Below are 61,528 nucleotides of genomic sequence, written 5' to 3' on the forward strand. Positions count from 1 at the left end.
GCTAACACGATCCGCTATCTGTGAGCGGAGGTAAAAAATGAGAGTATATATAATATTTTTTTATTAAAAATGTATATTTATCAATGGTCCACCTTTTAATGGTATAATGATTGAGCACTACAGGTAACAACTAACAAGAGACACATAATTCCACCCAAAAAAAAAAAAAAAAAAAAAAAACAAGAGACACATAACTTAACAAAGACACCCAAGACTTCTTTTCAAGTTTCAAACTTGTATGCTTACACTAGCAGCTCAGTTGATTTTTTGTGATAAACTATGAATTATGACATATGATCAAACTCGGACAACGACAATTTGAGAATTTCACCTAATGTTGTAAACTTCTAAAAAGCTCTCAAATTACAAGAATAAAATTAAATATAAATTAAATTTAAAAAAAAAAAAACAAAACAAAAAATATGTTTAAAATTTTCGTAATTGTTTGCAATATCTTTAAGCGAAATGAATTCATCAGGGCTTTCACTTTCCTGGTAATAACATAAGAATTTCCATTTTATTTTGAACGATCAAAATAGAATGGCGGAGCAGATGCTGGGCATGGGAATCCTAATCGACATTGTTGATGAGGAATGGATGAGAGACACTATGCCTAATGATGGTATCCCCAATTTCCCCCCTAAATTATTTTGTTAATTTTAGTTTCATTGATTGATTTTAATCAGTTCGAAATGCGAATACAATCTGCTTTCTTCGGTTTGTGTTTGCAAATCTTACGCTCCCGCATGTGCTGCTTCCGCGAACCGATGATACTGAGGATGCACGTAAGATTTTCAGTTAATTTTTTAAGCTTTATTGTGGAAATAAATTATGAATTTTACCTTTTTTTGTTGTTGAATACTTGTTTATGCAACCTAGCCAGTGTGCTGGAGAGATATTCATTATCTGTGAACTGTTATATACTCAGTATTGGAATGTTCATCTGTCTTTGAACTGATTGTTCATATCATTCTAACTGAATGTCTATTGGGGCTACATAGCTATGTGGCTATGTGAGTAATATTACTAGAATGATAAAATACAGATGGTTTAAAGTCTTGAAATATCATGTATAGGTGACTTTAATAAGTTTTTTTTTTCTGGTATGCATACAACATAAATGATGACCCTTTTCACTGCTCCAATAAAACTTTTTGTACCGTGTTTAAAAATGTTAGTACTTGTTATACACATTGGTGGTTGGTAGTGTTTGGTAAAGCTTATCTAATCAGAAATTTGTTATTATAGAGTAAATTATCTACTTTTTCATGTTTAATTTGGCAACTAGGATTTAGATTATAGATTGATAGAGTGTAGTATTGTATGACACTTTTTAATTCATTCAAGCTAGTAAATCCCTAAGAAACACTGTTAGCAATTGATTATGGATTTTTCACAATTTATAAGTCATAATCCAGTATTATAAGCTTTACCGGATAGAGCCCTTGTTTGTTAGGTGGGGACTGTTACGAAAGCAATGATTTCAGCTTATAGTTCATTTCACACAAGATACAATAAATGTTTATGCTCCTTTGCAATGGTACAGTGGTGTTTATTTAAGTTGATAATGAGGTGAAGTTGTACATTGCTTGTTAAGATCTTATAGGTCAAGCGTACTTATCCCAAAATTGAAATTATCTTATTGTTCAAGGACTTCAAGCACTTTGTAATGTTTGCTTCACTCCATTCAACCTTAGAAAATGTTTTCCTTATTTGCATCTCATCATACTTTCTGCCCCTTTACCATATAACTTGTTTGTGATGTAAAACAAAATTAAGAGTGGTTATAAGCGCACATCATTCAACTTTAGTCTTTGGGTATGGATATGTCTCAGTCTCCTCTGAGTTTTTTGAGATTTTGTTCAGAAACTTCACTGTTTTGCTCTTGGAAATTGAAGAGTGGGAGCATGTGTTGAACTTTACTTAAATGTTTACGGTTCTTTGCTTCAAAATAAATGATAAAAAATTACAATATACCATCTGCTCCGTTTTCTCAGCAATGCCTATTGTTGAACACTTGAACTTTCAATAGAAAAATATTCAATCAAATGCTACAAACTTTTTCTTTTTTCAGATCAAGAGACTCAACAAGTTGAACGAGATACTTGGCATGATCTTGCATTGGGAAACCAATGAGAAACCAGCGAGTCAACGTCTCATTACCTCATCAGACTTATGGTTGAAATCATGTTGCTATGTTTTGTTTAAGAATTCATGTAAAGCCATGAAGTCATGGATGTTCCAATGATACATTGTCAGTCAAACACTATTTGGCTGCCAATTGTCATTATTGTATGCAGTCTTTGTTCTTAACCATTGTTCGATGATCACTTTATTTTGACCTCCTTTCTTTATTTGATCAGCTGGCTGAGATCTACCTTGTACGTGAGGTATGAAAAATAAGTTGACTAATGGTTTTGTTGGACTTGTATGGATTTGCAGGTTATATCAACTAGTCTGCAATTAAGGAGATGTTTGGTTGAGAGGAAGGAATTATGAAGGAATGGAATTGTAATTCAGTGGGAAAAGAATAAGGTAGGAATAATATAGGAATTCAAATTACATTATTAGGTAGGGAGTAATAGAATTATTGGGGATGAGAAGGAAAAAGTAGTATAAAGACTATGTCCTTATATAATAATAATAACAACAATCAACAAAGGGTACTTTTGTCATTTCTTCCATATTTTCCTTCCCCACATGCATTGAATTGCCATTCATGGGGGTACCCCATGAATTGCAATTCAACAAAAGGAGGGAATTGCAATTCCCTGGAATTGCAATTCCCTCCAACCAAACACTGTAATTCAAGCTTTCTTTGAATTGCAATTCAATTACAACCAAATTACATCCAACCAAACGCCCCGTAAGTGATTTTGTTGAACTTAGTATGGAGTTGCAGCGTAAAATAAGATCTAACGTGACACATTTATTTTTAAAATTTTATTCACTTAGCATTTTCTTCATGTTTTCCTAGGTAACCCTTCTACAGTGCTAACATTGAATTTAAATAAAAATAATTTTGTTGACTTGGTTTCATTGTTGACCTTTAAACCCCAGAGAAAACAAATACTCAGTTATCAACACCAACCTGACAGCCGTGTTTCTTAATTTTGGTCAAATCCTTGAGAGCTTGAGAAGGATCATGGTGAACGCAAGTAGGTTCAAGCTGGGCAAACATAAACTTTCTTCTTTACCTCCTGGCTTGATCTTTGCTTCAACTTCCATGACATATTGTGACCCATTCTATGAAGCTGTAGATTTTGATCTCTTTAAAACCCCTTGTTGCAGATTTCACAAACAAATCTATTTGCAGCTAATAAGGTCTTGGGTGATAAAGTAATCACCTTTTGCATCAGGATCATGAAAACCCAAAAAAAAAAAAAATAAATAAATAAATTCCAAAACTTAATTTTTCTGATTTTAGTAAATCGAATCAAATACATAGCTTTACAGTCAAACAGATTACTTGGCATCTCGGGAAGGTTTCACCTTATCTTGTTGGTGCTTTTGGAGGAGCTACTTGAGGAGGAGTTATCGGCATGATGGTGTAGCTATTGCACTATCCTTTTGAGTCGCTCAACCACTAGAGTTTTAAGCTGGCCATCCATTGTTTGCGGATGCGTGAAGAAAGACGATGATGCTATAACACTAGAACCGTCCAAGGAATTTGAGGAGAGAGAATTTGTTTTTTTCCTCTTTCACTAGGTTTGAATGGGTTTAAAGGTTAAGAAGGTGACAAATTAACAAGTCTACAAAATTATTTTTATTTAAATTCCATGTGAGTATTGTGGGAGGGTTACCTGGGAGAAACCTAAGTAAATAAAATTTTAGTTATTTGACTAGTCAAACAATTAATATGAGTGTTTCAAAAAACAACTTTTTCGCTTAGTTTATTGAAACCAATAAGCTGAAAATTATCAGCTTATTTAATTTCATTTTATTTTAAAATTTTAATTTACCTTAATTGTTGTTGATTATTTATTCAATTGTTCATATGCATACATACATACATACATACATACATACATATACACACACACACACACACACACACACACACACATATATATATATATATATATATATATATATATATATATATATATAAATATAATGAAATTTAATAACATAAATTAATTAATTCAACTATATTATTATATTGTACATTTTAACATGTTTTTATTTCTTTCTAATATTTATTTAAGTTTATGATAACATAATTTTATTGGTGCATCGCGTGGGTAAAATACTAGTGAATATAAATAATGGGTGTTGAATGTTTACATTATAAAGTAATATAATAAAATCAGCAGGGTTATGACATGTGTTTGTTTGAGTAGTTGAAATCGACAGCCATTTGCAGACATTAAAATCTACTGCCGTGGTGTAACACATAAGTCGTTGTAGTATAGTGGTGAGTATTCCTACTTGTCATGCGGGTGACATGGGTTTGATCCCTAGCAACAGCATCCTTCTTTTTTAGTCCTCTTATTATACTCCAACTAGATCCTCCCCTCTACCAACTAAGCTAAGGTCGGAAATGTTAATATCTTTCATAGATATTCTAATTGTATAGAGATTGAAATAAGATGTCTGGAATTGCTTTTTCACTTTTCTCTACTTGCAGGATGTCTAATTAAATAACACTACCAAACTTTGCAATCCTCAATCTATACACCTAATTAAACATTCATAATTCACTAACAAACAACCTTTATTATTATTATTATTACTAGCATGGTACCTATGAGATGCACGATCTAAATATTATAATAATTATTGTTATGTTAAGATGCTAAGAAATATTAGTATTATTAAATAATGTTTTTTTTTTTTTTGTTTTCAAAAAAATATAATGTTTTTTTTTTAATGAAAGACCTATGTTGATTTATAAGTTTGATACATATAATGACATTAGATATCTGTAAATTAATATACAATTTATAAAAAATATATTTTGTAATAAGTGAATACAACAAAAAAAAAAAAAAAAAAAAAAAAAAAAAAAAAAAAAAAACTTAAGAATTACGCAAATTTACATCTAAGAACTCATATAAAAAAAACTAATATTTGTAAATATATTATACTCTAACCATTAGTAAGTACACTCAATAATGTATGTACATAGTAGTTGGAAAGAATGACCAGCGATTGAGTCTCACCAGCGATAGTGTAGGAGTAACCTCTCAAAGTGAATGGGGCTCCTTGTGCGCAGTAAGCAAATGTCTAGCCTCTGTAATTTATGTTCAGTTGAGTTACCATATTTTACATCTTCCCCGATGCTCTGTCAAGCCAGAGTGTGGGCAGTTCATGTTCAGTTGAGTTATCATATTTTACATCTTCCCAGATGCTCTGTCGGGCCGGGGTGTGGGAGGCCCTTATGGTTGGGTTCAACCTTTTGGAAAGAATAATGTATGTACATAGTGATCCTTGGAAGATGCCATATACATTTCTTTGACTTTCATTATATTGGTAAGAGTTAATTACCAAAATGATCCATTGACTATTGCAAAATTATCAATTTAGTCTTCGATTACGATTCTTACCCAATTAAGTCCTCAATCACTACTACAGAATATAGCTTTAACCTCGGCTATCCTACGACGTCGACTAAATCGACGTTGTAAGAAAATAAACGACGTCGGTTATTTAACCGACGTCGTATGTTTTTAATTTTTTTTTTTTAAAATGATACGACGTCGGCTAATTGGCTATTAGCCGACGTCATATAATTATATTAAATAATATATATATACATACGGCGTCGCCTCCGCCAAATAGCCGACGCCGTATGTATTTAATTTTTTTTTTTTAAATGATACGACGTCGGTTAATTGTCAATTAGCCGACGTCGTATCATTATTTTTTAATTATAAATATATATACAGCGTCGGCTATGACCAATAGCCGACGCCGTATGTACACTAATATTTGTAAATATATTATACTCTAACCATTAGTAAGTACACTCAATAATGTATGTACATAGTAGTTGGAAAGAATGACCAGCGATTGAGTCTCACCAGCGATAGTGTAGGAGTAACCTCTCAAAGTGAATGGGGCTCCTTGTGCGCAGTAAGCAAATGTCTAGCCTCTGTAATTTATGTTCAGTTGAGTTACCATATTTTACATCTTCCCAGATGCTCTGTCAAGCCAGAGTGTGGGCAGTTCATGTTCAGTTGAGTTATCATATTTTACATCTTCCCAGATGCTCTGTCGGGCCGGGGTGTGGGAGGCCCTTATGGTTGGGTTCAACCTTTTGGAAAGAATAATGTATGTACATAGTGATCCTTGGAAGATTCCATATACATTTCTTTGACTTTCATTATATTGGTAAGAGTTAATTACCAAAATGATCCATTGACTATTGCGAAATTATCAATTTGGTCTTCGATTACGATTCTTACCCAATTAAGTCCTCAATCACTACTACATAATATAGCTTTAACCTCGGCTATCCTACGACGTCGACTAAATCGACGTTGTAAGAAAATAAACGACGTCGGTTATTTAACCGACGTCGTATGTTTTTAATTTTTTTTTTAAATGATACGACGTCGGCTAATTGGCTATTAGCCGACGTCGTATAATTATATTAAATAATATATATACATACGGCGTCGGCTCCGCCAAATAGCCGACGTCGTATGTATTTAATTTTTTTTTAAATGATACGACGTCGGCTAATTGTCAATTAGCCGACGTCGTATCATTATTTTTTAATTATAAATATATATACGGCGTCGGCTATGACCAATAGCCGACGCCGTATGTATTTAATTTTTTTTTTTTTAAATGATACGACGTCGGCTAATTGGCAATTAGCCGACGTCGTATCATTATTTTTTAATTATAAATATATATACGACGTCGGCTATGACCAATAGCCGACGTCGTATCTATTTTTTTTTTTTTATACAGAAAATGTTTTATGCTCTAGCCCAACCTGCGCTGTGCAATCAGAACCTGTGCAGCTAGTTACATTCAGTATCAACATCAACTAATTCAAACTACATACTAAACATGAAACTAATTAACATAACACAATGCAACAAAACTACATACTAAAACTAAAATTAATATAAATAACACAGTGCAACAAAACTACTAATTAACATCAAACCAATAAACACAAAGTAGTTTTAAACATAAACTAGTATCAAATTAACAACGTTTTATTAACCCATTCATCAATAAGAAACTTAGACCATTTGTTTCTAACGTCATCAATCTGTTGTTTGTTGTAGGGCAATCGTCCTTGTCTTTCCAAAATCTACAAAGTTCAAAAAAAATAAAAATAATAAATAACTAAATATTTTAAACAACATTTGAAAAAGAAATATGTATTATTAGATTACTTGCCTTATCCATTCCTTTGCTTAGGTTGTTGGAAACAATTTCCCACATGAATTTCATCACATAATAACCACATTCGGTGCTTCCTTTTTGTATAGCACACTACATTTGAATTACAATAAAATTATTTTAAAATAGAAATAGAAACAATAAGTTTGCATGTTTTACAAAGTGAAAGAAGTACTTACCAAACATGTAGTCCATTTCGATGAACGAGATTGTTTCTTTCCACTCATCATGCTTGTTGCAGTCATACACCTATTCATATAAGACATAAAATATATATAAATATTTGGCATCACTTGTTTAATAATAACTATTAATTCATTATATAAATTTACATACGTTTCCATTATATGTTTAATGTCTTCACGCGGCCCATGACCAAGTGAATCAAACCAAAAAATTTCATTTAATCTAGGACAAATCGCCATCAGCATCCAATGCTCACTACAAATAAGTAATTTATTAGTTATACGTAAATAAGTAAATATAATATAATATAAAAATATATTATATGTAAGCACTTTAATTTAAAACGTAATTAAAACTTACTTGAGAACGTATGGGGCTAAATACACATTTTTCTTCCCATACTGCATGGTGGCATTTATATATGATTTCCTTTCTTCTATATTATTCATTTTTGGTTGAATCCAATATGGATCTAGGAAACCATAAGTGTCTTTTGATGCCAACTCAAAATTGATGTAAATACCCCTATTCACAAATAGAACCAATTATACATAAATAATCAAGAATGTAAATATAAAACTATTATGCATAAACAATCATAAAGAACTTATTATTACCTTATAAAGAACTGAACTAGAGAAACATCGATGGTGTCCATACTTAAGAAACGCAATATCTCCACACTTTCAAGGTGCAAGTCATACTCAATCTCGCTCATAATACCACGAGCCACATGGATCACAAGATTCTGTTCGAAACGGCGAGCTATTGTAAAAGCCTTTTTGCACTCAGCAGTCAAAGAATCTAGAGCAATACTATTGTCCATGGTATTGTCTTTTAACTGTGAATTATAATACAAGTAAGAATTATAGTTTTAGAAAGTAAATTATTTAATATTTTAAAATAGAAATATTATCAGTATACATACCGCATTAGCTTCAGTACATAACTCTACCAGCTTCTTTGGCCAAACGATAAAGTGTTGGCTTGCATCACTTACAAGCTTAACTTCACCGGTGGGGAATGGTACATGTGCAGTTGGATCACCAACATCAGTTATACTCACTTTCACATTGTTTACATCCAGTACAACCCCATGAACTTGTCTACCACTGTAAGCTGTCCCATATGCCACTGGACGTCTAATTGGATCTTCTAAAAACAATTGACATCGTGCCCCTAACTACAATAATTTTTAATTAAAAATCATATAAAATTTTATTGATAAATAATAATAAGATAACTATAAACGAATACTTACAGCCGGTAAATTACTAAAAGGGTCTGGGGAACTAGCTTTGTCACTGGGAGGTGGTGGCACAGCATTCACACATACGGTTGTCACCTGCTTTGGCTGTAAAGGAGTCTGCATAGCACTAAATTGCAACATCATACTAGCTATTTTTGCCTCAAATTGCTCTGTTATACGTTGACCAAATTCCTCCCGTTCAGAAATATTTTCCTGCTTTTGTTTTTCTAACGCTTCTGCAACAGCAGCACCAACGGCAGCACCAACAGCAGCATCAACCAGTTGTTGAACATCTTCAGGAGTCTTTTGGCGACGTTTTGCATGGCCAAAAACACTTTTGATGCCATGTCCTCTTCCCATGGCTCTAACACGTCCACAATGCTCATCGGTACCCAACGCAACAGTCAATGAATCCTTTCTTCCATCCTCAACAAATTCTCCTTGAGAAATTTGCAACTCAAGAGCATCCTAACATATATAAAAATTATTCAATAATAATAATTACTATTACTGTAGTAAATGACAAGATATGTACTTACAATTTTTTCTGCCACCACTCTAGTTGAATCAGTGCGATAATTTCCTGACTTGTCCATTCTTGCTTTCTTCCATTTTTCGGCTCTACGTATGGGACTTGGAGGACTCATTGTATACGACGGATCTGCATCAGCACATGCTTGTTGTTCTTTCAACTTCTCGTCCATCATCATCTTCTCCAACCTTTTATAACCTCCTCGAGCTAAAAGATGTGGATGAATATTCTTAGCTTGTATGTCTTGATATTTTTTCCTTGTTGCCTACATACATACCAAATATTAATCATATGATAAATTTCATATCCCTTGTTCAAAATATTGATAGAATAATAATGATACCTCATATGATTCACCCGTATGCGACTGATAAAACTCATCCCATGTCTCTTGTTCAATGAAGTCGTATGTTTGACAAGGGTTCTGACATGCATAGCAACCCTATATATACTAGTAAGAAAACAAGATTATTTATTAGTAATAAATGTAATTATAAGTATGTTGGTCCCGATAGGGTGGTGAAAGTCTAGAGGGGGGGGGGGGGGGGGGGTGAATAGACTTTCAAGCTTTTTCACAATTAATAACTCTTTGGTAATTTTAACATTTTGTACTGACCTTGAGGTTGATGGTTGCTCGGCTATAAGTGCGTTGTTCTTTTCTTCATGATCTTCCTCTAATCTTGATTTCATCTCAAATTCATAAGCTTTTAGATCACTAAAGAGCTTATCGGTCGATAGGGTTTTTAGATCCCTATGATCTCTCATGGCCGTGACTTTCATGTCCCATGTAGATGGTAGACCACGTAGAATTTTGAGTGAAATTTCTTTTTGATTAATATCTTTTCCAAGATCATTAATCTCTCCTAAGATTTTGGCAAATCTTATTTCCATGTCGGTAATATTCTCGCCGTTTAGCATTTTGAAATCCTCGAATTTCTTTAATGCTATAGTGAGCTTATTATCCTTTTCTTGCTCGTCTCCTTCACCAATTTGAATGAGCGTTTCCCAAACTTCCTTCGCGGATTGACACTTTCGAACTTTTGGAAATATCGTGTCATCGATAGATTTAAACAAAATATCCTTGGCAATATTGTCCAAGTTATTTCTTGTTCTATCTTCACGAGACCATTCCTCTTTTGGTTTTGGAATGTATTGTGGAGTGTCACTTGTTTGTACGGATGAGGTGTTGACTTGCAAAATCTCAATAGGACCACTCGTAACTACTTCCCACATTTCATCGTGTAATGCGGATAAATGTACCTGCATGCGAATTTTCCAATCATCAAATTTTTCTAAGGAAAACAATAAGTTTTGGGCAAGAGCCATATCTCTTTTCATCATCTTGATTTTTCGAGATCTGTCTAGCAGTCAAAATTGACTCAAATAGACAACCGCTCTGATACCAATTGTTGGTCCCGATAGGGTGGTGAAAGTCTAGAGGGGGGTGAATAGACTTTCAAGCTTTTTCACAATTAATAAGGGGTCGTTTACTTTATTTCTCTGTTTTTTCATTTTCAGTTTTCCATTCTTCCATTTCTCTAGTTTTCCTTCTCCATTCTTCCATTTTTCTATTTCTCCATTCTTCCAATTTTTTATTTTTCTAATTTTCTATTTTATTAAAAATAATCATCCCATATAGTATTTGTACATTTCTACAACAAAGATGATAATAATAATAATAATAATAATAATAATAATAATATTAATAATAATAATAATAATAATAATAATAGTAATAATTTAATAATTTAATAATAATAACAGCAAATTTGTGTATATAAGGAGGAAAATGGAAAAAGAAAGAGAAAAAGAAAAAGATAATAATAATAATAATAATAATAATAATAATAATAATAATAATAATAATAATAATAATAATAATAATAATAATAATAAAAGGGGCACGCACAGGAAGCAACAAAAGTGGAAGTGAAAAGGTAGCTTTGAGTTTTAAATATCAAACATATTTGTTGCGCGCAGGATTCGATACCAAGACCTCAAGCTTTAGTACTGTTCACGCGTTTCCATCTCTCCATTTGGAGAATGTGTTTTTTTCTTTCTCCAAAATTGTATAGGAAGTAGAAGAATGGAGATAAGATAAAAATTAGAAACATAAATTTAGTAAACAAGTTCTCCATTTTTCATTTTTCCACTTCTCCAATTCTCCATTTTTCCAGAAAATTCTCCATTTTTCCAATTTAGTAAACGACTCCTAACTCTTTGGTAATTTTAACTCTAAGTAACAAGTAAATAGAGTTAATTTAAACTGCACAGCGGAATAGGTAGTATGTAAAGAGTTATGCCCAATCAATGAATTAAATACGCATGTAAGATAGAATAAAGTGACAGAGGTATCTTGAATATATAAAGGAAATGGTGCACTCAATATATAAGAACAATATTCAAGATTGTAAATAAATATTGTATCACGTCAACCGTGTGACGAACGTTACATGCAACACGTCAAACTTGCTTAGAATAATTCAATATTTAAGCTCGAGAAGTTTGAGTCACATGCATACGTGAAAACACACTAAACCCGAAAGATTAAGATTAACTGTGAATAGTAAACGGGTTAGTCGGATAAGATAGATAGATAGAGCAAATTATGTAAGTGCGGTATGTAAATGAGAGAGGCAATTTATAGTGGTTCGGAAGTGGCGTAATCTTCCTAGTCCACTTTTCACCTTTCGCGTCTAGGAGAAATTCACTATTTTCCACACACAGTTACAATAGTGAATAAGTGCTACACAAGCACTTCTTCCGGATATTTTGCACACAGCTACACCCAACTCCGAGTGTGTCGCACACAGCTACACTCAACTTCGAGTATTTCGCACACAGCTATACTCAACGCCATCTAAGTGTTTTGCACACAGCTACACTTAGCAACTACGAGTGTTTTGCACACAGCTACACTCACTAGAGTATTTTTCACACAGCAATACTCTTTCTACAATTACAAATACAAAGGTAATTGTTTCTCTCTCCAACTAGATTTGAGACTATTCAGACAAAGTCTCTAAGAATATTTGAGCACTTGCACTTTTAAATTTTCGTGTGTATTGCACTTCTATCTCGTTGCTCTGCACTTGTGTCTTCAAGTCTTCATGGCTTTTTATAGGCAATCAAATATATCCGTTGGAGTGGGATAATTTGATATTTGAAATTTGAATCTTCATAGCCTGATATTGTTGACAATAGTAGATCTTCAATTTTGATTTGATTGTCAACTTGCCTGACAAATAATATTTTATCACAACTTGATTTTCTAGTTGTTTCTTAAAATATTATTTTGTTGTCATATTGAATATCCAACGTATCTTTGAAATAAATTCATCTGATAGAATTTTTTTCTAGGATAAGTTTTTATATTCATGTCTTCATAAATATTTTTCCGTTCTGATCAAATGTCTTTCAGGCAATTTTGGATTCTTGTGGCATGTGGGTAGACTTGGAATAAATTCCTTCGAATTAATCCAATTTCTGATCATCTTGCTTCTTTGCCACATTGTGCTCCTTTGACTTGAACATTGTGCTTTTCTGATTTGGTCACATTGTGCTCCTTTGGACACATCGTGCTTGTTCACATTGTGCTCCTTAGCACACATCGTGCTTGTCAGCACACATCATGCTCCTTAGCACACATCGTGCTTGTCCGCATCGTGCTCTTTTGGTAGCATTGTGCTCCTTCGGTAACATTGTGCTTGTCCGAAAGTTTGACTTGTAAAAAATAAGTCCTTGGGGGAAATCGATCTCGAGTGTGATCATTTTGAGTAAGGACTTCTACCATTTCGCCGTTAAGCTCATCCAGTCATTCCTTGCAATGCCATTGCTTTATGCTTCTTTCTCGGATGAATACTCGTAGGACCAAAATTAATTTCCCAAATTAATTTTGTTATTCCTATGGTAGATTCCTTTTGACTCGATATTCTGATTTATGATGCTTGTACTAAAAGACCTAAAAACTAAGGGGATCTAAAGTACATTTGGCTCATCAAAACTTACAAAAATATTCCTATCAATTTTCCCCCTTTTTGATGACGCCAAAACCTATACTCAGTCATTTGGCTTGTCTTTTAAAAACAATTATTTTTCAAAAGATTTTATTAACTTTGACATAGCCAAGACGAGTTTAACATTTGATTTTGACTCTAGGAAAGGTATTTTTAGCAACTAAAATTCCTATACGCATTTTTGGATTTTAATAATAATGAATTTTTGCATTTTTCCAATTTATGCGATTTGATACAATCTAAGCTAAAAATGTTACCTTTCAAGACAAATAAAATAACAATAAATAACAAGGAAAACTTAGTAGCATCATAAACAGATATTTCGAATCATTCCAAATTGTTCATGGGTTCATGTTCTCGTGGACCATACAAAAACAAATGTGACAATCATACAAATCATCTAATGACTTTGTTTCTCCTCTCTTTAAGCACATGATTTATATGATTTTGAACATCAATGAAATTGTCACTAATGGCATAATTGTTGCATACCTGCCCAACCGAATAATAGTTGAATGCTTCAATAATGTTGCTTCCGGGCAGTATACTTTCTTCATACCATATGATGCACTCTTCTAGACTTCTTCCATTTTGTAGCTCGGCATCATTGACCTTGATATAGTCCTTTAGAACCATGATCATCAAGGCTCTAGCATAGCTTTGGATTCTTCTAAAATTCTCATTCGAAACCCACAAATTTTGATCACTTGGACCACTCTTCTTCATTCCCTTTGGTAGATCATTCAAAGTCACCAACTTTGGCATTTCAACTCTACCATCTCTTGGTGTGGATTCCAAATAGAGAGCTGCACGGTTATACCAATTAATTTGCTCAATATTTCCACCTGCACAAACAATGTCACGAAAAGAACGGTTAGTGGTATTTGCGCTGCTTGATCCTCCTGGACTGCCAGCCTCACCACCACCGAACCAATATTCTAAACCTCCTCTTCTAGCAACATTTCTGCCTCCTCCACCTCTACTACTGCTTGTGCCAACATTTCGAGTGGCCATGGCAGTCATCATCATCTCAAGCATGACTTCCAAATGACTGAATCTCTCTTTCCCCTTTTTGGCGTAATCAAGGAGTGTATGAACCGATTCACGAAGAGATGAAATAGATTCGGAAATATTTTCATATGATCGCCGAAGGCAGCCCACTTTGGTGTTGACGGAGATGAGATCCGTGTGGACATCACTAATCTGCTTCTCATGTTGATGAACAACATTGAGAATTCCTTGGCTTTGACTCACGGCAATTGCTTCATTTGCCTTTCCAGAATTCTTGAGGATTTGAGAGAGTTGGATGTAGAACTCATTGAGTTGCCCCTTGACATTTGCATTCAATCCTCCAACTTGTCTCTCAAGTGCTTGGTGTGTGTCGATCAAATGTTGTTGACTCCTCCGATTTTCATCAAAGGATGCTTCGAATTTTCCACCTTGAGTATTGACAACATGATCCACATGAGTGTAGATGCCTTGAAACATGCTTTCCATTCGGTCAACAAGGCTTAGTACAACTTTCTCCAGATTTTCCAATTTTTCCTTTGAGGTTGTGCCATCAATGTCTTGCTCTTCTCGGGTTGTGGGAACACACCTTGCTCCTTCTTGAGCAGAATTGACTTCAAGCATGTGAGATTGTGCTTGATTTTCCACTTGATATCCTTCTCTTTCCGGTGTGTGTAACACGTGCGTGTCACCTTGTGCACTTTCTGCATGAATGGATTGAATTTCCTCCGTGTGTTGGCTAGCTTGCATGGCATTTTGATCTTGACTTATTTCAGTGAGATTCAACACACTCACATCATATAAGCCACTGTCCATTAAATGTGCACCACATGTGACATTATCTTCTTCTACATTCCTTGTGACAAATTCATCAATATCAACTAGGAAATCATCTTCGGTAGGCATATCTCCTTGGACTGTGCCATCAACAGTAGCTTCGGCCAACTTAGCTTTCAATTTATTCACAAATATTCCATTCACCGTAGACTTCAAAGTTGCATGGCCAACATCAAAATTACCAATCCAATTTAAGGAAAATAATTCTTCTTCTTGCATACTTGGTCCTTTTGTCATCAAATCTTGATAGGAACCAAGTCTCCATTTTCTCCAATTTAGGACTCTTCGGTATTCATTCACCAATACCAAATCAAGTCCATCAACTTGATAAATCTCCTCATTCAACATTGTTTCCAATTCGGCAATTTGGGAAAAAGGATTTATGAAACTTTGGCTTGTATTGGGATTGTGACTTATGGTAGGATTTTGGCTTGTGTTTGGATTTTGACTTGTGTTTGGATTTTGGCTTGTGTTTGGATTTTGGCTTGAGGTAGGGTTTTCATGGGATTGAGTTGAGGGTTGAGAGGATAAACCAAGAATCTCTACAACTGGCCTTTTCCTAGCAGGAATGCCTCTCGGTTTCCTTTTTCTTTTGGAGTTCAAATCAGTTGATTCTTCATGATCCTTAAACAAAATTCGGTTACTTCCAAAAGGCTTTCTTGATCTCATTGGTAACCCTTTCATTTTTATAATTTCACCAATAAGCAAACCGAACCCTAGGATGCGATTGAACTTGCCATTCCTAATTTTCGCACCTTTCACAAAATGTGCAATCCGACTCAAGATAAGCTTACTCCAGTCACCCCTAACTCCATTCATCACAGCATGCAAATATCCAATTCTCACGGGTGATATATCCTCCATACTATTCAATTTGCACAATACACATTTGTAGAGAATTCTAACAAGCATCTCATACTCAAGCTTCAAATCAGATTTTTTACCGGAAAGATTTGGTTCGAGAGAAGCATTCTCATTTCGAATTTCTGTCCAAATTTCCGTGTGATCATATGTGTGAACATCTAAGTCCAACAGTGGTTGTTCTGGACTAGATATAGGCAGTCCAAAGGTCGTGTGCAACTCTTGTTCATCAATGGTGATGAGAGTTCCATTCACGGTGGACTCAATGGTCCATCCAACAACCTTGGCATTCATATAAAAATCTACTACATCTTCATCATAAAATCCTGAGTATGGATAAGAACATAACCTCATGAGATTACTTTGTTGAAGTGCATGGATGATTCTTTGTGCAAGATGAGAGTTCTCGGCTTCTTTGAGGAATCCTTGAGGGTCAAAACTTCCTCCGGCCTTGATTCCAACTGCTAGCTTCGTGAGGTTGAGTTGTGTAGAGTGTTCTTCATTCGGTTGAGAGCTTGAATCTCCAATGGTAGCCATAATGTGCTTGGTATTTTTAGAGATTGAGGGATTGAAGATTTTGAAAGAGATGAAGATTGAGTGTTTCGGCTATGGAAGATGAAAGGATTTTGAGAGTTTTGAGTGTAATGGTGGCTCTTCCAACCGGTTGGGTGGAAGGGAGGTGTCTTTACACAAATATCCTCACAATTAAATGTTGACTTTTAATAAGTGAGGGGTATTTTTGATATTCCAATAGCTTCCAACCTTTGACCTAACTGATAGTTAGTTTAGGTTATATATTCTCCATCCAATTTGTCTGCTGATGTGGCGCCAAAAATTTATATACTCGGACTGATTTTACCTAAAATAAAATTCATAGAGCACTAAATCTGTTCCAAAAATAATATGTATATATCTACATGTTTTAAGTAGATGGAAGAAAGAGAAATCTATTCTTTCTAGACTATTTATTATGCACAACTACCATAAAAAGGTGTTATTATTTAAGGCAACTTATCATCACACCATCTTGTCACTCTTAAATGGTAAGATTGTGTAAATCTAAATGATTTTTATTTGTGCATATATGTATGTAGATACACGGTTGAAATAGAGATACATGCAATTGAGATAGGTAGACTTAAATGTAAAGATGTGACAACTTTTGCATGTGTGACACATAGACACGAAATAAAATCAGATAAAGTATCAACATTTCAGATGAAAATTGAGCTTATAATTTAAATAGAGTTTAGAAACTTAACTCAATTCAATCATGCCCATCTCGTGTCTTAATTTCGAAAATCTTGATTCACACAGAGGCTTTGTGAGAATATCAGCTAATTGATTCTCGGTCGGGATGTATTCGATTGATAATTCCTTCTTTTCGACATGATCCCGGATAAAATGATGTCTCACGTCAATGTGTTTTGTTCTTGAATGTAACACGGGATTGTGTGTTATGGCTATGGCACTTGTATTGTCACACAGTATGTTGACATTTTCACAATTCACGCCATAATCTTTCAGCTGTTGTTTCATCCAAAGAATTTGCGCGCAACAACTCCCAGCAGCTATATATTCAGCTTCGGCTGTGCTCGTAGCTATGGAGTTTTGCTTTTTGCTAAACCATGATACCAATCTTCTCCCTACGAACTGGCATGTCCCTGAGGTACTTTTTCGATCGATTTTACATCCTGCAAAATCTGCATCTGAGAAACCAGTTAGTGTAAAATTACCTTCTCTGGGATACCATAATCCCACATTGACTGTTCCTTTTAGGTATCGGATGATTTTCTTCGTAGCAAGAAAATGACTTTCTTTTGGCTTTGACTGGAACCTGGCACATACTCCCACTGAATAAGATATATCTGGTCGGCTTGCAGTGAGGTATAGTAATGATCCAATCATTCCTCGATATTTTGTTTCGTCAACATCCTTGTCTTCATCATCTTTATCCAATCTTAAAGATGTGCTCATCGGGATCTTGATTGAGGATTTTCCATCTTGACCGAATTTCTTTATAAGATCTTTCGTGTATTTGGCCTGATTGATGAATATTCCTTCATTGAGTTGCTTTACTTGTAATCCAAGAAAGTAGTTCAACTCTCCCATCATGCTCATCTCGAACTTATTCTGCATTAGCTTGGAAAATTTCTCACATAAAGTTTTATTAGTACTACCAAAAATAATATCATCGACATAAATTTGTACTAATAAAATGTGATCATTTTCTTGAATTCTAAACAAGGTTTTATCAACAAGGCCTTTTGTAAAACCACAGTTAATTAGGAACGTTGATAGGGTGTCATACCAAGCTCTCGGTGTTTGTTTTAACCCATATAACGCCTTCTTTAATCTGTAGACCTTATTAATATCACCTTTTACCTCGAAACCGGGAGGTTGCTCAACGTAGACTTCCTCTTCAAGTAAGCCGTTCAAAAATGCACTTTTCACGTCCATTTGATAGACAGTGAAATTCTTGTACGCGGCATAGGCTAGAAATATTCTGATGGCTTCCAGTCTTGCAACGGGTGCAAACGTTTCATCGAAATCTATGCCTTCTTCTTGTGAATATCCTTTTGCCACTAAACGTGCTTTATTTCGTATGACAATTCCATCCTCATTTGCCTTGTTCCGAAAGACCCATTTTGTTCCAATTACATTGTAATTTTCGGGTCTTGGAACTAATTCCCATACGTCACTTCCTTTAAATTGATCAAGCTCTTCTTGCATTGCATTAATCCAATCTGGATCACTTAGAGCTTCTTCAATGCTTGTGGGCTCCACCTGAGAAAGAAAACAAGAAAATAAAGTATGTATATTTGAGGACCTTGTTTTTACTCCTTCTCGTGGATCTCCAATCACTAGCTCTGGAGGGTGATTTTTGAGCCATCTCAAGTCAGGTTGTAGGTAAGTTGGAGGTAGACACATTTTGCTCATCAGATTGATCTCCAACTTGTGTTTCAACTTGAGAATTTTGACTTTCCACGTGGGGATCTTCATTGACTTCCACGTGTCCTTCACTATTGCAATCAATGTCCAATTGCTCCATACCCTGTACAATTTGATCTTTAAAAGATATGTCAGTATCAATAAATGACTTTTCAACTTGACAACTTTCCTGATCATTTTTGTTGCTCTGGGTTTTCTTCTTATGAGCTTCATCAAATGTGACATGAATTGATTCTTCTACCACCATTGATTTCTTGTTCAATACTCTGAATGCTTTGCTGGTAGATGAATATCCCAAAAATATTCCTTCATCTGCATGCTCATCAAAAGTCTTTAGATATGTTTTACCATTATTAAGAATAAAACATTTGATACCAAAAGTATGGAAATAGTTGAGTTTAGGTTTTCTCCCTTTCCATAATTCGTACGGAGTCTTATTGTAAGACTTGTGTATCAAGCTCCGATTTTGCGTATAGCATGCGGTGTTGATTGCTTCAGCCCAATATCTTTTAGGTAGCTCGGCTGACTTAATCATCACTCGTGCAGCTTCTTTTAGCGTTCTATTTCTTCTTTCGGCTACACCATTTTGTTGCGGTGTACGTGCGGCAGATAATTGATGTAGAATTCCTTGAGAATTGCAGTAGGCTTTAATTACTTGATTCACGAACTCTGTTCCACGATCAGTTCGGATTTTTGCAATTTTCAAGTCTTTCTCGTTTTGTAGTAGCTTGAGTAGTTCTGGCAACTTTTGCTCTACTTCATTCTTCTTTTTGAGAAATATCGTCCATGTGTACCTGGAAAAATCATCAACAACAACTAGTGTATATTTCTTACCACTTAGACTTGCAGGGTCTACTGGACCGAATAGATCCATGTGTAGTAGACTCAGCGGTCTTGTTGTAGATTCTTGGGCTTTGGATTTGAAAGATGACTTGATTTGCTTTCCTCTTTGGCAAGCATCACATATTTGATCTTTCTTGTAGACAATGTCGGGTAGACCTTCAACGAGTTTGTTTCTTGCTAGCTTGTTGATAGTCTTGAAGTTTAGATGATTCAACTTCTTGTGCCATTCCCAACTTGTTGCGTGTGAGTTGTTTGCTAGTATACATACTGATTCTTTTGTTGTGTTCCAATCCACAACATACATATTTTTCTTCCTTATTCCTTCGAGCACAACTTCTCCCGAGGAATTATTCTTCACTTGGCATTTATCTTTGAAGAACTCTACTAGATATCCTTTGTCACAAAATTGACTTGTACTTAACAAGTTGAATTTTAGACCTTCAACAAAGGATACATCTTCGATTCTCAGACCATTTCGAAAAATTGTACCAATTCCTTTTGTTATGCCGTATCGTTCATTTCCACCGAATACGACTTTTGGTTCTTTGATATTTTTAAGATTCACAAGACTAGATTTATTTCCAGTCATGTGTCTAGAACATCCACTATCGAAGTACCAAACTTCCTGCAAACAAATTAAACATTTTTAGGTACCCAACTTGATTTGGGTCCTTGGGTGTTAGTCATTTTTGGTACCCAAATCCACCTTGTACTCACTGATCTAAGTTTAGGTGATTGGTAACCATTAAACACATTATAATCATATTTAATTTTCGAAAATAATTTTTGTGCCGGTTTTTGAAAATTTACTCGATTTTTTGGCACGTGGGAAGAAGATTGTTTGGGCCTAGGATAGGCATTAAATCTGGACTTAGTCCATGGTTTAATATAACCAACCCAATCTTGTTTTGATGGATAAAATCTCCCTGCCTCAATTCTTGGATTCCTTCCCATTTTCCTATGAGGGCTTTGTGCACTAGACTCATTGGTATATTTCCATTTAGGAACAAACTTTTGCCTTTTTGTATACTGTTTACGCGAAATATTATTTCCTTGAGGCTTCGGCCTAACAGTATTAATTTTGACATTTGTTTGGTAACCAATTCCTTGTCTCACTATGCTTTCTTGACCTTTTACAAATTTTACTACTTGGACTTTATTATTTAAAGTAGTAGTAGAATTGGCCAAGTTCTTGGAGGCTTGAGAACACGATGGATCATAACCGAGTCCGGTTTTATCACTTGAGGGTTTTTGCATATTTACCATTTTGTCCATTATTTTGGATGAATGTGTAAATGTTGCTATAACCTCTCTAAGGTTGTGTTCTCTCACTTCCCTTGATTTACACTCTTCTTGAAGACAAATAATTTTATCTTTCAAGTCTTTCACTTCAAGTAGAGCATTTTGCAATTTCTCATTTATTTGATCTTTTTCGAGAATCAAAAGACAATTGCGCTCTTTGAGTTGAGAGTGAGTGTCCATTACGGTTTGACATTCTTCCATTAAATGAAAGAAGGACTCTCTAGAAAATGAAGAATTGACAGAATCATAAGAGTAAGATGTTACCTCATTTTCTTCATTTCCATTTGCCATAAGACACATGTCCTCGTAGGGTGACTTGTTGGAGATGCTCATGCAAAACATTGCATTGTCATCCTTTGAGGTGTCACTTTCATCACTTGAAGATTCTTCTGACTCACTTATCTCAAGTGGGTCACTAATAAGTTCTTTTCTTCTCTCCTTTGTGAACCTTTTATCTTTGGGCTTGAATTCTTCCTGTTGAGAGTTAGAAACATTTGTATATTGACTTTTACTTACCTTAGGGTGTGGACAACTTGCTGCAAAATGTCCAGGCTTTCTACAATTGTAGCATAAATTCGAATCTTCCTCAACAATTTCTTTCTTCAAATTCTTTGTTGCATTCCACAATTTCCCTTGTGGATTTTTCTTGTAGTTGCTTCTCTTCATGAATTTCCTAAATTTCTTGACAAAGAGAGCAAATTGATCATTAGGCAATAATTCAACATTTTGTACTGACCTTGAGGTTGATGGTTGCTCGGCTATAAGTGCGTTGTTCTTTTCTTCATGATCTTCCTCTAATCTTGATTTCATCTCAAATTCATAAGCTTTTAGATCACTAAAGAGCTTATCGGTCGATAGGGTTTTTAGATCCCTATGATCTCTCATGGCCGTGACTTTCATGTCCCATGTAGATGGTAGACCACGTAGAATTTTGAGTGAAATTTCTTTTTGATTAATATCTTTTCCAAGATCATTAATCTCTCCTAAGATTTTGGCAAATCTTATTTCCATGTCGGTAATATTCTCGCCGTTTAGCATTTTGAAATCCTCGAATTTCTTTAATGCTATAGTGAGCTTATTATCCTTTTCTTGCTCGTCTCCTTCACCAATTTGAATGAGCGTTTCCCAAACTTCCTTCGCGGATTGACACTTTCGAACTTTTGGAAATATCGTGTCATCGATAGATTTAAACAAAATATCCTTGGCAATATTGTCCAAGTTATTTCTTGTTCTATCTTCACGAGACCATTCCTCTTTTGGTTTTGGAATGTATTGTGGAGTGTCACTTGTTTGTACGGATGAGGTGTTGACTTGCAAAATCTCAATAGGACCACTCGTAACTACTTCCCACATTTCATCGTGTAATGCGGATAAATGTACCTGCATGCGAATTTTCCAATCATCAAATTTTTCTAAGGAAAACAATAAGTTTTGGGCAAGAGCCATATCTCTTTTCATCATCTTGATTTTTCGAGATCTGTCTAGCAGTCAAAATTGACTCAAATAGACAACCGCTCTGATACCAATTGTTGGTCCCGATAGGGTGGTGAAAGTCTAGAGGGGGGTGAATAGACTTTCAAGCTTTTTCACAATTAATAACTCTTTGGTAATTTTAACTCTAAGTAACAAGTAAATAGAGTTAATTTAAACTGCACAGCGGAATAGGTAGTATGTAAAGAGTTATGCCCAATCAATGAATTAAATACGCATGTAAGATAGAATAAAGTGACAGAGGTATCTTGAATATATAAAGGAAATGGTGCACTCAATATATAAGAACAATATTCAAGATTGTAAATAAATATTGTATCACGTCAACCGTGTGACGAACGTTACATGCAACACGTCAAACTTGCTTAGAATAATTCAATATTTAAGCTCGAGAAGTTTGAGTCACATGCATACGTGAAAACACACTAAACCCGAAAGATTAAGATTAACTGTGAATAGTAAACGGGTTAGTCGGATAAGATAGATAGATAGAGCAAATTATGTAAGTGCGGTATGTAAATGAGAGAGGCAATTTATAGTGGTTCGGAAGTGGCGTAATCTTCCTAGTCCACTTTTCACCTTTCGCGTCTAGGAGAAATTCACTATTTTCCACACACAGTTACAATAGTGAATAAGTGCTACACAAGCACTTCTTCCGGATATTTTGCACACAGCTACACCCAACTCCGAGTGTGTCGCACACAGCTACACTCAACTTCGAGTATTTCGCACACAGCTATACTCAACGCCATCTAAGTGTTTTGCACACAGCTACACTTAGCAATTACGAGTGTTTTGCACACAGCTACACTCACTAGAGTATTTTTCACACAGCAATACTCTTTCTACAATTACAAATACAAAGGTAATTGTTTCTCTCTCCAACTAGATTTGAGACTATTCAGACAAAGTCTCTAAGAATATTTGAGCACTTGCACTTTTAAATTTTCGTGTGTATTGCACTTCTATCTCGTTGCTCTGCACTTGTGTCTTCAAGTCTTCATGGCTTTTTATAGGCAATCAAATATATCCGTTGGAGTGGGATAATTTGATATTTGAAATTTGAATCTTCATAGCCTGATATTGTTGACAATAGTAGATCTTCAATTTTGATTTGATTGTCAACTTGCCTGACAAATAATATTTTATCACAACTTGATTTTCTAGTTGTTTCTTAAAATATTATTTTGTTGTCATATTGAATATCCAACGTATCTTTGAAATAAATTCATCTGATAGAATTTATTTCTAGGATAAGTTTTTATATTCATGTCTTCATAAATATTTTTCCGTTCTGATCAAATGTCTTTCAGGCAATTTTGGATTCTTGTGGCATGTGGGTAGACTTGGAATAAATTCCTTCGAATTAATCCAATTTCTGATCATCTTGCTTCTTTGCCACATTGTGCTCCTTTGACTTGAACATCGTGCTCCTTGACTTGAACATTGTGCTTTTCTGATTTGGTCACATTGTGCTCCTTTGGACACATCGTGTTTGTTCACATTGTGCTCCTTTTGATACATTGTGCTCCTTAGCACACATTGTGCTTGTCCGCATCGTGCTCTTTTGGTAGCATTGTGCTCCTTCGGTAACATTGTGCTTGTCCGAAAGTTTGACTTGTAAAAAATAAGTCCTTGGGGGGAATTGATCTTGGGTGTGATCGTTTTGAATAATGACTTCTACCATTTCACCATTAGGCTCATTCGGTCATTCTTTGCAATGCCATTACTTTATGCTTCTTTCTCGGATGAATACTCGTAGGACCAAAATTAATTTCCCAAATTAATTTTGTTCTTCCAATGGTAGATTCCTTTTGACTCGATATTCTGATTTATGATGCTTGTACTAAAAGACCTAAAAACTAAGGGGATCTAAAGTACATTTGGCTCATCAAAACTTACAAAAATATTCCTATCAAAGTACAAGGGTTATGACTTGCATAAATACCATATATATACTTGTTCACCAATTTTGTTTTAAAATCTTTCCACCTATCACCCACATAGCTTAACCAATGTCTCTTCATATCAATGGTGTCGGGAATATCAAAAGTACTCTACAAAACAAGATTATTTATTAGTAAGAAATGTAATTATATTAACTTTTTAAATAAATCTAAATCTATCTTACCAGGATTTCTTTCCAAATAGTAGCTTTAGTATCTTCTGGGACATCCGACCATTCTTTTATTTTTATAGGAGTATTGATTCGTGCCACTAATCCAACATAACTTTTAAATTCATTGCCAGCTTTCCCGTAGACAGGCTCGAATCCATCAAGCTCAACTTGTAGTTTCCCAAAAGCATTACGTTGCCTAATGATTTTTTGCATACGAGTGGCACCCCTCTTCTTTGTAGTTTGAGTACTCGTTTGAGTATTATGAGTACCTTCTGTAGTACCACCATCATCTGTGGAATCCATACGCCTGTTTAGAAAGAAAAATTATTAGAATATATATAGAAATATTAGAATAAGAAAATATAAAAACAAAATAAATACCTAATTAAAGCATTACATATATAATAAATCAATTCTCCCATATCCCTTCACGATGATCATCTCGTGATGCATGCACTTCATCTATCTCATTATCAATAACGGGAGGCAATAAACTTGACGAAAATGGTGGTATTTCCTCAATATCAAAACTAACATCTTCATTCTCATCTACAACAATTTGTCTCTTTCCATGAAAAACAATGGACCATTTTTTGTCACAAGGATCACTAATATAAAAGACTTGTTTTGCTTGGGATGCCATTATAAACTGCTCATTTTTGTGTCCTTCCCGATTAAAATCTACAAGGGTAAATCCTAACTCATCAACTTTTACACCATGTTTATTATCTACCCATCTACATCGAAACACCGGGACCCTAAAAGAAACATAATCAACTTCCCATATTTCTTCAATCACACCATAATATGACAACTCTGCAAACACGGGATTTGGATCTTTCGAACTACTGAAATGCATTGAATTTGCAACCAAAGTAACTCCACTGTTTTGCATAGTGCTCTTTTTATCTTGAGCTTTTGTATAAAAAGAAAACCCATTAATGTCATATCCATTATGACATAAAACATCCAAACCAGGACCATGTGCTAACCATGAAACAGTTTCAGAAACATTATTCTCTTTAAGAACTTTATTTTTGAACCAACTAATAAAAGTTCGATTATGTTCGCCCACAATCCACATGTCTGTCCTTCTTGGATTTTGCTCCCTAATCAACGCCTTGTGTTCATCTAAATACGGTTCGACTTCACTTGTATTATGCAAGATGTACAAGTGTGCCTGCTCAACATCTTCACGAGGCATAACATTCACTTTGACTCCTCGAGTACCTTTTCCAGTAATTCTTCCTTCATGCCGATTCTTAGAAACTCCAATAGACTCAACTCCTACCAAATATTCAGTACAAAACTCAGTAACCTCCTCAGCAACATAGCTTTCAACAATAGATGCTTCCGGCCTATATCGGTTCCTAACATAACCTTTTAATACTTTCATGTACCGTTCAAATGGGTACATCCACCTCAAATAAGCTGGACCGCAATGTTTGATCTCTCTAACCAAATGCACAAGCAAATGAACCATGATATCAAAAAATGAAGGTGGAAAGTGCATCTCTAGCTGACACAGTGTAACAATAATTTCATTTTGCAATTCATCTAATTTGTTTGGATCAATAACTTTTCCACAAATTGCATTGAAAAAGAAACAAAGTCTTATGATGGTGTATCTCAACTTTTTAGGCAATATGTCTCTAACAGCCACTGGCAATAGTTGTTGCATTAAGACATGACAATCATGAGACTTCAACCCCACCAACTTTAAATCTTGCATATTAACAAGTCTACTGATATTTGATGAATACCACTGTGGTACCTTTACTCCACGTAAACACTCACAAAAACTTATTTTCTCCTTTCTTGATAAAGTATGAGCAGCGGGAGGCAAATATGTTTTCTCACCCTCGGAACGTAGTGCTAATGTAGGTCGTATACACATTTCAACCAAATCCAATCTAGCATTGAGTCCATCTTTAGACTTACCTTTTATGTCTAAAAGAGTTCGAACCAGACTATCACATACATTTTTCTCCACATGCATCACATCAATACTATGTCTCACATCTAGTGTCTTCTAATATGGAAGATCAAAGAATATAGATTTCTTTTTCCACGGACTCTTCTCATTTGTAGATTTTGATCTCTTTCCTCTTTGAGATTTAAGCTTCTGAGTCTTACCAAAAGTAACTTGAAGGCATTCAACTCGTTCATATACTTGATTCCCAGTCAATGGTTGTGGAGCATCTGTATAGTCTTGCACCCCATTGAATGTCTTTTTTAATTTTCGATAAGGGTGAAATTTATCAAGAAATCTCCGATGCCCCATATATACCGTCTTTCTACCATGAACAAGTTGATGATAACATGTATTATCTTCACATATGGGGCATGCCTTATGACCTTTGACACTATATCCAGACAGATTTCCATACGCTGGAAAGTCATTGATTGTGCAAAAAAGCATTGCATGCAACTTAAAAGTCTCCTTTCGGTATGCGTCAAACACTAACACACCTTCATCCCATAATTGCTTCAAGTCATCAATTAAAGGCGCCAAATAAACATCTATATCATGACCTGGTTGTTTTGGCCCAGAAATCATCAAACATAATAATATGTATTTTCGTTTCATATACAACCAAGGGGGTAGATTATAAATTATCAACATAACTGGCCACGAGCTATGCTTGCTACTTAGATTACCGTGGGGGTTAAATCATTTGATCTGCATGACATGTTAAGTTCTTCGCATCACTTGGATTTGCAAACAGACGCTTAAATCTTGGAAGAATTGAGAGATACCACAAAACTTTAGCTGGTGGCCTTTTCAAACGTACTTTACCAGCAACATTCTCGCTTGTTTTATAACGAGATGCCCCACATATTGGACATGCATGCAAGTCTTTGTAATCATTCCTAAACAATATGCAATCGTTAGGGCAAGCATATATCTTTGTATATCCCATACCCATTGGACACAAAATCTTTTTGGCATCATACGTACTATTGGGAAGTTCATTACCATCTGGAAGCATGTCCTTTACTATTTCAAGTAACGCAGTAAAGCTCTTGTCGCTCCACCCATTCCCAGCTTTCAAGTTGAATAATTTTAATATAGCAGATAATCGGGAATATTTACTACACCCCGGCCATAACGGTTGTTTTGAATCATTCAATAATTCATCTAACTCATTTGACCGATTGGTAAACTCTTCTCCAACATCGCGAAACATTTCATCCAACCGATCTTCAGACTCATTATCTTCATTGTCAACATACACATTAGATGTCGTAGACACATCGCGTTCACCGTGCCAAATCCATTGTGTATAATATGGATTAATCCCATTAACGATTAGATCATCATATATGTCCTCTTCACCTAACTTTTTCTGATTACAACATTTCTTACAAGGACACAACCACCTGTTATTACTATTCGGAAGGTTACTCTTTGCAAAGTCTAAAAATTTTCTAACTCCATCTTCGTATTCCGTACTAAGTCGATTAGCTATCATCCAACTTTTATCCATCACGTAAAAGCCAATCTAGATAATAATAAATCTAATTAAACATTTGTTAACACTATTTTAACAAATTTTGATAATAATAACTACTACAACAACTACAATAATTTTAGCATTTACAAAGTGCAAACAAGTAGCATTTAATGAACGCAAACAAGGAGCATTTATTCATCACGTACAAGCCAATCTAAGTAAAATAATAATAACCATTTGTCAATTCTAGATGCTTTCTTATACATCCTAACTAACCAAAGAACATGTCAAACACAATGTGAATTGAATCTTGCTAAACACAATAGACAAATTGCGTACCCGAGACCGGCGGAGAACAGTGGAGGAGGAGCGCAGCAAGGCCTGAACTTAGTCAAACCCGATTGACGCCTAACAAAAAATAAACCAATCAAATATTTTCACCTAAAGAAGTGAAATCAAACGAGAAATAGAACATTTACTCATTAATATATTATCATAAAAACATACTCTAGTGTACTAAAATGTTGTAATATATTATCATAAAAAATCATAAAAACTAAAGCTAATATTATTAATATATATATATATATATTGTTAATTAATTTATTATATTACTTGCATTATATATCCATAAACTAATGGTCACAAATAAATATATTTACACCAGTTTGATGCTTGAACTAAAAACTTTTACTATAAAATAGCGAAGTACAATAATCTAAAATTAGTCATTTATGTTGGTTAACTAACCCAAATTAAAATTAAACTATACGGAGTAACAATTAGAAAAGGAAACAACAAATTATAAACAGATTGCTTACTATGATGGAAATAATTAAAATGGGTTCTATATTAATTAGTCCCAGATGAAATTAAAGAATAAGAACAAGATAATGCTAAACTGTAATATCTTAATAATTTATTATTATACTTATAATAAAAGAGATTTTTGCAAACCCATTCTGATTAGTTGAAACGAATGGTTGTGAAAATTTTGAAATTATTTTAAATTTTAATACTTTTTCTCCCTTTAAATTTTTTAATTGAGGGGTAATTAGCAAATAAAATAATATATTATATAGTTGAATCTGACCTTAATAGTTGAATCTGACCTTAATAGCAAATAGCAATTAAATTGAATCTAGTTTTAATAAATTACAAAACAAATTATATATATAATTGAGGGGTAATTAGCAAATAAAATATATATACGGTAGTTATATAATAAATTACAAAACAAATTATATATATATACGGTAGTTACCTGCGGCGAGCGTGGAGGAGGAGGACGGTGGCGGCGGGCGAGGAGGAGCGGCGGCGTCCGTCCGAGCTTCGGATCTGTAGCAGCGGCGTCGGAGAGCGGCGGAGATGGCGTCAGTGCGGTGGATGACGACGGCGGATAGCGTGGAGGAGGAGGACTGTGGCGGCGGGCGAGGAGGAGCGGCGGCATCCGTCCGAGCTTCGGATCTGTAGCAGCGGCGTCGGAGAGCGGCGGAGATGGCGTCAGTGCGGTGGATGGCGACGGCGGATAGCGTGGAGGAGGAGGACTGTGGCGGCGGGCGAGGAGGAGCGGCGTCGTCCGCGGGGGCGTGGAGGAGCGGCGTTGTCCCCGGGGGCGTGGAGGAGCGGCGATACAGGCGACCGGTGAGCGGCGGCGTCCGTCCGAGCTTCGAATCTGTAGCGGCGGCGTCGGAGAGCGGTGGAGATGGCGTTAGTGCGGTGGATGGCGACGGCGGATAGCGACAACGGTGGATAGCAACATCCGGCGTCCGGCGGCGTGGCAGCGAGGCACGGTGGCGGTAGTGGAGGGTTTTGGTGGCGGCGGTGAGGCGATGAGATGATGAGGGTGTGTTGATCTGTTCTGATCTGATGTGTCTTCGTTGTGTATGAAATGAAATGAGTATACGGCGTCAGCTATATACCTAGACGACGCCGTATACTATATTAATTATTATTATTTTTTAATTCCGTATATACGGCGTCGGCTATATACGTAGCCGACGCCGTATAATATACATATTTTTATTTTATTTTTAAATTCGAGTATACGGCGTCGACTTTATATTCGCCGATGCCGTATACTATATTTATTTATTTTTTATTGGATATACGGCGTCGGCTTTATAAAGAGCCGACGCCGTATAATATATTTATTTTTTTTATATTATAGATACGGCGTCGGCTGTACTAAAAAGCCGACGCCGTATGTGTTTTTAAAAAAATAAAAATTAAATTTAAATATTTAACGTCGATTTTTCATAAAACCGACGTTATAATGGCGACGTTAAATCCTTTTTCTGTAGTAGTGCGCAACTATGTAATATTTACCTAATTTATATCTCTGTTAACTTATCCGTTAGTGGGCTGTCAATAATGGGTGCAAAAATGTCATTTTACCACCTTCCTCACACCACTACCGTATACACCATATATAAAGAGTAAATACCCAAAATGGTCCCTCGACTATAGCTAAATTCACAAATTGGTCATCGACTTTTAATTTTAACCAATTAAGTCCTTAACTTTACAATTTTAACATGATTTGGTCCTCCGTCTATTTGACAGTTTATTAACTGTGATTTTTTAGAATATATATGCAATTTCATGGTCCATTGTATGTTTTTTAAGGTTCCGGTTGCATTTCCAGACCGCACTATTACATTTGAATCCACTGCCGAAAGCAATCTGCCAAATCCTGTCGCATTTCTTCATCTTCTGTTTGGATTCAATGTAGTTGAGTTCGTACCTGAGCGAAGAGTTAAGAAAAGTGGGGTGTTACATGGGCGATAGACTGTATCACGGCAGCGGATGATGGCGGGCGGCAATGAAATTACATATATATCCTCAGAAATCACGGTCAACAAACGGTCAAATAGACGGATGACCAAATCGTGTTAAAATTGCAAAGTTAAGGACTTAATTGGTTAAAATTAAAAATCAAGAACTAATTTATGAATTTAGCTATAGTTGGGGTACCATTTTAGATATTTACTCATATATAAATTCACTCCATCAGTGGATATTGACAAAGGAGGGAGATTTCTTTCCATTCCTCCAAGTCAGCTTATCCTCAATATCAATGTCAGACAAATCATAGGCCAATGAGAAAACAAAACTCGGCCAAAAAAAAAAAAAAAAAAAACACAAAGATATTAAGAAGGCAAAGTAGAAGGCAATTACTCAAGACTGTGGGTCTGATTTTGGACTCTTTGTAGGTTGTTATAAAAGAACATTAATCAAACCTAATAACAGCAAAGCAATATAATGGAATCCATGAAACTAAACTTCATATAAGAAAATTAATCAAAGAATACATTTAGTAGCCCTGACGGATTGTTATGCAGTGTAACTATAATGGTGCACACTGATCTAGATTCATAATTTCTATACTGTAGATTCATAATTTCTATACTGTAGATTAATAAAATCTATACTGTAGATTTATAATTTCTAGATCGTAGATTCATAATTTAAATACAATAGATTAATAATTTCTATACAAGATTTATAAGTTCTATACTGTAGATTCATAATATCTGTACTGTAGATTCATAATTTCTAAACTGTATAGTTATCAAATTATGAACATATAGTTATGTGATTTGTGTATACAGAGTTCAACAATTGGAAATATGAACATCGAAAATTATGAACATATAGCTCTATAATTATGAACATATATTTATAAAATTATGAATCTACAGTATAGAAATTATGAATCTAGACCCGTGTGCACCATGCATGGTACACAAGGTTGTAGAGCATAATTTGCCGTTGATAGAAGCCAGCAAGCAGAAGTTCCATATTGGACTAATAAGTAAATAATTCAGAACACTGTACATTATTATATAATAGGAATAAGGTTCAAATTGGTCATTGAATGTAACCTGAAAATGCAATTAGGCCACTGAATGAAAAAATGTGCAATTAGGCCACTGAACACTCCAAAAACGTGCAACTAGGCCACTGAACACTCCAAATGTATGCAATTTCACCGGATAGCAGATTACCATCAATTTTAGCAGGTTACCTGCTTACGTGGCAGCTGAGTTGCCATTTTTAATAATTTTTAATAAATTTTAATACGAGTAATAAATTTTTAAAAAATTGAAAAATATAAATAAATATAAAACGACGGGTTCCTTTTTTTGTTTTATTATTTTTTAAAAAAAAATTATTATTAAAATTTATTAAAAATGTCAACTCAGCTGCCACGTAAGTATGTAACCTGCTAAAATTGATGGTAACCTGCTATCAGGTGAAATTGCATACATTTAGAGTCTTCAGTGGCTTAATTGTACTTTCTTTTCGTTCAATGACCTAATTGCATTTTCACGTTACGTTCAGTGATCAATTTAAACCTTATTCCTATATAATATAATAGTTAGAATCATTACTCAATTGTGGAGTGTTCTCAAATTAATGCATAGAATGATTTAGTATGTTACAATAATTATTTCTATACATATTCATATAACATTATTAGATAATTATTATAATATTAGAACCAACTTATGTAACCTATCCTATATCCGTTTTATTATGTACAACAACTATATAATATCCTCTAATTTTTTGTTTTTTGAAACATTCATGATTCTTTATAAGGTAGTATCAGAGGTTCCATCACACTATAAAGTAGTTGGCATTATAACCTCTAATAATTAATTTTAAATTAAATATATAAAATGATTTAATATAGTACAATATTCAGTTTTACTATATATAGAGAAAGATGGAGGTCAGGCTATAGTTCTACAATACTATTCAAAATTGGCTGAAATTTCTTAAAATGGATCATTTATCAACATTGAACTACATTTTTATGTATTCTTGTGTATATATATATCGATTGTAATGTTAGTGCTCTAGGAAGGTATTTGTAAAACTAGTAGTACTATCGTGTAAATTTTCTTGAGATTATTCGATGTATGTTATCACTCAAAATAATACATTTTTATCGCTTCAATAAAAGAATTTTTGCTTGTGAATGTTTGAACTATACAAGTAGCATCATACATCCTAGGACAGTGATAGGAAATTATATATAACCCCAGCTTTTAGGGACAGAGCCAGAATTTCCTTTGAATGGGAGCGAAGATAAACATAGAATTTTTTTATAACTGAACCAAAAAAATATATATAATCTAAACAAGTAAACATAGAATTTTTCACCAAACAAATAAACTGATAAACATAAGCAAAACTTAGCAAAGCATAATTTCTGGAAATAGAATACTAGATGGTCTCTAATCTTTAACGCTAGTTGACAAAATGATGTATTCTTATTTCAATGAGAAAGCTATATATATTTTACACAATCAATTAACAAGCTATACTACAAGTAGTGTTGTAAAAATCCTGCCTAAGCGTCGGGCGACTGCCTAATGTATCACCATAATCGATGGTCTAGGTGGTTGGTCGGCTAGGCGGCCAACTAGGACGCCTAAGCACCGCCTAGACCGCTTAAATGCCAATCGCCTAGGCCTCCTAGGCGCGTGCTGACTAGGTCACTTAGCTATTATTCTTTTTTTTTAATGAATTATTTCACTCACTTAAAACGACATCGTTTTGAGCGAAGTAACCCTAAATTGTCAAACTCTAGATTTTTTTTTAGGTTTATATTTAATATTTTACTATTTACTATTAAAGTATTAAATAGTTTATAATTATTAGTTTTAAAAAAATTAAAAAATTTTAAACATACCTTTAAGAAATAAAAAAATACACAGACAGCTAGGCAGCGATTAAGAGCCTAGCGATTTTTTCAACTATGACTACAAGCTATACATTTTTTTGCAGAATCAATTAACAAGCTATATATTTTTTACACAATCAATTAACCGTGTGTTTGGGTGCGATTTTCTGGGTTTTGTGGACAAAATGTAACGAGAAGGTGTGGAGGGATGTGTTGTGGCCGGTTGATGCAATGTGGGCAAATTATGCTTTGCAATCGTGTGCACCATGCATGGTGTACATGAAATTGGATTCGTAATTTTTATATTATAGATTCATAATTTCTATATTATAGATTCATAATTATTGAACTCTATATTCACAATTACAAAATTCTATGTTCATAATTTTCAATGTTCATATTTCCAATTGTTGAACTCTGTATTCACAAATCACAAAACTATATGTTTATAATGTGATAACTATACAGTTTAAAAATTATGAATCTATAGTATAGAAATTATGAATCTATAGTATAGAAATTATGTATCTATAGTATAGAAATTATGAATCTTTTATACATGAAATTTAATAACATAAATTATTCAACTATATTATTATATTGTACATTTTAACATGTTTTTATTTGTTTCTACAGTATTTTTTATTTAAGTTTATGATAACATAATTTTATGAGTGCATTGCATGGATAAAATACTAGTGAATATAAGTAATGGGTGTTGAATGTTTACATTATAAAGTACTCCGTAATATAATAAAATCAGCATGTGCTAGTTTGAGTTGAAATCGACGGCCACTTTCAGACATTGAAATCAATTACCGTGGACCATGGTATGTCGCACAAGTCGTTGTAGTATAGTGGTGAGTATTCCCGCTTGTCACGCGGGTGACCCGGATTCGATCCCCGGCAACGGCGTCATTGTATTTTAGTCCTTCCTTCAAACGAAAAGAAAGCAAAGGAAAGGTAAACAACACATAAGTAATCCGATCTGCCGGATTCGAACCAGCGACCTAAGGATCTCAGCTAAAGTCGGAATTAATAACATCTTTCATAGATAACCTAAGTCTATAGGGATTGAAATGAGATGCCTAGCTCAAAATTATTAACATCTTTCATAGGAAAATATTTTCCTTAAAGTGAAGGAAAATGTTGTTTTCTAGTGTTTGGTTCATGGATTGGAAAATGAATTCCTCAAATTTGAGGAAAACAAAACCCTTGGTTGGACCAAAGATTTTGTTTTCCATGAAAGATGGGAAGAAAAAGTGAATAAATTGCCTATTTTACCCTTGCTTTCTTTTTTAATTATATTACTTTTATTAATTTGTAGGGGCATATAGGTCTTTATACTCATTATTCCTTACAATTCCAAATCTAATCAAACAATAGAATTAGTATTCCCAGTAATTCTTTTTCCACCAACCAAACAATAAAATTCATCTTCCTAGTAATTGTTTTTTCATGGAATTCCAATTCCACTTCCCTTAAAATATTTTTCGTGAACCAAACAAGCCCTTAAGTGTATAGGGATTGAAATGAGATGCCTGGAATTGTGAATTGGAAATTAATTTTAATTGTTTTTTCACCAAAACACTAAATGTCACATCGGAATGAATATTTGCAGCATTTTTTCACACCAAATTTTATTCATCTCAAACCCATTTACACTAAAACACCAAATTTTTATACTAAAATAATTTAATTTTTTAATTATTAATTCAAATTTAATTAGTTTAATATAATTTAGTTTAAACTTAATTAATTTAATATAAAATATAGCTTATGATGTAAACAGTAATTTTTATTAACATTAATTTTTAAGTGAGTGTGGGTTAGGAAATTATTTATTTTATTTTATTATCTAATATCAATATTTTGTCTATGTATTTTGTTTTTTTTTATTTTGTTCTAGTTATGTTTGACGTATTTAAAATTTTAATTAATATATATTCAATATTAGTCTTGTTTTGATCGTCTCGATGAGATCTTTAAAATGGTATAATTTATATTTATTTTACAAACTTTAAATATAAGTATTTAACAAAATAAAAAATTTACATATATAAAACAAATAAGGATACATTTGAAATTAGAAAAGGAAATAAGGGTAGGAATGTAATTTGGCAGTCCCTCTCATATTTGCCAAGGATGAACATTGATGTTCATTAATGCCATTGTGGGGTTATGCCATTATGCAGCTTCATGTTGGAGATCACAAATTAGGGGAGATGGCGTGATGGCATTAGTTTTTGCCGATATGCCGTCCCCTTGGAGTTGCTCTAAATCTATACACCTAAATAAACATTCATTTATAATTCACCAACAAACAACCTTTATTATTATTATATTATTATTACCAGTATTTGCATCCGTGCGATGCACGACCATATGTATAGTATATGGAATATTGAATACACAATATAGAATATAGTTCTTGAAAATGTAATAAATTTCAAATGATAAACTTTGTAATTTTATTACACATTGTTGAAGACTTCTTTGTACACAATATTTTTTGTCGTACTTAGACATGTTACATTTTCGCCACAAATCAGAATTATTAACCCCCTTGGATTACTAACTCATAACATCTACGTACATTTGGCCATGGTTAAAGACTGTTGGTCCCGATAGGGTGGTAAAAGTCTAGAGGGGGGGGGGGGGGGGGTGAATAGACTTTTAAACTTTTAAACTTTTTCACAATAAATAACTCTTTGGTAATTTCAACTCTAAGTAACAAGTAAATAGAGAAGTAATTAAATTGAAATGCACAGCGGAATAAATAAGTGTAAAGAGTTATGCCTAATCAATAATTTGAATCACATGCACGTGTGGAATTAATGCTCAGATGAGGTGTAAGGATGATATGAATATCTTGAATATTTAAAGGAGATGGTGCACTCAATATTTAACAATAATATTCAAGACTATAAGTAAGATTTCGTGTCACGTCGACCGTATGATAAATGTTACATGCAACACGTCAAACTTACTTAGAATAAATCAAATGTTAAGTATGGAAAGTTTGAGTTACATGCATACGTGAAAACATGCTAAACCCGAAAGATTAAGATAGATTGTGAATAGTAAACGGGTTAGTCGGATAAGATAGATAGATAGAGCGAATTAAGTAAGTGCGGTATGTAAATGAGAGAGGCTTTTTATAGTGGTTCGGAAGTGGCGTAATCTTCCTAGTCCACTTTACTCCATTCACTTCTAGAAGTAATTCACTATTTTCCACACACAGTTACAATAGTGAATAAGCGCTACACAAGCACTTCTTCCGGATGTCTTGCACACAGCTACACCCAACTCCGAGTGTGTCGCACACAGCTACACTCAACTACGAGTATTTCGCACACAGCTATACTCAACGCCAACTAAGTGTTTTGCACACAGCTACACTTAGCAACCACGAGTGTTTTGCAAACAGCTACACTCACTAGAGTATCTTGCACACAGTTATACTCTTCTAACAATTACAAATACAAAGGTAATTGTATCTCTCTCCAACTATTTTAATTTTGAGACTATTCAGACTAAGTCTCTAAAGAATATTTGAGCACTTGCACTTGTTTATCTCGTGTGTATTCACGTCTCCTTTTTGTATTCACCTCTATGCTTTCTTCAAGTCTTCATGGCCTTTTTATAGATAACCAAATATATCCGTTGGAGTGGGATAATTTGATATTTGAATTTTGAATCTTCATAGCCTGATATTGTTGACAATGGTAGGTCTTCAATATGATTTGATTGTCAACTTGCATGACAAGATAATATTTTATCTCAACTTGATTTTCAAGTTGTTTCTAAAATATTATTATTTTTGTCATTTTTTAATTTCCAACGTATCTTTGAAATAAATCCTTCTGATAGAATTTATTTCTAGGATAAGTTTTTATATTCATGTCTTCATAAATATTTCTCCCGTTCTGATCATATCTTTAGGCAATTTTGGACTCTTGTGGCATGTGGGTAGATTCAAAATAAATTCCTTCGAATTTATCCATTTTCTGATCATCTTGCTTCTTTGTCACTTTTTGCTTTTCAGAAGACACATTGTGCTTGTTTGACTTTGGCACATCTTGCTTGTTTGACTTAAACATTGTGCTTTTTTGATTAGGTCACATCGTGACCCTTAAGAACATTGTGTTCCTTGGGACACATCGTGCTTGTACACATCAAAAATAAGTCCTTGGGAGCGATCAATCTCAGGTATAATCGTTTTATATAAAGACTTCTACCATTTTGCCGTTAGGCTCATCCAGTCATTTGTTGCAACGCCATTCCTTTATGTTTTTTTCTCGAATGAATACTTGTAGGACCAAAATTAATTTTCCAAATTAATTTTGTTCTTCACATGGTCGATTTCCTTTGACTCGAAATTCTGGAATATGATGCTTATACTAAAGACCTAACATCTAAGGGGATCTAAAGTACATTTGGCTCATCAAAACTTATTACAAAAATATTCCTATCAAAGACATGCCTTTTAAAAAACAATCCCACTTTTGAAAGTGTTTGTCCTTGGCTTTTGTTTATTGTCATGGCATATGATAGAATCAAAGGAAATTGCTTTCGTTGGAATGTGAATGGCAATCTTGGATTTGACGGTATTAGTGACATTCTTGGAATTAATACTTTGGTTCCTGCATTTGTACCGCACATGATATGTGCTTCCAACACGTGATCAGCTAACCTTGTAACAATGGTCTATGCTTTGAGACTCGGCATTTATTGATGAAGAATTTTCTACATTCTATGAGATGCAAATATGAAAGTCAACAAGTGGTTACTGATAGGAAAATTAAACAAATATCAAACTTTTTTTTTTTGAACAAAACAAACGACGATTCCATTAAAAACACAATAAACCAGAAATACACGCAGGTGGGATAACAGCCCACGATTTTGAGACAAACGAAGAACCAGTTGCCCGGGCAAGTTCATGAGCCACTCGGTTCGCTGATCTCTTCACATGTTGGACTTGGACGTCCCCTATGTCTCTAGCAATCGACACACTTTGCTTAATGACCAGACCTACATACGAATAATCTACCAAACGAGAATTGAAAGAATTACAAAAATTTAAACAATCTGACTCTAGAATAATACGGCACCGTTGTAACCTTGTCAACCAGACTACGTTTCTTTAGCTGCTACAACTTCCGCCATGAAAGGATCTCAGTCACATACAATTCTACCGCTACGTGCTGCGACAAAGCGGCCCTCGTGATCTCGAACTACTGCTCCAAAGCCTGCCCCGTCTTCAAACAGAGCTGCGTCCACATTGCACTTCAACGTATTATGTGGTGGTGGTATCCAACGAGACACGCATACCTGGTCGATCACCCGTTGCCTATCGGTGATGAAAGCCTCCTTCCACACTAATCGCAGTCTCTCAACTTGGCCACGAAGACTCTCTATTGACAGCGAAGCTTGCCTCCAAATCACCTCATTCCGTGCAGTCCAAATAGTCCAGATTATGGCAGCCAACTTGACAGCCCTCTCCTCGTTTGAGCTGCTCAAAACTGATTCCATCAAACTTTGAAGACAACGTCCTTGAAGTACGTCGTCTTCACCCCAAAGCCGTCTAGCCCAGATACATTCGCAGAAAATATGTTCACTGGTTTCCAACATATCCTCACAAAACGGACGCCCACCCCCAATCCAAACATGTTTAAGCTTCAGATTTTCACGAAACCGGTAGAATACCACAAGCACAACGCCATAGCAGATTTCTCACTTTGGGTGGAACCGGCACAGACCACAGTCTCCTCCACGACTTAAACATGGCGTCATTATTCTCCCTTGTTGAGCTAGCCGTGAGCAACCTATACCCATGTTTCACCGTATAGCATCCTCGTGTGTCATCCATCCACCGCCAAGAATCCTTTACATGTACATTCACAGGAGTTGCGAGGATATTTTGAACATCAATCGGACAGAAAATATCCCGTAACACTTCTACATCCCACTGACCATGCTCATCCATAAGCCCTCTTACCTTAGCTTCCTTTAGTTCTTCAATACATGGAGCTATTAGACAAGTACCCGCTGAATTTGATAGCCAACCCCAGCCCCATATTTTAGTTTCCTCGCCATTCCCTATCCTTCGAGCCACCCCCATCCTTAAAACCTCTTGCCCCGCCAGGATACTCCGCCAAAGAAAACTAGGATTACCCCCTAATTTTGCCTCCATGAAGTCACAAGAAGGGAAGTATTTGGCTTTGAGTATCCTACTTACTAACGATTCTGGGTGAATTAGCAAGCGCCATCCCTGTTTTGCAAGTAACGCCTTATTAAACTCATGAATAAGCTTGAAACCTAGCCCACCCTTACACTTTGGTTCACAAAAGCCATTTCCAGCTCAACCAGTGTATCCCCCTGTTACCTCCTCCACCGCCCCCCACCAATAACGATTGAAAAGCTTCTCGATCGTGTCGCAGACATGAATCGGTAGTAAAAAGGATGACGTAGTGAAAATAGGAAGAGATTGTGCTATGCTCTTAAGCAATACCTCTTTACCAGCCTTGGAAAGCAGTTTGTTTTGCCACGACCCTATTCTCTCTCGAATATGTTCCTCGATATATCGAAACGTAGCACTTTTATTCCTTCCTAACACTGAAGGAAGGCCAAGATATCGCCCAAGGTCCTTCGATTCTTGAACAGCAAAACAATCAGTCACCAACCTCCGAGTCTCGGCACTGGTATTAGCGCTGAATACAGCACTAGACTTGTCGAAATTGATTAATTGCCCCGACGCCTCACAGTATTGATCCAAACATTCTTTGATATGTGAAGCTTCTTGGTGGTTTGCCCTGAAAAATAGTAAACTATCATCAGCAAAAATGAGGTGCATGACAGACGAGGCCCCCCGTGCCACCCTCACCCGTGAATACCCCCACTGGCCTCCTTTCATTGTAAAAGAATCGACAAAGCTTCGGCACATAAGATGAATAAATAAGGGGACAAGTGGTCTCCTTGCCTAATTCCCCGAGTGGGAAGAACTGTACCGGCCTCCTCCCCGTTAACCTTAATGGAATAGCTAACGATAGAAATACACAACATCAGTAAACCCACCCAACTCTGATCGAAACCTTGTGCCAACAACATCCCCTCTACAAAACCCCACTCCATTCTATCATACTCCTTAGCCATGTCCAGTTTCAAAGCCACCCACCCAATAGCCCCACTCGTTTTCCTTCTCAGAAAATATCCCACTTCCCTTGCTACAATAATATTATCAGTTAGCAATCTCTCAGGAACGAAAGCACTTTGAGTCCGTGACACCACTTGACCCAAAGTGACTTTTAATCTATTAGCCAACATCTTGGCTAGCACTTTGTAAACCACATTACAGAGAGCTATAGGACGCAGGTCGGCTACTTTTTCCGGTACCTTCTTCTTCGGAAGCAGCACAATATTTGACTCATTCAGGCCCAGTGGAAATTCCCGGTTTGCCACACAACGTAGGATAAACATAGACAAATCGTGGCCGATAACTGGCCAGAAATGTTGGTAGAACGCTGGGGACATGCCGTCCGGTCCCGGCGCTTTCTCCGGGGCCATTGAGAACATGACAGCTTTAATGTCTGTTATCGTGAACGGTTGTACTAGAGAGATATTCATCTCGTCTGTTACACAACGCCGCACACGGTTACAGAGATTATAGCTGCTATTCCCCGCACATAATATAAGATTAAAGTACCTTACTACTTCAGCATGCATTGCCTCTCCCTCCAACCAAGTCCCTTTCTGATCTTTCACACGTTGCAATTGGTTTCTTTTCCGACGAGCAGAAGCAACCTTATGGAAGAACTTCGTATTAGAGTCCCCGTGCTTTGGCCATAACTGTTTTGACCGTTGCAACCACAATACCTCCTCCTGCCTCAACAAGACTTCGAGTTCGCCCTCCACGGCTAAATAATCGGTCACTGCCTGCTGCGCTAATATGATCCGCTAACGCTCATCGCTACCGTTGATTTGCCAAACAAGGCCAATATTTCAGTTATTAACCTCATAACTGCATAGATTCAATTAATATACAGCAAAAGAAAAACAAATTTGTTAACCGAGAAATACCAAAATAGAATCCGGAATAATAAAAAATGATCAACGAGTTTTGATATCTTATGTACAAAAAATATGAGAAGAAGGGAGGGGGGGGGGGGGGGGGGGAAGAGGGCTGCAAAGAGGGGAGTGAGGTTTGGAAGAAGAAAGGATTTTGGGTAAACATAATTTTAGTATAAAAAGACAATTTTGCCCATAATATAATTCACTCGCCGGAAAAATGACCATCGGTGGCTGGAATTTTGATCTGAAGGACTAAGGGTGTGTTTGGTTTGCACATGGGAATCGGAATTGGAATGAGTATCAAATACTTGGTAATGATAGTTGATTTTGGTGAAGTATTTTGCATGTTTGGTAGTAGGGTGGAATGAGAATGATTACGCTAAAAATGAATAATGGGATGAAACCCTTATAAAATAAGGGAATAGGTTTTTCCACTAATGGAGTATTCCAAACCCATAGTAGTATTTTAAAAACCAGTCAACCAAACAACAAGAATCACTTTTATACCCATACCTTAATGATAAACCTGCCAACCAAACACACCCCAAAGTGGTAGGGATTTCAAAGTCGTGGGACTAAATTTAGAAATTTCAATAGTCAGGAATCAAATGTGGAAATGACCACATACTCGTGGGACTAAAAGTGAAAATTTCTCTTGTTTTATTATAGAGGGAGAGAGGGAGATATGATATATTCTTTTATTTTTTTTTATTTTTTTGAAATAAGGGTCAAATAGACCATTGAACTATACCTAAAATTACAATTAGGCCATTCAACTAAAAAATACTACAATTAGCCCATCAAACAACTTCATTTCATACAATCCTACCAATTTGTCAATTTTGTCATTTTTAGCCGGTTATCATCCCAACTAGATGTCAACGTGTCCTTTCTCTATTCACTGCAAACTCCACTATTCTTCGTTATCGGCTTCACCATCGCCACCTCAATTCCATATCAACATAGCAAGAAGCTTTCCAACTCCAGCTACATATCTATGTCTCTCACTATCAAATTTATAGTCGATACTGGCATCTTTCATTCCATCTCAAAAACTTCCACAATATTCTTTGGTATCTCCACCCTCATGATCTTCTTTCCACAGGACTACAACTTTTAACTTTGGCGTCACGTTGGTCTCCATCACCAGAGTAAAACTACCTGGCTTGCTGATTTTCAATGATAGCTATATAACTATATTTGAAATTTTGATTTGTTCAACTCTAGTTTTATACTTCGGAATGCTAGAAAACCAAGCTCTTGCCTGAATTGTCTAAACTCTAATTCTGAGCCATAAAGATTAGGGTTTTCGCCGTCATTCTGAGCCATAACGATTAGGGTCTCCATCAAGGTTCATTTTCAAATCTGTATAGCTTAAACTTTTTTAAAAAAAAAAATCAGTTATAATCTAGTCTTTTTGTTTAGCTTGCAATTTGAAATATTGAAACTTTAACTTAATTGTGTTCTTTAGTCATTTGATATTCGAGAATTAGGCTAATTTGAAACCATCGATTTTTATTTCATCTAATTTTTTTCCAGTTTTTTTTTCTAAATTGACGACTTCGGATGCAAATTTCAACCGTTTTCGCAACTATGCGATGCTCTGTGGTGCTGAAATAGAGAGGCTATATGATAATGGCTTCATTTTTGGATCTGCACTTTTTCGATATCTTGAATCCCATGTCGTTAAATTGATGGTGTTTGTGCTAGTGGAAGAGACCTTGATTTCGTATTCCGGCAAAGTCGTGGGGTACTAGTCGCAATTGCTGATGCATATATTGCCCTGTGTGCTTCTATGGACAAAGCTAAATGACAAGTACAGTGTGTGAGGTGTTGAAGATGGTTAAATAACAAAGAAACTAATTTAATAATGACACCTAAGCATCTAGCTGGAATGGTAACCGATTGGAAATGACAAAACCGGTAAATTGGTAGGATTGTAGGAAATTCAGTTGTTTGAGGGGTTAATTGCAGTTTTTTTTAGTTGAGTGGCCCAATTGTATTTTCAGGGAGTTAATTATCGATTTGGTCCCTTGACTATGAGAATTTCACCACTTTGGTCCTCGACTTTCAAAATTGACCAATTGCATCCTCAACTATGAAAACGTTAACCAAAATGGTCCTCAGTCTATTTTACCGTCAAAATGCAAGGGTAAAATAGGAAATCCCCCTCAATATTCTTCATCTTCAAGTCGATGAACGAGAGAGAGAGGCTGTACCGCCGGAACGCTCTGATGGATTGCTTTTCGAGAGTTGCGATTGAAGTTGAGACCTTATCCAGTTCCGATTTGAGATTTGGGTCGGATTGAGGGTCTTGGGTTTTGTGGATCCGAGATAGTTCCAACTCAATTGATTGTTTAGATTCAGAGAAACGAGAGAGGAAGGATTGGGTGGAATCTGGAGCTGAGTTCGGGTCTGAATCAGGTTTATCGTCGGAGAAGGTAGTACAGACGGTGACAGCGGTAGCGGTAGCGACAGAGATGGGCGGATTGCTTTCCTCACTGGCTCCTCTCAGCTCCTCCGATTCTTTTGCCCTCTCGTCCATTGTACCACAAGCCTATTATCATCTCCATGGCAACCCAACAACTCAAACACAGAACAACAATCGTAGAAGAAAGAAAACAACTGACGACCCCCCAAGAGACAACAGAGATGAACGGCACAGCCAGAACAAAGTGAAAAAAAGCCAAACACGGCCTCAAATCACTTGGCATCGCCGTCGCCTTCCCCCTCTCCCCTGGCTTTGGGCGTTGCACTTCGCCTGCGATTAGGGTTAGATTTTGGAGGGGTTTTTTTTCGCTCTGCAAACATAGCCATAGAGTTGAGATTAAACCGGCTACACCTGGAAGGCAAATAAAGTGAAATTACATTTCTGTCCTCAGTTTTAATGTCTAACTAAAGACAGTTTGTACCTAGGATCATTTCGGGTAAAAATTGTATAATTGAGAATTAAATTGATCAATTTTAAAAATTAAGAATCAAAATAGTGAAATTCTCGTAATCAAGTGATCAAATCAGTAATTAACTTTATTTTCAGGTGTAGTTGGAAGGTTTATTTCACCCTTATATTCCTTATAGACGGCGGTTTCACGTAAATCCTAAACTGTCCAAATTTTTTGACAAAATTTTCCTTCATTGCCTTAGCCGTGTATTCTCCTGTGCCGTCGTCTCTACTCCCTCCTGTCGCCGCCGTCTCCATCGCAGTTGCGCCGTCTTCTCCACGGCAGCCCATCGCCGTCGTCTCCAACGCAGTTGTCGCCGACGTCTCTACTGCAGCTGTCGCCATCGACTCCACTGCGTCCCAGTCGTCAGGAATTACTGCCCTACAGGTTCCAGATCTGAGAAACGTAAGTTCTATATTGAATTTAAGCAATTATGTGTAATATGGTTGTGCAAATGTGTGTATCATACCTTTAGTATGTGGGTTAATAGAGTAACATTTAGAGTTATGGATTGAGAAAGCTACTGGCAACCACCATGAGTTGAAGTCCATATTTTTTGAAAATGTCGTGTCTTGTGTGACCTACTGGAAAACACCTCCTGAGAGTAATATAAAGTTGTTAAACATGACTGCCTTGCAAGGCTAATAACCAACCATTCAAAATTTACAGAGGAATAGGGAAAATTAAGGTCATAAGACACGTGTGTTGTGCTCATTGATAACAGTTCAAAATGATATTAAATGCTGTCCTTGTTCGCGCAATACTTCTCATTTTATAACATTGCAGTTTCCAATATACAGAGTTTCTCTGTCAATTTTGTGATTTGTTGTAGAAAGACTTGCAAATTCATTAAATATTTCTTTTGTAATTATATTTCAATAAACTTTGTTGACTCAAATAAGCATATCCTTCTTAAAATCTTTTTTTTTATTTTTTATTTTTTATTTTTAAATAAGATAACTTAGTTGTTGTTGTTATAGGTTATTAGCCCCATTCGTGGTTTCTTCCTTGACGTTTGTAACTTTTCAGTTTTCTTTGGTTGGTGCATTGAGGTAAGATCTCTCTTCTTTTTGTTTTTTTTTTTTTTTTTTTCTTGCTTTCAGCTTTCGCTTGTGCATCCGGTGATTGCCCACACCGTGGTCTGTATTTAAATTAGTACAATTGTTCTATAAATCTAACGCATATATCTTATGTTTTTTATATTTGTTTTCCAAACAGGCACATGGAAAATTCAAATGATCCTTCTGTTTATACTACTACTCAGGGTAGTGATAGGACTACTTCTCTTTGTAAGAGGAAGAGCGACATCATGGGCGTCACTCAAATGTACAAAATTACTAATAATGATGAAAAAAATGTGCACCCGCATTGTTTGTCACGCACAGGGTATCAGAAAATGGAGGAAAAAATGATGAAAGAGAAGTTGAAGCAACAAGAAGAAGCTGCAATGTCTGACCCGTCCATAATAGTTTCAACTCCATCTCCACCACGCAGACACGAAATGTGGAAAAGAGCTAGAATGGATGATTCGGGAAATTTTATCACCGAAGAGAGTAGATTGGTTGCTGAGAAAGTTGTAAGTAAAGTTGTAGTTATATTTACTAATTATATATTGAATATGTTATTTGAATCAAATACAAATACTTAATATGTGGTTTATATGTTATAGGATTCTTTAAAAGTGGCATCTTCTCAAGGAGAATTCACACAATCCAAACGAACAGATATATTGCCTTCTGCATTGGAAAAAGATGAGCATCCGGGTCGTGTTAGAGTCGTGGGACACGGAACTGGAGTAAGGGAGTTCTTTGGGCCTTTACCACGCCATGAAAACTTAGTACCAATTGACAAAGTCCAACATATGATTAATAATGCCTTAGTTGAACAAAAGGAGGAGTTTAGAATTCAAATGAGTGCAGAAACAAATGGTTTGAGAAAAGAAACAAATGATTTGAGAAAAACCTTAGCTGAGATCAACTCTCAAATTCTAAAGCTTATGAAGACATGTAAGCAATTGCAAATGAGTATTTTAGCTCGTCTGGTAAATTCAGGAACAGAGAATAACGTTGATCCTTCTCACCTATCAAAGGGTGAAAAGGGCAGCTTTCCAGACCCGTTTGCTAATCTACCAGAGGTAAATATTATTGTTTCTATTATTTTTGTTGTTGTTATTGTTGTTGTTATTTACTTTTAAAGTTCAAATCATTCTTTGAATGTTTGAAGTGCCGTGGATTTGGTAGGTTTTATTTGGATGAACCCAGTAGACACATAGTGGCCATTGGAAGAGTTACTTACTATTAAAGTTCAAATTTTTCTTTGAATGTTCGGCTTGACACTGCTATATATATATATATATATATATATATACACGCAACATATGTTTATAAGTGAAACCAGTACTTTATTGTCTATATTTGAATTTGATATTTATATATATTGAATTACATTGTATAGGAAGATCTATTGAATCAACATGAACAAAGTTTAGGCAAAAAAAAGTTGAGTGAGGTTGAACTAAGCAGTTTGGCATTCTTGAAGGAGAGTGGAATGCCTGAGCTTGATGTGCACACGTTGAAAATCATTGTGCATAGCTACCTCAATTCTCTTGCAGATGAGTAAGTTGATGGTTGTTGGCTTTATTTAATATTTTAATATATGAGGTTTAGTCTCTTACTAAGCTGTTATTCGACTTTAATAAGAATATGACTATCTAATTTTTTATCTGTTGGCTCTATTAAATAAGGATATGGCCGTTATCTGATTTTTTGTTCTATGTTTTATAGTTGGGTGACAACTGCAGATAAACATGATGTTTGGTTTGTTAATAAGAGCACCTTAAGATCTTCTATGGATTATGATTCATTATTTGATGATAAGGTTAAGATCTTTTTAACTCGTATCTTCTCTTTTTGTTATTAACTTTTAAAGTGATATTTGAATTTATAAATTCTATCTTTTTCATTATTGTAGGTGATAAACATTTACTTGAAGTTACTCCAGAAAGAATATAAGGATTATGCATTTGTTAACTGTCAACTCTGGGTAAGTTATAGTATTCTTGAATTACTTATTTTCTTTTATGATCATTTTTCCCTTTGTGATTGCCTGGAGACTAAACAAAAATACAAAAATTGAGGAATAGGGAGAAGAAATTCAACAGGGAGTTGTAAGAATTTCAAATAAGGGCAAATATTCCTCCAGCCACCATAGCTTGCCGCACCATTTCAAGCTCACTGCTTGCAGACAAGCAGGGTAAGATGGGAATTTATTTGTGATGGCCTGGAGACTAAAATAGAAATATAAAAATAGAGGAATAGGGAAACGAAATGAAGTTCAGCAGGTAGTTTGGGAAGAACTCATGCTTCAAGCAGTGTCGTTTTAGTGCCCTATCCCTTAAGCTGCAACTTTCTTACTCTGTACTTTAGAACTTTGGCCCTGCTTCTTCACTACTTGAATTAATCTCTCCTCCTTGTTCATTACACCCTTGAGGCTAACAAAATTATTTGTGCCTTGCATTTAGACCATGAGCTTCTATAAGCATCCCAAGACAAATGCGATGTTGTTCCTTGATGAATTTCCTAGGGAGAACTTCAAAGCAGCAAAAAAGGTAACCACGTGTATTATCTAAGTTTATGCCATTATTAAGTTTGAGTCTAAACCTTTTCTTTGCAGATTTTTGTACCAATAAATTTTGAGGATCATTGGTTCTGCGTTTTTGCTGATGTTGAAGAGGAGAAAATTTATGTCTTGGATACTATAGGGAGATCCGAATGTTCCTATACTCCAATTAAGGAACTTGCAGTACGTACAGTCTTAGTTACTATGTATAACTTATCTTAGTATTTTTATTTATTTATTTATTTATTGGGTGTAGGGATGGAATGTTAATGAGCTGACTAGCAAAAATATACAATGGACATATTATTATGTCAATGGATACCCAAAGCAGAATGATGCTGTCAGTTGTGGACCACTAATGCTAAAATTTATGCAGAGCTGGGCAATGGGATGCCAACCTTCCATTCCATATCCAGTATGAAGCCTAAAACGCATCTTGTATGATAGTTTTTTTTCCCCTTTAATATATATCACAGGGCTAAAGTTTTGTATTTACAGGGTTATAATTTCATAGCAAAAGAACTTCTTATTTTGGAGATTGCAATGCAGCGGTTATTAAGTCCCTTTGAGCTTGAAAAGGAACTTTCTGATCTGGAAGCGCAGTATAAACCACCTAAGAAGCTTCTAATTTTTGATTTGAATGGAGTGCTTGTTTTAACAGGTTGACTAAAAATTCTAAGCTAATTTATACATATATATATATTTATCTGGCAAACTGATTAGATTTGTTTTGTAAAATGAATCAGTATATAGAAAAATGCCTATGCGTCGACCATTTTATAAGGAGTTTTTGAAATTTTGCTCAAGACACTTCACTCTTGCTGTTTGGTCATCCAAACAAAATATCAATGGTATATGTCGAAAACTGTTGTCTGATGTGGAGGGTCTTTCTTTCCTGTTTCAGTGGGTAAGTTCCTCTTTAACCTAAAAAAAATCTATCTCTTGGTAAAATTTTTGAGTAATATTTTCCTTTTTATTATGCAGAATCAGAGTTATTGCTCCATTTCAACTGAGGGTGTCAAGGGCAATCCAAAAAAAAAAATAATGTTTAAAGATTTAAATAAAGTTTGGGAAGAGTATAAAGAATTCAATCCATCAAACACTGTACTCATTGATGATTCTCAGTACAAATCTTTTTTAAATCCTGTAAGTATAGCAACTTTGTTTTATTATGTGATGTATTATTCTAATTTGATCTAGCTAATGATACTCTTTTTATCTTTTCTTTCTCCATCTAGGATCATAATTTGATCATCCCTATGACGTATAAAGGAGGTCCAGATAACTACTTGGGTAAGAATAATTGTTCTAGTTCTGTATTTATATTGCTAGTATATTACTCATATGGTTTAAGTAACAAGAAAATCAAACACTTGCAGATCCAAACAATAAATTTGTTAGTTACTTGGAGACTTTGGCTGCAGCAAAAGATGTTCAAGAACACATCAAAAGCAGTCCTTTTGGCGAGATTGACCTTGAAACTAAAGCAGATGAAGAGTGCTACCGAAATTCTGCCAAAAAAATGAAACAGATCTTGAATTGATATCAAAAATATTAATAGCAGTCATGATGAATTGGTCAAAAAGTAAAGTTTGTCTGTTGAATCACACCAAAAAGTAAAGAGAGGCATGTTATCTCCTGCATTAGTGTCTATTAAATCTGAAATTCCCAACTTTTATCCACATTTCTCTGAATTTGATTGCTGTACAGGTATATAAGCTGCCTGCTGATCGGATTTATGCCCACTTATTTTGGGGGTGATGAGAAGTCTGGTCTTCCAGCTGACACTGACGCTAAAGAACTCTGGCTCAAGCTTCTTCCCCCTGAAGTGTTTTGCCTTTTGTAGTCTCCGTTGAAACCATAGGAACCTATTCTAATAGCATATGAAACCATATACATAGGGATTTGAGTAGTATGTATTTATATAGGGCAGTGTATTCTTAAGTAAAATATTGAGTTTGTTGATATTCTTTCAGTTAATGCAAGAATTACAAAACACAAACTCAATGGTTCCAATTATCTAGAATGGAAACAAACCATTAAAATATATTTGTGTAGTATTCACAAAGATGCCCATATGACTAATAACCTACCTGAGGATGAAACGGTTGTTATACTGTGGACCATGGTTTGAAAACGGCGCCATTTCTTTAAGTAAAAGAAATGACCGCCGTTAAATTTTAACAAATCCCGTATTTTTGGTGTGTTTATAATAAAATGAAACTATAGTGTATCTAAAATAAAACTTGATAACTTGTCTTGCACATATTGTGTTTATATTATCAAATGAAACTGTAATTGAATTGAAATGATACTTTAGTTGTGTTGAAATAAAACTGTCGTATGTCTAAAATGAAACTGAATAACATGTCTCACATATTGAGTGTATATTGTCAAATAGAAGTATAGTTGAATTGAAATGATACTTTAATTTTGCTGAAATGAAACTACAGTATATATAAAAAGAAACTGAATAACATGTCTCACATTGAGTGTATATTGTCATATGAAATTGTAGTTATATCAAAATGATACTTTAGTTGTGTTGTAATGAAACTATATTGTATATAAAATGAAACTGAATAACAATTTCACATATTTGAAGTGTATATTGTCCAATGAAACCGTAGGTGAATTAGAATTACAATTTAGTAGTGTTGTTATAAAACTACAATATGTATAAAATGAAATTCAATAACATGTCTCACAAAAATAAGACTATTGTATGAATAATGTCGAATGAAACTATAGTTGAAACAAAATGAAACTTTAGTTGTGTTGAAATGACACTACAATGTATATAAAATGAAACTGAATATGTTATACAAACAGAACTAATTACGCGGAACGGGTGCCGTTTCTTTTCATTAAAAGAAACGACACTTTGGACCATGGTCCACAGTAAAATTTGCTAGGATGAAAAGGATAAACAAATTGGTTGGGTGATGATGCCAAATTATTTCTTCAGATGAGGAATTCCATTGATTCTTAAGTCTTTGGTTTTGTCAGTCACTGTGAGACTATTAAAGAGCTATTAGATTATTTAGATTTTTTTTTTAATTCGAGTAAGGGCAACATTATTCAAATATATGCCGTTTGTAAGTCCTTTTATCGGGTCGAGATGCTTGATAAACCTCTGCAGACATATTTTATGGAATTCAAAAAAACATATGATGCTCTTAATGAATTAATGTCATTCACATCGGATACCAAAGAATAGCAGAAGCAACGAGAAAAGATGTCTATAATGAGTTCTTTAGCTGGACTCCACCTCGGTTAGAACCGGCCAAATCCCAGGTGTTGTCTAGTGAGGAGCTCAAATCTCTATCCGATGTTTCTCTAGAGTACTACGCACAAAGATTTTTCACCCTCCTCAGTTGAGTAGTGTGCTTGTGAGTAAGAAATCAAGGGGAGAGTCGGGGAGGCAGTCTTACCAAAATAGGGACACTCATGGACAACATTCAAATACAATAGTATGTCACTATTGTCAGAAACCATGTCATATGAAGAAGGATTTCCGAAAGCTTCATAATAGAAATCAGGGAATAAGTTTGCAAACCCAAATGCTAATTATGAGAAAACGGTTTTAATCTTTGCAGATGACTATGCTACGTTTCTCAAATACCAAGAATCTTCATCTTCTACCTCAATCGTAGACACTTCCACCTCAGGTAATCCCAATACTTGCCTTGTCTCTTCAGCGTCCAAGTGGATTATCGATTCAGGTGCCACGGATCATGTCATGTAATTCTTGCCTCCTATCTACCTTTCAATCTTCTCCATCCACATCCCATGTTACTTTTGCTGATGGATCCACATCTAGGGTGCTTGGGATTGGCACTACTAATCCAACTCTGGAGCTCCCGTTATCATCTGTTTTGAGCCTTCCCAACTTGTCTTTTAATTTGATTTCTGTTAGTCAAATCACTCATGCTTTGAATTGTGTTGTAACCTTTTTCCATACTCACTGTGTGTTTCAGGATCTTGCGACGAAGCGGATTATTGGTAAAGGACATGAGTCTGGTTGTCTCTATATTCTTGATTCTTATGTTCCAGGGATTATTGCCTGTTTTGGGATGGGTAGTCCCTTGGAAGCCCATTGTTGTTTATGTCACCCTTCTTTACTCTTGTTAAAAAAGAGGTGTCCGCAAATTCGTAATGTATCATCTTTAAATTGTGAGTCTTTTCAGTTTGCTAAACATCATCGGGTTTGTTTTGTAAAACTACTGTTTCGAAATTATCAAGTATTTTTCCTTATTATGATCATACAAGTTATGTTAATTTCCTAAAGTGGTCTATATTTCTTTTTGATATCTTAACTTGTATTTAGAATGTGAATTAAAAGACAAGCATGTAAAACACATAACAAAAGAGAAAAATGACTAGAATTAAATATGAAAATGCGTATTAGGAACTTGTCTAAAATTAATTCACGAGTCAATTTATTTTCCTAGAAAATATTTGTTAAACTCATCATGACTTTGTCAAATAAAATTGAGCAAAAATATTTTTTCAAAAGACTTAAAGCCAATGACGAAGTATAGGATTTTGACATTATCAAAAGGGGGGAAATTGTTAGGAATATATTGTAATAGATTTTGATATGCCAAATTGTATTTTAGAATCCCCAATTTTATTTGTTAAGTCTAGGCGTGTCATAGACCATGAAAGGAAAATTAACAAATATAGAAAAATGGAAAATACGAAGAAGGAGATGTATGCATATGATATGTATACTTAACTAAGCCCACATGCCCCAACTCAAAGAAGAAGTCATACTGATGATCTCATACGAAGAAACGAGAAGCAAACGAGATTGCATGAAGCTATGGAAAGAAAGAAATACATCAAGGAGAATGCTACAATGACTAATAATCTGTACAAGCGAAATAGATGAAAGCTTGATGTATAAACCCCAAGGTTCAGGTTCGAAACTCATTCTCTATAATTTTATAAGGCAAAATTAAAGGAGCCAAAATCAGCTCTATGAGATGAAGTAGGAGCTGAGGTTTCAAAAGTAATTCGAAACTCAAAAGTAATTCAAAACTAAGAAGGAGATGAAGTAGGACTTCGAAACTAAGAAGGAGATGAAGTAGGAGCTGAAGTTTCGAAACTAAAGAAACTAAGAAGGGAGCTGAAGTTTCAAAAGAGGTTTCGAAACTAAAGAAGAGATGACGAAGTAAGAGATGCGGTTGGAGACCAAGTAAGAAATGCGGTTTGCAAGTCAATAAGATGAAGTTAGAGATGCAGTATGAGATGAAGTACAAGGAGAAGTTTGCAAGTCAAAGTCAATAGAGATGAAGTTTCATCAAACTATATATAGTAAGAGTTGAAGTTAGAGAAGAAGTTTCAAAGGCTATATATAGTAAGAGCTGAAGTTAGAGATGAAGTTTCAATCAAGGATTGAAATCTCACCACCAGTATGAGACCAAGATCAAGAGATCTCATTGGCCGAAACAACTTTATCAGTAACACAAACAACTTCATCAGTAACCCATACACAGAGATTAAAATACTCAGAATATGAAAGTCCCAGAAGGCATGATCTACATCAGAATTATTTTAAGAGCACCTTCACGTGAAGACACGATCTGCATCAGAAATATTTTAAGAGTCTCTTCACATGGACAAAGAGCTAAGCAACGACTGAATTATCTCAAATGTCAGAGATATTATTTTTAATAAGATCTTCTGAAGAAGCTACAGATCCTCTGCAAAGGCTACAAGAATTCAAATGTGAGATCTACAATTCAAATTTGAGATTGTCTTTTTCCAACGGACAAATTCTCAAAACCAGGTATAAAAAGATGAAGATTGAAGCAGATGAAAGTACTTCCAACACAAGCAACGAACAGATTCATACGAACAAGTGTTATACTCAAAAGTGAGAAAATATTCAAGTGAGAAAAACACTCAGAGCTCAAAGAGAAAATATTCAAGAGTGTTTAAATTCTTCATCATTGAGAGACTTACTGCATATTGAAAATCCATTCAAGAAGTCTCAAAGTTGGAAGCTAGTGAAACTTGTTTTTCTACAAACAAGTGATACAGCAGTGTCGGAGGCACTGGGCGTGATTAGTGCGGGCTTTGTGATCAAAGCACTAGATCACGGGATACGTCGAAGACGGGGGGAAAGTAACACGGAGTTGTGAAATCCTGGATTGTCACACGGAGCTGTGAGATCCGAAGCAGCAGTGTCGGAGGCACTGGGCGTGATTGGTGTGGGCTTGGTGATCAAAGCACCAGATCACGGGATACGTCGACCGGATCGTGGAAGATGGGGGAAAGTAGCACGGAGCTGTGAAATCCTAGAAAGTAGCACGGAGCTGTGAAATCCGAAGCAGCAGTGTTGGAGGCACTGGGTGTGATTAGTGTGGGCTTAGTGATCAAAGCACTAGATCACGGAAATTCATTGTATCTAGGAACCAAGAAGTGGTGGATATAGTGAATTGCTCTTAGACGATAAGAGCAAGTGGAGTAGGGGGATTACATCACCTCCGAACCACTATAAATTGCCTTGTGTCATTTACTGCTTTATTTACTTACTGCTTATCACGTGGATATACTTGACACAATCACACAACACTTACTTTATTATTCCGCTATGCACAAGACTCTAACAATCTAGTTAAGAGTTTTGGTTTCTCTATCACCTCAACAATTGTTGTATTCGCGAAAATGGTTTAAAAGTCTATTCACCGCCCCTCCCCCTCTAGACTTTTACCACACCCCCTTTGGGACCAACACAAAATAATGGCATAGCCATTCGGCCTACTCGCTCGCGACACGAGTGTAAGGCTCTCAACTTTGACCCCGTCATGGATCTTAGCTATCACAAACCATTTCGAGAATTTCCATACAACCAACTGCACTGGCCTACGTAAAGACGTAGCCTTTGATGGACTTAGCGTCCTTTGATATCCGTGCTATACTTTCCAAGTACAGCTAGATATCCCACGTAGTGCAGTCCAAAGTCACGAGCATACCTTAAGTATCTCATAACTCTCCCTATTGCCTTCTAGTGCGTAACACTAGGGTTACTCGTATGTCTACCGAGTTCATTAACCGCTAAGGCAATATAAATTTGTCAATACTACCTTGAAGATTAAATCTGTCAATCCCATGCATTCATGTCAAATTCGAATTTAACACGTTCAAGGTAGTATTGATCATTACTACCCACGATGAGTTCATCGTGTATAAACAAACAGTGATATCACCGTCTATCTTACGCAATACGTAGACTCACTTGTCACTTTTATTTATACTAAACTCGTTAGCCATCATTGCATGATAAAAACCTCACATGCCAAATACTAAGGCAATTGTTTCGAACCATACAATGATCTCACCAATTGCACACTTTCTTTTCATAGTGTGGAACCACAAACCCTCAAGTCGTTCCATGTTTACTAAGAAGGTGATACATTCATTTCGATGAACTTCCAAGTCTCGCTAAACGGCTATGGAAAGTGTCTTACTAATGGATTTTATTCTCATCACGAGAGAATATATATATATATATATATATATATATATATATATATATATATATATATATATATATATATATATATATATATATATATATATATCGAAGTAACCGTGACACTCACGTTGCATGTAATCTACAATTACAAGCCCGGCCATTTACTTCAATATAACAAAAACCGATTTATCTTCCGACTAGTGATCCACTTAGGATCCAGAGGTTTTACAACCCGGAGGAAGAACAACCAGTTTCAAGTATGATTCTCTAAGATAGAATCTACTTCACTTTTAGTAGCCTCTCTCGGGTTGGTCCACCTGTAGAAGTCACCACTTCTACATACGTTTTCGAGACTCATTTTCTAACAACCATGTCAGAAAATGCAAATTATTTTCTAGTAAACAAGTTAGAATATGCGTATCACATTCTAGTATGTTTGTTAGAAATCTGGACCAAAGGATTTTTCAATCCTAGCTCTCTTGCTACGTCTAGCTTTGAGCTCGGGTTCTCTTTCATACCCTCCAACCATAGCTACGTCGAAATTCATTTTAACGTGCTAGGTCCTTTATTGAACCTTCATAGAAATACATTCTTCGAAGAACGATGAATTTCTTGATTCAATTTATTGCGTTCTTATGTACATCCAAACTATATGACTCGTGTACTAAGAACCAATACACAACTTTGGCAAGACAGCCTCACATTTCAGGCATTAGTAGGAAAACCTCCTACGTACCCACAATTCGTAAGAATTTCATGCGGGTAACCTTATTTAAAAAGGTTCTTACTTGTCCAAAGTATTGTCTCACTCCATATACTTTGAGGTAGACCCGAACTTATCAACGTCTTGATATTTATGTTCAGTAACAATGTTCGATTGAGGTGAATACCCTGTCGTACGCTCGAGTACGATACCAACGCTTGCGCAGAAATCACCAGTAGGTGTTTCATGTTCACCACATCGATCGCTCATAACCGCATTAATCCACGATTAATTTGGTTTTCTCTTTTATTCTTATAAAGAACAAACATGTGTTACACGTTAACACATCTCGTGGGTGCTTAACTGATTAGCCCTCACGAATCCATTCGGGATTGACAGAAGCCAAAGCCACGAATCCATGCTTCTGAGATTTAAGCACGAATTAGTGCTTAGTAATGAAGCACGAATCATGCTATACAAAGCACGAATCATTGCTGCAACTTAAAGCGCTGATCTCAAAGCAATCTTCCATTGCTTTAAATTATAAATACACAACAATCGTTCATTGCTTAATTTATAATTCCAGTGCTGCTTAGCACTAGGATTATTAGTTAATTACACAATTAACCAAACCTCCTTTCGTGCTAATCACATAGCACTTTTACAACGCTAAATTTAATTAGCCACATACGAAAGGTTTAAGCTAAGTAGATTAGCATTAAGACCAATCATAATCTAGCACCTTTATTGCTATTACCAAAGCACCAAATGCTTAAGTTTTCAACACCTAAAGGTGCAGCCACCAAGTGGCCGAAAGTGGCTAATTATGCACTCTACATAGTGCTTAATAGCACTGTTACAGTGTTTTAATTTGCACTTCAAAGTGCCAAATTAAATTGCACTTTCCATTAGTGCTACAAAAGCACTATTCACCAAAACACAGTTTGTCTCAAATTAAATATACTAGTATAATTTGGAATTTTTGATCAAGTTAATTATAACACAATTAACGAGAACAAATCAACCAAATTTTCCGACTAGTTGAATCAAGCTTATATAATCGTTCTCAGAATATTAATTAAAATATTCAACACTTGAGCTGTGACGCTCACGATTATATAGCTATCCCAATTTTTGACAAATTGATCCTTGAAATCCTTATCGTTCTACATGAACCAGAACCGAAGTCCTTTTATGGGATTTCAAACATGTAACACGCTAGTTACATTTCGTTTCGGCCATTAAGCCATTTTTTTTCATTTCCCAAATAATGCTACTTGATGCACTAGGCATCCATATTGAATCTTTTATATATTAAAAATATCACACAAGAATATTTTAAAAATATACAAAGTTCAATACACACAAATGGAACAATTCATTTTATTCAACAATAAAATGTATCACAAGGATACTACACCATTTATTCAAAATAAATAAATAGGAAAATACATTGGAAGCAAATTCATTATTCCTATCTAGTAGTAGTCCTTCAAACCCGTGTGCCTTGTTACATTCTCAACCGTCCACTCCACAAAGGGTGGTCCATAGCGAACATCGGGGATACCTCGGTTGTGACCTCACTCGTCCAACCATCCACATGTTTTAAACATAACGAATTTTTCCTCAACTTTTTCACCAGGATGACGGTTCGCTTCATAGTGGCATTTCTCCTTATTCTCATAATCTTCATGAAAGCTAAGCTTTCGCTTGCCTTTCCTTTGATTACAGTTGAAGTAATTGGTCACACTACAATAGTCCTCAGACCATGTAGTGGTCACATAAACACTGGATCCTTCGTGGCTTTCAGCCGATCCATTAGGCATCACAATAGGTACCAATTGTGTGCCATCAGCCACTTGTCTACCAGATCGTGAACCAAAGTTCTCCGGAGCCCCATCGTGTGATTTAGCAACTCCCATGGAAACATCATTTCCAACGTTGCTGCCGTCAACCGGCATCACGGAATGCGCAACATCATTGCCGTTCCGACCATTTGAATGTGCACCTCCAGCAACATTCACGGATTCAACACTTTTGGAATCCATCGACTTGTTCATTATCAAACTTGTAAGGTTTTAAGATTGTTGGTGATAATGAACCAAAATTGATTTAATATCCCTAAAATAATATTTATATATACACACGAAATATATATAAAATATTATTAGATATATATCCGAAATATATACATACACACAAATATATATAAACGGATCCAAAGGTTATATATACATATATATCTACGAAAAAGATATACCAATATATATCAACCAAAAATTGGAACTTATAATCCTCAGATTATAATTCCAATCTAACAAGAAAGTAGAAAGGATTTTTGCTTAGAGCATAATCCAAAACAAGAAAGAAGGAGAAGGAAGAAAGAAGAAAGTACGAGTTAGGCAAGGTGCCTTTCTTTCCTTAAAACCTTATTTGCCACCTCCCAAAAGTGCCAGGAGCGTTGTGGCCTAGGTTTCCCAGGATAAAACGTACAACGGTTCGACGTTTGAGCACCCAAACGAACGAACCCAGCTAACAAGAGCACAGACAGAACACAGCTTCAAGAATGGAGTAGGAACAGAGATTTTGGAGCTGGGAAAACAAAATTTCTGTGTTGTGTGTGTTGTTCTCAATCCGTGTAGAAACACTGCTACTACACTCCTTATATAAGAGGTGAAGAATCAATAGCATTCAATTTGGAATTTAATGCGCGATTTGTAACACCTGAAACAGCCACCATTATTTAAAATTTAACTCAAAAAATTCAAAACTGGAATTAATACAAGATTAATTCTGTAACAGTCCAGAACCAATGAATGGTTCGCTCTGTTTCAGCTCGGTTACTTTCGTCCAAGGCAGCCACTTTTGGGACGCATGAAAGTTCGTGCGTCAGTGCACACTAGACTGAACTAGTGCACACGAGACTGAACTCTCGTGTGTGTTCACAACACGAGAGTCAAACTCTCGTGCTGCACAGCAGGCAGCCGCACGAGAGTTGAGTTCAACTCTTGTGTAACGCGCACGAGAGTTCGAACTCTCGTGGTGTGGCCATTCACGGTTGGAAAAACTGTACAGAAATTGGCATAATTTAGCCCGCAAGGCCAATCACTTTCCGAACGACATTCGTGCCCGTAGGTGCCGGCGCACACGAGCTCGAGCTTGAATCAAACCTTTTTGATCTCGTTTCTAATTGGAATCCACTTTGACCCGACCCTTTATGGAAGTGGACCCCACTAATAATTGTACCACAAAATAGCCACTTAACATGTCATTTTATGCCATTGTAATGCTATTTCTCCAACAATCCCCCACATGAATGAAAAATTGATTTTCAGGGTATTTTGAAATCGGAAACAACTGTGTTCAACGGTCGATCCCTGCATAGGATAGATAGGGATCACTATACCCTTTGAACCATCCCTTGTGAAGACATGTTTACTCTACTAGCTGTACGGTAGAACACGATGTCTTTGAACCAACTGCCGTTGGTGTAGACGATGACATATCTCACACAGGAACCTCCCAGCCATGCTCTGTTCTCATGAGTGTGCCCATTTTGGTCGTGGGTCACCGTCCTGGTTCTGCAAGAGTTTGTGAAGAATTGTGCCCATCAATTCTCCTTTGAAGCGACCCTCACATCTCTCTCACATAGGTGATTCTTTTCCGAGTATCCCGCATACTCACACATGTCAACCGACATTCGAATCATTAAAGCATCAACATGCTAACCTTGCGTGGGAGCCACTGTTTCTAATGAGGAGTGGTAGGGAGTCCGAGACCCCCACAGTGACACGCTCCGTTCCATAATTTAGTTGTCCCATTGAACCTAGGTGCCAGATAGGTTGGGTATCCACTATAGAACTTTTAGTCCAAGGGCTTTAGACCCATTCCTCGTTCCAATTTCTCCATAACCATTTGCTTACCCTCGGGTTAGCGAGTTAGCGGCCGCTACGTTATCTTTCGACATCACGTAGTCAATAGAGATAACCCCTGTTGTGAGAAATTGTTTAATGGTATTATGTCCACGACTTATAAGTCTAGACCTACCATTCCACAACTAACTCTGTACTTAACCACTTTTGGCTTGACTATCGCAATGCACACAAATTGGAGGTACGAGTTTACCACTAGGAACATTCTCGAAATAATGGCATAACCATTCGGCCTACTCGCTCGCGACACGAGTGTAAGGCTCTCAGCTTTGACCCCGTCATGGATCTTAGCTATCACAAATCGTTTCGAGAATTTCCATACAACCAACTGCACTGGCCTACGTAAAGACGTAGCCTTTGATGGACTTAGCGTCTTTTGATATCCGTGCTATACTTTCCAAGTACAGCTAGATATCCCACTGTAGACACTTAAATTTTGATAAATATTGATTATTTATCAATATTAGTATATTTGAATTTCTGTATGGATAATATTGATATTATCTAATTTGTTAATTAGATAATATCTAAAGAGTTTGAGCTTATCAAAACTCTCGATCCTACAACTATAAATAGGGCCTTTCATTTCTATGTAAACAGACATCCTAGGAACAATTCATAGAAACATCAAGTTTATTCAGAGATCACAATAAAAATGTGATCCTAAAAGTAAAAGCCCCTCCTCCAATCCAATCGTGTCTGTTGCCTGTTGATCCAAACCTACATTGAAGATCAAGCCATTTGAACCCGGAGGCCCTTCAAGAAGAACAAGCTATATATACAAGCCCTTCTTTGAAGATCAAGCCACTTGAAACCCGGAGGCCCTTCAATGGTGGAGTGTTCAAGGCATC

At 35.6% G+C, this 61,528-nt stretch overlaps 1 protein-coding gene, 2 long non-coding RNA genes and 1 other non-coding gene across 5 annotated transcripts; 2 read left to right on the plus strand and 2 right to left on the minus strand.

Moving 5' to 3' along the window:
* Window positions 1-7,422: 7,422 nt before the first annotated feature.
* LOC109169359 lies at window positions 7,423-7,740 on the minus strand. Its single transcript, XR_002052224.1, has 3 exons — window positions 7,705-7,740; window positions 7,548-7,617; window positions 7,423-7,461 (listed from the first exon to the last, which is right to left on the minus strand). It is a non-coding gene; the product is annotated as an uncharacterized LOC109169359 (long non-coding RNA).
* A 27,023-nt stretch (window positions 7,741-34,763) lies between these two features.
* On the plus strand, window positions 34,764-34,835 carry TRNAD-GUC. Its single transcript has one exon. It is a non-coding gene; the product is annotated as a tRNA-Asp (tRNA).
* Window positions 34,836-42,155: 7,320 nt separating this feature from the next.
* LOC109169344 lies at window positions 42,156-42,649 on the minus strand. Its single transcript, XR_002052218.1, has 2 exons — window positions 42,537-42,649; window positions 42,156-42,245 (listed from the first exon to the last, which is right to left on the minus strand). It is a non-coding gene; the product is annotated as an uncharacterized LOC109169344 (long non-coding RNA).
* Window positions 42,650-45,089: 2,440 nt separating this feature from the next.
* Window positions 45,090-50,257, plus strand: LOC109169343. Of its 2 annotated transcripts, XM_019318227.1 has the most exons (15): window positions 45,090-45,340; window positions 45,916-45,987; window positions 46,154-46,511; window positions 46,605-47,069; window positions 47,390-47,550; window positions 47,719-47,812; window positions 47,906-47,977; window positions 48,456-48,542; window positions 48,608-48,736; window positions 48,810-48,968; window positions 49,052-49,214; window positions 49,300-49,460; window positions 49,538-49,699; window positions 49,792-49,846; window positions 49,933-50,257. In XM_019318227.1, exons 3-15 carry the CDS (start codon window positions 46,158-46,160, stop codon window positions 50,094-50,096), a joined length of 2,226 nt encoding a protein of 741 aa, XP_019173772.1. In that variant the 5' UTR covers window positions 45,090-45,340; window positions 45,916-45,987; window positions 46,154-46,157; the 3' UTR covers window positions 50,097-50,257. The 2 variants fall into 2 exon arrangements, with proteins under 2 accessions (XP_019173772.1, XP_019173773.1); XM_019318228.1 differs by lacking the exon at window positions 45,916-45,987.
* Window positions 50,258-61,528: the final 11,271 nt, after the last annotated feature.

This window comes from Ipomoea nil, unplaced genomic scaffold, assembly GCF_001879475.1.
Source record: "Ipomoea nil cultivar Tokyo-kokei standard unplaced genomic scaffold, Asagao_1.1 scaffold3314, whole genome shotgun sequence".
NCBI lineage: Eukaryota > Viridiplantae > Streptophyta > Magnoliopsida > Solanales > Convolvulaceae > Ipomoea > Ipomoea nil.

Bases quoted from the DNA above. Each gene is read 5' to 3' on its own strand.
- LOC109169343 (XM_019318227.1), top strand. From the start codon at position 46,158: ATGGAAAATTCAAATGATCCTTCTGTTTATACTACTACTCAGGGTAGT. The intron at 48,543-48,607 runs GTAACCACGTGT...TTTTCTTTGCAG, and splicing joins ACTTCAAAGCAGCAAAAAAG to ATTTTTGTACCAATAAATTT. The intron at 48,737-48,809 runs GTACGTACAGTC...TATTGGGTGTAG, and splicing joins CTCCAATTAAGGAACTTGCA to GGATGGAATGTTAATGAGCT.